The 72089-nt window shown below is 34.5% G+C and overlaps 1 long non-coding RNA gene across 2 annotated transcripts; it reads right to left on the bottom strand.

Moving 5' to 3' along the window:
* Nucleotides 1–34798: 34798 nt before the first annotated feature.
* On the bottom strand, nt 34799–67246 carry LOC149136075 (uncharacterized). 2 transcript variants are annotated; one of them, XR_016241536.1, is made up of 2 exons: nt 66326–67246; nt 34799–35405 (listed from the first exon to the last, which is right to left on the bottom strand). It is a non-coding gene; the product is annotated as an uncharacterized LOC149136075 (long non-coding RNA). The 2 variants fall into 2 exon arrangements; XR_016241534.1 differs by having other exon boundaries at nt 66907–67246.
* Nucleotides 67247–72089: the final 4843 nt, after the last annotated feature.

Here is a 72089-nt window from a genome sequence, read left to right as displayed (position 1 = left end):
GTAAATTTGCTAACCTTTTAGGCATGTTTCCCAAGATGTACATAATTCTTGTTTTAAGAAAGAATAACACATCATGTACTTCTCAAAGGATGAATTATAAAGAATAATAATATTAATAATAATAATAATAATAATAATAATAATAATAATAATAATAATAATAATAATAATAATCGTGACTTACAGTTTCAATATCGTTAACTGGTCAATTACTGAAATATGTAATGTTGACAGAAAAATACGAAAACTGTTGACAATGCATAGAATGCACCACCCTAAGGCAGATATAGAACGTATTTATCTGTCAAGAAAAGAGGGAGGCCGAGGACTTCTACAGCTGGCATTATCAATGAAGGTAGCCACAATTGGCCTAGACACCAATCTGAAAAACTCTGAGGACTGGATGCTAAAACTTGTCTTAAAACATGAAAGCAAGAAAGCATCTTACTCAGTAACAAAACAGGTAAAGGAATATCTAAGTGAATTCCAATTGCAACAAATTCAAGAATTAGACGAACTAGAAACACCTGCAGAAAAAGCTAAGCACTTGAAAACCCGTGCTAAAATTGCTGCCTTAGATATTATGACTGAAAAATGGCATGGAAAACCTCTCAATGGCAAATACCCAAAGAGAGCGAATAATGCAGATATTGACAAAGCCCTTACCCATTAATGGCTAATGGCCTCTGGCTTGAAATCAGAAACAGAGGGGTTTATCATAGCAGCCCAAGATCAATGCCTACCTACAAAGAACTACCAGGCCAACATATTAAAGAACGGCAGCTCCCCATTATGTCGTATATGCCAACAACAAAATGAGACCATCGATCATGTTGTCTCCATGTGCAGTCTGCTTGTGCCTACAGAGTATCTCAACAGGCATGATAGAGCTGCACAATATATTCACTGGGTAATATGCAAAAACCTGGACTTGCCCCATGATAAAAACTGGTGGGAACACAAACCACCCCCAGTACTTGAAAATGATCACATTGCACTCCTCTGGAACTTCACCATTCAAACTGACAGAAAGATAGACGCAAATAGGCCAGACATCATACTGAAAGACTTGAGACAAAAATCATGCCTTCTCATTGATATGACTGTCCCAATCGATATAAACGTATCTGTCAAGACCTACCAAAAACTGAGCAAATATAAAGATCTTGAAATAGAAATTAGCAAAATGTGGAATCTGAAGACGAAAACAATACCTATTGTCATAGGTGCCCTGGGAATGACAGTGAAACGGGCTAATTACTTCTTAGCTCAGATACCAGGAAACCCCAAAATGGCTGAAGTTCAAAAGATAGTGTTCATGGGAACTGCCCATATCCTACGTAAAATACTGTCTATGTGATCTCAAATTTTAAAGCAAACACAAAATTTTCTTATGGTTTCTTAAACATTCACTAGAACAAAACTGTACAAATCCAAATATATGGTACCCTAGGCATGAACTTGTACCCACCTACATGAACTTGTAACTTGTTGTCTCTTGAGGTCTCTGGGTGAGACTTGGATCCAACTTGTACAAATGCAAAACAAAAGTCAAACATAAAATAATAATAATAATAAACTATTAATATATAAGATATGAAACAAAGATAACTAGAATGCAGAAAATGAAAATATAGGCCATGTGAATGAGTGAAAAAAAAAGAACCAGACAAATACTAAAACACCAAGATTTACACATACTGACAGCACATACACCAGGCACTCAGAGTTATCCTCTCTTGTGTAGTGAAACTAAGCAGCAAAAATAATTATTTCTTTATTGCCCACAGAGGGCTAAACATAGAGGGGACAAACAAGGGCAGACAAAGGGTTTCAGTCAATTACATCGACCCCAGTGCATAACTGGTACTTATTTAATCACCCCCAAAAGGATGAAAGGCAAACTCGACCTCGGCAGAGTTTGAACTCAGAACATAACGATAGACGAAATACTGCTAAATACTTCGCCCAGCGTGCTAATGATTCTGCCAGCTCGCTGCCCTTATGCAGTAAAAATAATACTAAGACAATGTTGCTGATGATGATGATGATGAGGAGGAGGAGGATGATAATTTCTGATAGCACACAGCTTGAAATTTCGGCGGGAGGAGAACAGTCAGTTAAAGTGAGCTCAGTATTTGACTGGTACTTTGTTTGGGAGAAGAGGATATTTAATTAAATGGACCCCACTATCAAGCTGATATTTAGTTATAAAAGTTTTTGCAAGTAGTTCCCTTGTCTAACCACTATCATCATCACCATCATCATCATCAGCTGTAGCAGCAGCAGCAGAATTTGAACTTAAAACATAAAACCAGAAGAAATACAGCTAAGCATTTTGTTTGGTGTGCTAGCTCACTGCCTTAATAATAACAACAACAGCAAAAGTAGTAGCAATAATAATAATAATAATAATAAAGCAACAACAACACTAAGAATAAATAGGGTTTTATTTTCATGTCACTATAGAACAGGTTAAGACAGTTCACATCTAACTTAAACCAGAGATTTTTTTTCTAAAGCAGCTAGTATTTGCATAGCATGGTAAAAGCTGGAAATTTTACCAGTACACAATGCTATGTGGCAGAAATTTCCTAGCAATATCAAAATCACTTTAATATAGAACTTTATCACACTTATAACATGGATACAATGATGAATAGTTATTACATAAATGCTCTATACAACAGTGTGTTCTGGTAAAACATTACAACCAACAATAAACATTTATACACAAACCTTCAACTTAAAAAAGAACATGATGCCAGTTACAGAATTATGATGGCTAAATAAATAAAAGCTGTTAGCTTTTATTTTATTTACTTAAAGGAACTACTGATGTCATTGCTCCTTATTATAGCTTTTCCAGTTATTAAACAAGTGTACTGCATTATCATAAAGAAAAATAACTATCACTAAATATGATATTTCAAAATTCCAGGCTAAGAATATAAAATGCTAATCAATATACATTCCATTTTATCTGTAATAATTTCCAGTAGTTAAGCAAAAATCAATTTTATTTACATCCTTACAACAGACAACTTATTTTCCCAAGAAGGGCCAAGCCAAAATAGTCAGAAACCATGTCTTTTCAATGAACAGAAATTTTCTTAACTGTTTGTATTTTTGATGACTCAGGCTCACACTAGTTTCCATGGATACAGGCTTACTATTTCCAAAGATAGCAAAGAAATGATACAAGATATTTGAGTATTTAACCAAGAATTATCATGTTTCTTCTTAAAACCTCAGCAAACCTCCAACTGAGCAGAACTGTGTTTAGAGGTATTCAGCTACAGCCATCAGATCTTTTTAGATGTATCTGATGAACCCTTTTCTTATTCAAATTAATAGTGTGATTCAACAGTTTGGCTGCTATATGTAGTATATCAACCGACCATGTATGGGCTCTTCATTTGGCTCGATTATATGCTGTTTCAGCCAAAGTTATGATCAAGTACATTGCTACAACGAAATTCAGTGCAAGTATGGAAAGCCTAACTTTTTTTCAGATATATTGCATCTTAGACTAATTCACTCAATATGTCCATATATACATTTTAAGATGGTGGGATATGATCTTATGAAGATCTAATTCTCAAGCAACCATATACAATCTCCCTGATTGGCACAAATGTTTATAAATTTTGTGTCTAAGTAGAATGGATAATTAAAACTTCCAAGGGAAACATTCTTCAAACTTTTATAAAATGTTATCTTCTTTAATTATAATAAATACAGTTTTTAAATGTACGGAGCATCTGAAAGATTTAATTCTACAAAATATATTGGAAGGAAATGTACAATGTCATCTGGTGACTAATTATTTAAAATTTTCTATTCTTTCTTTTTCTTTTATTCTTTTACTTGTTTCAGTCATTTGATTGCTGCCATGCTGGAGCACCACCTTTAGTCGAGCAAATCGACCCCGGGACTTATTCTTTGTAAGCCTAGTACTTATTCTATTGGTCTCCTTTGCCGAACCGCTAAGTTACGGGGACATAAACACACCAGCACCGGCTGTCAAGCAATGCTAGGGGGACAAACACAGACCCACAAACACACACACACACACACACATATATATATATACATATGTACGACGAGCTTCCTTCAGCTTCTGTCCACCAAATCCACTCACAAGGCCTTGGTCAGCCCGAGGCTATAGTAGAAGACACTTGCCCAAGATGCCACGCAGTGGGACTGAACCCAGAACCAAGCTACTTACCACACAGCCACTCCTGCGCCTATGTATACTTTTATTTATATATGGATGTTGAACAATCTTGTTTTTTATATTTCACATTTTCATTCACATAATGCAGATCTCATCACCTTCTGTAATGTTTTATTTTATTTATAATGCTACAATGACATCTGCAATGTGTATTCCAGCAGCAAACTTCCATATTGACAGTTCTAACGATACCCAACAGGCTTGCATGAATACAATTTATTCAGATAAATTTTCAAATAAAGATGTGATACAATAGGTTTCTGTTCCTGGTTAAATAGAACTTACTCTGATTTTTCTAAGCTGTCATAACATTGATAAAATCAAGGAAAACTAGAAGACCAGTGTTAAGTTATACATGGTGTGACCTGCTGTAAATAAATAAATAAATATTATAGGCCCTACTGTGTTGCTTTGCATAGGGATCTGTGATACTGTTAAAACAGCCCTGCAGTAAAATATAAAACCAGATGATCTCTCTCCCAGTGAAACATTCAAATCATATAAAAAAAGTTTATCTAGAATTCATCAAAGCTTCAAAGCTCAATAACTACCTCTTCAAACTGCATAAGCTTGATATTTTCTTTCCTTTCTTTTTTTTTTCTTTTGAGAAGAGATGTGAACATCACAGTGTATGAGTACTTTAATAGCTAATACAGCCCTACCATAACTTAACATCTATTATAGTTAAACAAGAAAGAAGATAAGAACATATCTCCTGGATATTTGATAGGAAAACATTTCTAAAACATATATTCAAGCATATAATTTAAAATTATACTGGTTTGTTGAGTGTTCTAACTCATTAAGCTAGAACATTCTTTGGAAATCCCAAGGTTCTTTGTCAAGGAAATTCTCTCAGTGACAATTAATTACAAAATAAGAGAAAAGAAGTAGTCTTCATACCATTTCCAAAGACCTCCTAGATAGTTTATAGGAGTGACAGGAATAAGTTAATGCAGCAAATCCATAGTTAAATTGTTGCATGATAACAGAAGTATGAGACAGATTACCAGAGGTGTGTAACTGGCTCAAGGATGAACTCCAGAATGATTTATATTTGGTTCTCAAATATTATTCTGCATTCATCACTGACATCAGCAAATTTAAACAGATATTCCAGCAATTCTATTGACAAGGAATTTTATCATAATGCATCAACCTTGTTATATTTCTTTTTGTAAGATTTTTGAATAATCCCAATTCAATTTTTGCTTATGCTAAGGCGACAAAACATGTATCAGTATCATTACTGATAAACAACATATAGATTAAAAAAAAATAAAGATTTTTGTGCAAGTACAATGACTGATAGATCAATAAAGACAGATCACTCTTTACAGGATCATAGGTTCAAATTTTACTAATCAATTATTTAGTTCTAAAGGAACGGTGACCAAATGTTTAAGTCATAAAATGGTGGATATGATTACTTCCAAAGGTTTTTAATTCAATAATAACAGTGATTATTTCAAATTTTGCAACTTTCACTGTGTAGTGCCCTTCAGCATTGATCATCTCTTCACCTGAATAAGTTTTCTTGACTAAATGAATTAAAAAAAAAAAAAAATGTAAAAAGCAAATTTTGCTCCTACATTACACTTGAGTGATTAGGGCTAAGAAGGGCATCCATCCATCATCAACTTTGAACAAGTATGGAAAAATGGTGTAAAACTGCAAAGAAAGATTAGCACCATAAAATGATGCATTACATGCATTTGTCACCTTTTTCTGGAGCTAATATATATGTACCTTTCACTCATATACCATAAAACACCAGGTGTAATAAATGCGTTTTCATAAAAAGCAAGATTAAAATTAGGTGTGCCTTTATCATATGGTGTTAGACTGCAAATATTTTGTTCCCAATCCACTTTTATGGAGAAAAGATAACACTGTAATGTAAGGAAGCTTTATTAGTTTTAAAGAATTTAAAAAGTTTTATATCAAGATTATCATCATTATCATCATCAGTTTAACATTCAGTTTTGCATGCTTGCATGGGTTAGATGCAATTTATCAAGGCAGATTGTCTATGACTTCATGCATTTTCTATTGCCAATTCTCCAAGCAAGATAATATTTCTTCTAGGTCAGACATGTTTTTTTATGGAAGATTACAAATGAACCATGCTAGTTACATGAAGGTGATGCTAATTTACCTTTACCATGTGAGATCAAGACAAGATGTGAATACACCCTAGCATACATAAATACTTAGAAATGTCACCAGTATCTCTTGTTTAAACATCATCAGCTCAAAAGATAACTGACAAACAGTCTTGTTTTCAGCTTAATAAATAGAGGAATGAATTATTATTTTGACCAAGAAACTTTGGGTAGCTGTATTTACAAGATTTGTGGGTTTTTTGCACTAAGGATAAATACAAAGAGAGAGATAGAGTGAGAGAGAGAGAGAGAGAGAGAGAAAGAGAGAGAGAGAAAGAGAAAGATAAACATATACAACAGCCTTCTTTCATTTTCTATCTTCTTTGGTTGGCTCAGAACTTAAGTACAAAACACTTATCCAAGGTACCACACAGTTGAACTGAACACAAAACCATATGGCTGGAAAAATAATTTCTTAACCACACCGCTATAACTGCATGATTTTATATATAAATGAATATTAAAAACTGATATTTTGGATTATTGTAGATTACCTACTTTTTAGCAGTTCTGCATTCATACTTGTTACACATAATATAATAGGTTTTTCAAAAGACATGAATCCTAAAATTTGAGATGTATATTACACATAATAGAATATTATACATGAAATATTTATTGTACTTCTCTCATATTTACTACAAAATTCATCTTTTATAATAATGAAATGAAAACCATCATCATCATTATTTAAATTCTGTTTTCCATGCTGGCATTGGTTGAACGGTTTGCCAGGAATTGTCCAGCTGAAGAGCTGCCTAGGTGCTATGTGTGTTTTTGGTATGGTTTCTCCTAATGCCAGCCACTTTTCAGAGCATTTACATTTATTTTACTGAATGCTTTTACACAGCATCAGCACAAGTGCTTTCATTTGGCACTGGCATGTGTAGGTTTTATGTGACACCAGCACCCATGAGCCTGCAAGACTAAGATCATTCAGCTGAAGAGAGACATAGGGGACATGCTTGTATGCAAGGACAATCACAATTTCACTTAGCTTGACATGTCTTCTCAAGCACAGCAAGCCACCAAATGTTTCAGTCCCTTGTCATCTCCTCTGTTAGGCCCAACGTCTGAAGATCATTTCTCACCACTTTAACCCACAACTTCCTAGGTTTACCTCTTTTGCACATTCCCTCTACAATAAGAAATCGATATATAAGCAAATTTTCACTTACGTGCTAGCGAGACATTTCTATGCCTCTATGTGCTCACTAAACCTGTGAAGAATTGCAGCAACTCTTTCTTAAACCATATATTTACTGTCTTAAAAAAGAAAGAATATATTCTTTAATATTGTTCTATGCATACACTGTATGAATAAAAATGAATAAATAAACTGAGTGTTTTGGTTGGAAAAGTTCTAGTCATAAGTTTGCTCATTCCAGACTAACCAGGGACTAAACAACAACCAGTTCCCAGTTTTAATGATTTGTATATTTTGTCCACATATTTTGCTGTGACATTCACTGTGATATTTACTATTGGAATAATGGTTATTGTTCTTCAAAACTTGTCCATTCCAAAAGTAGTAAATTAAGCCAACTATGAATACTTGATCTCTTTTTGTTTTTCTTTTCTCTGAGTGTCCATTAAAAATGATGCTGTTGTTTCTTTCCTGTGGATGTGATTAACATTGTGAGAACTATTACACAGTGTTAATATCACATCTGTGCATTATAATCAGATAAAAGATTACACTGATGAGGGAATTTCTGCTAAAAACATCATCTCCAAAGCATACCCGATCATCTTAAAAAAGATGGGCCTTTTGGAATCATTTACTCTACTCTCATTCAATGCAGCAGCTGCAGGTTGGAAGAGGTCTCATGACAGGCCCCACACCAGATGGCTGGATGTGATTGGGGAAGATCTCAAGAGGCTCAACATCACCTTGGAGCATGCAGAGAGGCTGGCATGGGACTGCCAGTGATGGAGAGCACTAGTGAACCTGGTCAGCTGAACACATGATGATGTCTCTGGAACCACTCACCTGGAATGTTCCCAGCCCCATCAAGCAAGAGCACGAAGCAAGCATGTTACAAATTGTAAAAAAGATTGGATAGTCACAGCATTTTCTTTTTTCTTTTGGGGAGATCTACCATCTAGCTCAAGCATAACAACAATAAGCATAAATCACTGACTTCCAGTTTTCTATACTCTTATTAATTCTGACTAATGTCACAAGCATTGCAGCAACATAAAAGTCTGACAATAAACTAAAGAGCAAAATAGTATAAACTGACTTTTGAATAATGCCATATCTATATAGAAACAACACAATCAACATTTACAGAATGTGTTTTCTTAGAAAACCATTTATATCTATTTATGTCTTATTTTTTATATATATATTACCTGTAAAAGTAATAATAACAGTGGTCATTAATATCAATCATATTATCTATTAATTCTATTGTCTTCAAAATCAAAATATATGACATTAAAGATTAATACTTTTTCTTCGTGGTTGATATGAATGGTAGAACATCTATCATGATTCATCAAGAATTATTTGGTTTTGTATTCATCTAAAATATATATAAATGCACACATATTATTCATATGCATATATATCACTATCTATATGTCTTTATCATACTAAAAATTCAAAGTCAGTTTGTCAGTTTGTGTGTTCCTATATTTTGTCAAAAAGCAATAGATTATGGCAATAAAGAATTTCACTTAATATGTTCGTAATCATAACACATTTTGCTTAAACTAACTTCCAGTACATTAACAGCTCCTGGAAACTTTGAAAACAGAATGTTTCTATCAATGTTTCTATCAACATAGAAAAGTAATTTTCACTAATACATGAAATGGTGACAATTACTGATGATAGCATAAACCCACTCACTTACTGGTAAGTGTGTGGATTAAGAAAGAAAGAAGGAAACAAACAAACAAATGAACAAATGAAGAAAGACAGAAAGAAAGAAAGAAAGAAATCATGTCATTTAAATTAAGATTCTGTCTTCAAAATAGAATATGCAAACAAATGTACACATATACATGCATATTTGTTAATGTTCATTTTTCCAGGTTGTCTAAAATTAGTGGAATATATTGCTGAGGCATTATTTTACAGCTGGATTCCTTTCCTGTTGCTAACGTTTATCTGTTTATTAAGTAAGATTTCTCTCACACATCTTCAAAAACCCAGTGACTTTATAATGTGTTGACTAGAGAAGTAGCAATAACAACAGAGCTTGCAGCAACTTTTGTGGAGCACTAATGCAAACCAAGACAAGCACACAAGCACATATATACATAAACATACACAGACATACACACTCACATGAGTAGTTAACAAATAAAAGAAAGCACTCAGTCGGAGTATAAATAACAGTTTATGGCAGTGAGCTGGCAGAATTTTTAGCACACCAGGTGAAATGTTTATCGACATTTCGTCCATCTTTATATTCTGGCTTCAAATTTCCCCAGTGTTGAATTTGCCTTTTGTACTTTCAGTGTCGATAAAATAAGTTCCAGTTGAGCACTGGGGCCGATGTAATTGACTAGTCCCCTCCACCAAAATTTCCGGCCTTGGGCCATAGTAGAAAGGATCAAGAACAGCTTGACCCTGGTTCATGTTATTTACTTGTAAGTGTAGGAGTCCATCCCACTGGATGTCCAGAAACAGAAGAGAATGAAATTAAAAGAAAATCAAAATTGTTTCTAGTGGTTTATGACAGCATGGGCCAGTTAAACCTAAAGTGGTATATCTGAGTTATCAGTCACTAGATGCAATAACAAGACATTTTTCCTATTGATGGATACTGCAAACTGTTGGAAGATGTACAATTTCTCACAATGGAAGAATTCGCAATTGTGTGTAAGGAAGGCTCTCAAAAGAATATTCCATTTGATGCTTGGGAAGTTATTTCGAAAGTCCCAGAGTCTCTACATAAAGTGACACAAGGAGGTGGATATTTCCTTGGCTCTGCACTTGGAGAGCATGCGTTGCATATATCTTCTCTTAAAGTCATTGGCTGTCATGTCCATTGAATTTCTTGTGATGCTATCAGATGTAAGGATGGTTCTTTAGACTACAGCCTTTGAGATACAGTATCTTCCCAATGGACAGCTGAAATAATTTTGATAGCTATAGGTTTAAATATGAGGTGGAGTTTGTGTGGCTGTGTGTTTGCATTTATCGTAGTATGTAATATTTGAAACATTCTTATCTAAGTAGCTAACCTTGATGTTATAGGAATTAAACAGTTTATGATATTTAAAGGTTCTTGGAAAATGCTTTTCAACTTATAATGGGAGACAGCTATATTAATGGAAACTCTGGCTTAGTGGTAGATTAAAGTAGATTCCTTTTCTTTTTCTAATTCTCTTTGGATTTTGAGGATGAATGGGGTTCTTCGTATACATTCACTTATCAAACCACATCCCACTATAGTGAGATATGCACACATGCATACACACACATATACACATATAGAAATCCTAGCTTTTACATTATTTACATTTGACGGATATTTGTCCTCATCTTGTTTGTTGTTAACACGTTTCAGCTGATATACCCTCCATCTTTCATCAGGTGTCTTGGAGAAATTTCGAACCTGGGCTCTCATTCCTAAGGTATTTTCCGATGTTGTTTATTTTTATTATTATTATTATTATTATTATTATTATTATTATTATTATTATTATTATTATTATTATTATTATTCAGCTCACTGCTTGGAATCAAACTTGGAATTTTGGGGTTAGTAACCCATGCTCTTAACCACTAGCTTTTACCACTGCAATCATTTCAATACTTGTTTCATCACAATTGGTTTGGTCTTCTACAGCATCATATCTCACAAATAAACATATTCCTCCACAAGATGCAGCATCTTCAGGTCAAGATGGCTTCTGTCTTGAGTGCAGCACAATGGATTAGATATTTGTGCTACAAAAGGTCTTTCAGAAATCGTAGGCATATTGCCAAAAGGTGTACACTTGTTTTAGAAACTTCTAAAAGGCATATAACAATATGCTGAGGGACATGCTGTAAAGGGATTTACAAGAGTATAAGATCAATGGGCAACTTTTGGTTGCAGTAAAGTCCCTATACAAATGCCCAGATATTTGTGATAAGGTAAAAAGGCACTAAGTCAAAACCTTTCGAAGTGTGTGTATTGAACTTCAGCAAGAGTGTGTATTGCCACTTTATTTTCATAATTTATATGAACTGGACTGACATGTGCAACTGTTGTAGAAGTGGTTTCTTAATCAGTGAATATAAGATCAGTCTGCTAATATTTTCAGGTGACACAGTGCAACTTGGCTCATCATCCGCTGCATGCATTGAATGAGTTTGGTGCCAAATGCTCCATGGCAAGAATGAGAATTAGAGTTGCAAAAACTGAGACATTGCTCTTCTCAAGAGAGACTCCTCAGTACACACTGCATGTTAGTGAAACATCACTGTGACAAATGGAGAAGTTTGAGTATATTAGGTGATGGAAAACAGGAGGCTGAATTGGAAGCTAGGATTTGCAAGTGTAGCTTCAGCATACATCCCTCAAAAGAGAAGTTTGTAAAAAAAGCCAAACTTATGATTTACACTTCATTTCCATGCCTATCCTCACCTACATCTATAAATATTTTTACTATATAAATTGATCTTATATAAAACAATTGTGAAACCACTTCTACAATGGCTGCACATGTCAGTTGAGTTCATAAAAATTATGGAAAGGACAGTGGTAATACACACCCTTGCAGATATTCAACACTAATGTTGAAAAGTTATGACTTAGCACCTTTTACCTGAACATAAACATCTGCGTGTGTGTGTATATATATATATATATATAAATATATATATATATATATATATATATATAAATTAAAATTAACCTAGCTAAGACAAACGTTGTTGTTAGTAAGAAAGAAGATAAAACTCCCTTTCCATCAGGTAAATGGCCCTGTTCAATATGTAGGGAAGAAGTTGGAAGAAATTCCATTCCCTGCATCCAGTGTAAATTATGGACACATAAAAGGTGCAATGGAATCACAGCTGGAGTAACAGATAAAGTCGTCTTTGTATGTGGAAGATGTGTAGAAACAATAAGCACTAAGAACACATGAGAATTAGATTTTCTCAAATGCCCAGGACCCTCTCTTGAGGTTGTAGATAGTTTCTATTACTTCGGTGACCAAATTAGCAATGGTGGAGGATGTTCTGAAAGTATTGTTTCTAGAATAAGAATTGGGTGGAGGAAATTCAGAGAGCTATTACCTCTGTTGGCAACAAAAGGACTCTCTCTCAGAGTGAAAGCTAGACTATATGATGCTTGTGTGCAAACAGGTATACTCTATGGTAGTGAGACATGGGCTCTGAATGCAAAAGGCATGCATAGACTGGAGAGAAACGAAGATAGTACATTCTGTTGGATGTGCAACATTAGTGCACATGTACGGCAAAGTGCAAATGTATTGAGAGAAAAGTTGGGCATAAACGGAATCAAGTGTAGAATTCAAAAGAGAAGACAACGTTAATTTAGAAATGTGATGCATATGAATGATGACAGCAGCATAAAGAAGTGCAGTCACTGAAAGTGAATGGAACCAGCAGGAGCAGTAGACCCAGGAAGACGTGGGAGGAAGCGATAAGGACCAATCTCAGGAAGTTGGCCCTCACAGAGGAAATGACAATGGACCAAAATGTCTGGCGATATGGCGTTCTTGAGAAGACCCGATGACGTCAGTGAAACCGAGTACTAGAAGAGTTGTGTGTTCCACCCACACTTAAGAGAACTTCTCACACACTCTACCACAACAAATCAAATTACATCTCTATATCTCTTCTCTTCCTCACAATTCTGCTTCATGCACTAGGTTTACCTCCCTCTCCCCAATCTTGTCCTCTTGGCCCTGTGCCACTGTATCATTGCTCTCCACTTACCTCAAACCTGTGTGTTCTACCCACATGCCCTGTCTCTATTATTGCTAGCCCCTGACCTGTGTATTCACCCACACACAAGAAAACTTTCCTTCACCCTACTCCAACAAACCAATCTACATCTCCACATTGCTTCCCTTTCTCATATTTCCTCCTTCATACACTATATTTTCCTCTCACTCTACCCAATCCTGTCCTTACAGCCCTGTTCCTCTGTATCACTGCTATCCAGTAACCCCACTGACTCTATATGTACCCAGTTTTTTTGCCATTTACTCACACTTCCTTCACAACATCCTTCCACTTATGTTATGCCATTTGAACCTCAAAGGTATACCCTGGCACTTACAACCATCTATATCTCTCTCTTCCTTTACACAACCATCCTATTTATATTCTGATCCCTGTTCCTAGTGAGTATGACCAGCATTTTGCCACCATCTCTATCCTACTGTCTTTCACTCTCTCTCTCTCCTTCTCCTGCACTTCACTCAGGTTGGGTAACCATGTATTTCCTTTGAGGTAGCACACCTGTTTCTGTCTTCATTCCTGATCTTTCTCCCTTCAACCAGGTAACCTTGTACTTCCTCTACAGCAAGACACCTGTTTCTGTCTCACTATAAGCTTTCATCATCCAACACAAGATCACCTCCTCCAATGCCACCTCCCCTTTTAAAAGTTTTTTTGTTTTTTTTTTGTGTCTTGCAAGCACTTGGTGACCCTGTCAGTGCAGGTTCCAATTAAAAGCACCCAGTCCACATTGTAAAGTGGCTGGTGTTTGGAAGGACATCTAGCTGGGAAAACCTTGCCAAAATTGACCTCGCCTGTGCTTGTGCCACATAAAAAGCACTACTGACCTTGTTTGTGCTTGTGCCATATAAAAAACACTGAGTCCACTCTACCAAAGTGGTTGATGTTAGGAGGGGTATCCAGCAGTAAAAATCCTGCCAAAACAGTCACAGAAGTCTGGTGGAGGCTTCTTGTGAAACCTGGCCGACTTTTGTGAAACCATCCCACCCATGCAAGCATGGAAGGCAGATGTTAAACGATGATGGCGATGATGATGATGATATATGTATACACACATATATATATATATATATATATATATATATATATATATATATATATATATATAGGGAGAATTCACAAAAAAAAAACAAAAGACGAAGACAGGTGGTGTAGACAACAAACACATGTATTAGTTTAACGTTCAGGAAGTGAAAAAGTCTTTAACGTTTCAAGTCTATGCTCTTCCACAGAAAGGAACACAGAAAGAAACAAGGAGAGAAAAAACAAGGAAAAAAACATGTATATATATATATGTGTGTATATTTCATGCACACACACATATATATACTCATATATACAATAAGCTTCTTTCAGTTTCCATCTACCAAATCCACTAGGCTTTAGTTGGCCCAGAGCTGTAGTAGAAGATATGCCCAAGGTGCTATGCAAGGGGACTGAATCAAGAACTCATGAAGCTGGATATAAACTTCTTACTAAAGAGCTACACCAACATACAGGAACACACTTACAAACAGGCGCTTGCACATACACATACATGCAGATACATATACATAAATGTATACACCCCCCACACACACGTACACAAGTATGTGTATATTCATATTACATCTAAGTCTTGAAAAGTATTTTGTTAATAGAACACCTAATTTCTCTTCAGTTGATCAACTGATAGAAGCCAATTTCAGATTAATTAGCTTCCATTTACAGTGTGTCAAAACAAATATAATAATTGATATATTGAAATGAAGAGAAAATGAGCTGGTACTTAAATATGTAGTTGTAAATGTAAAGGAACCATAATTGAATCTGTTTGCACAAACACACATACATATGTCTATATATGTGTGTCGTCGTCGTCGTTTAACGTCCGCTTTCCATGCTAGCATGGGTTGGACGATTTGACTGAGGACTGGTGAAACCAGATGGCTACACCAGGCTCCAATCTGATTTGGCAGTGTTTCTACAGCTGGATGCCCTTCCTAACGCCAACCACTCAGAGAGTGTAGTGGGTGCTGTTACGTGTCACCTGCATGAAGGCCAGTCAGGTGGTACTGGCAACGGCCACGCTCATCTTGCTCGAGAAACCTCATGTGTCACCCACACAAGAGCCAGTCCAGGGGCACCGGCAACGATCTCGCTCGAAAATCCTACAACAACCCCACACAAGAGCCAGTTCAGGGGCACTGGCAACGATCTCGCTCGAAAGATTTCATGTGTCGCCCGCACATGAGCCAGTCCAGGGGCACTGGCAACGATCCCGCTCAAAACATTTCATGTGTCACCCGCACAAGAGCCGGCCCAGGGGCACTGGCAACAATCTTGCTCGAAAGATTTCATGTGTCGCCCGCACATGAGCTAGTCCAGGGGCTCTGGCAACGATCCCGCTCGAAAAATTTCATGTGTCGCCCGCACATGACCCACTCCAGGGGCACTGGCAATGATCCCGCTCGAAACATTTCATGTGTCACCTGCACAAGAGCCAGTCCAGGGGCACTGGCAACGATCTCGCTCGAAAGATATCATGTGTCGCCCGCACATGAGCCAGTCCAGGGGCACTGGCAATGATCCCGCTCGAAACATTTCATGTGTCACCTGCACAAGAGCCAGTCCAGGGGCACTGGCAACGATCTCGCTCGAAAGATATCATGTGTCGCCCGCACATGAGCCAGTCCAGGGGCACTGGCAATGATCCCGCTCGAAAAATTTCATGTGTCACCCGGACATGAGCCAGTCCAGGGGTATATATATATATATATATATATATATATACATACATACATACATACATATATATATATATATATATATATATATATATATATATATATATACATACATACATACATACATATATATATATATATATATATATATATATATATATACACATACATATATATTATTGGTGTGTGATGAGTGTATATAAATATATGTATTTATCAATATATAAGAAATAAATAATGTAATGAAATGGAAACAGTTGAAATTAGAATAGAAATTAATGTGCCACTGAAATAAAATGTTTTCATTAATATTACTGATTCATTTAGAACTGTTAATTATAATCTGTTACATGTATTCTCATTCACAATATTATTGATAGCAAAGAAAATATTATGTAATATGTAAGTTTCGTTTAGTTATCATGGCTATGTCCATGTTAATGTTCATATATATATATCTTAGGTCCTGTAGTGGGTATAAGGGCAGGGTATTTCTAGAAAAGAACTCAATCTGAATTCTGGGCTATCAACACTGTCATGTTGGGTGAAGAGTAAATTATAATCCAAATAATAAGACAAAGAAATTCTTTAACACATCTTTAATGATTTGTTACAATTGTTTCTGTATCATTGCTAGTTGTTGCTGGCACTCTGTCACTTACGACGTCGAGGGTTCCAGTTGATCCGATCAACAGAACAGCCTTCTCGTGAAATTAACGTGCAAGTGGCTGAGCACTCCACAGACACGTGTACACTTAACGTAGTTCTCGGGGATATTCAGCGTGACACAGTGTGACAAGACTGACCCTTTGAATTACAGGCACAACAGAAACAGGAAGTAAGAGTGAGAGAAAGTTGTGGTGAAAGAGTACAGCAGGGTTCACCACCATCCCCTGCCGGAGCCTCGTGGAACTTTAGGTGTTTTCGTTCAATAAACACTCACAACGCCCGGTCTGGGAATTGAAACCGCGATCCTATGACCGCTAGTCTGCTGCCCTAACCACTGGGCCATTGCGTCTCCATCATTGCTAGTAGAGTTAGTACAAAAAACAATTGTAATGAATCATTAAAGATGTGTTAAAGAATTTCTTTATCTTCTTATTATTTAGATTATATATATACATGAGGGGTGCTGCAAGTTTCCTGATTTTAATTGTATTGTGAAAGACCTGGCTGGAGGTCTGACCTTCTTAGTTCTTTCACAGGGCTTAAAAAAACTGAATAAGTGTGTGAATCTGAGAGGGGAAAATGTTGAATAAAAACATTATTAACTGATCCTCCTGTATTTCCTTTTACCCAAAGTCAAAAAATTCCCTCATATAGATATGAATCCATAAACGCATATAAACCATCCAAGGGTATATTTTATCTCCTCTGAAGGTATTATGCTCAGGTCATATAAATAGAAATTTAATAGTACTGAGTATTAATTGAAACATCTGTAAGTGAAGAGGATTAATTTGCTGTTAATAATAAACAATTATTAATTTCGCAATCTTCGTTTTCTTCTTTTATCTATCTATGTATCTATCTATCTATCTATCTATCTATCTATCAATTTATCTCTCTCTCCCCCTCTCTCTCTCTCTCTCTCTCTCTCTCTCTATATATATATATATATATATATATATATATATATATATATATATATATATATTCAGGATTAAATAAAAAGACAGTAAACGGAAAATGTGACATACCTGTATATGTGTGCGTGTGTGTGTGTGTGTGTGTGTGTGTGTGTGTGTGTGTGTGTGTGCGCGTGCGCGCTTGTTAAATAAAATGAGACAACAAAGCCAAAGCTGTGTCGAATTTTCGGGATGTTTATAAATGTCCCAAAAATTCCACACAGCCTTGGCTCCATTGTCTCATTTTATTTAACATATAAATGCTCGTACAAAACCTACATTAGACTCCTCACTTGTATTATTATCGAACTGAGAGCTTAACAATGGTCCTTCCATAGCACTTACATAGCCTTACCTGGTATCTTGGGCCCTATGGATACCAATACCTTCCATATATATATAATTAAAAAATATGTGTAGTAAATAAACGTGCGAACATATAGTAAATACACAGACGAACGAAAAACACAGGTCACCAACTTCTCCACAGTTATCGACCAGAGGGTCAAGCACAATTTTGGCCAATATCAATAATATTGCTTCCTGTGTTTACAGTCCTTTAGGACAGTTTTTCATTTCTCCTTTGCGTTACCCAATTTTATTCTGTGTTGCAGCTGTAAGGCTCTTTTGGCAGTATATGTATTATTATAATTTTAATTGTTGTTAATTGTTGTCTTCATGTGGCCCCTAAGCCATTATTCGGTTTATTGTTCTGTCTCTCATCCATCCATTAACTGTCTTGTCCCAAGCCCACCTAATTTTGTTATGTCTTGATCCCATTCCCAGCAAGTTTCTTGCCAGTGCCTCCAGAGTGGAAGCAATATAATCAATAATGGCCAAAATTGCACTTGACCTTCAAGCCGATTACTAAATAGGAGTTGGTGACCTTCTGTGTTTTCTGTTCATCTGTGTATTTAGTGTATGTTCATATGTTTATTTACTACACGCATTCTTGAATTATATATATATCATATTTTCTGTTTGTTGTCTTTTTATTTAATCCTGAAAATATTATTTATGTAATTTATTACCCTATACATACATACATACATGCATACATATATATATATATATATATATATATATATATATATATATATATATATATATATATATATATATATATATATATATATATATATATGTATATATATATATATATACACATTTATATATATATGTATACACATTTATGTATATGTCTGTGTGTATATATATATATATATATATACATATACAAATCATTATCATCAGTTAAAATCTATTGTCCATGCTAGTATGGGTATGACAGTTTTACCAGAGCTGGCAAGCTGGGGAGCTGCACCAGACCCCAGTTTGATTTGGTATGGCTCCTACAGCTGGATGCCCTTCCCAACATCAACCACTTTTCAGAATGTCTTGGGTCTTTTTATATGGCACTGCACAGGTAGTCTTTCATGGCACCACACAGGTGCTTTTATGTGACACTGCACAGGCGCATTTACATGACAGCACACAGGTGCTTTTACGTGGCACCATTACAAGTGCTTTACACCAGCAACAGGATTTGTTGGGTACAGGTCTTCCGAAGGGTAAAGGTCTTAAGGTACCTTCGTCTTTTGTCATCTCACCTGACAGTTTCAGCTTTCTGAGGTCATTCTTCAGATCTTCATCCCATGTTTTTCTGGGTCTCCCACTTCCATGTATTCCATCTACTTTGAGAGATTGGTGCTTCTTTATGGAGGTGTTGGCATACATCTGCATCACATGGCCAAACCAATATATTCTTGATGGCTAATGGGAGGAAAGCTGTATGTGAGAAATAAATGTTAATTGATTATGTCCTAATTACTTCTTAAATAGTGAAGGAGCAATGGCCCAGTGGTTAGGGCAGTGGACTCAGGATCGTGGTTTCGATTCCCAGACTGGGCGTTGTGAGTGTTTATTGAGCAAAAACACCAAAAGCTCCACGAGGCTCCAGCAGGGGATGGTGGTGAACCCTGCTGTACTCTTCTGCCACAACTTTCTTTCACTCTTACTTCCTGTTGTGCCTGTAATTCAAAGGGTCAGCCTTGTCACACTGTGTCAAGCGGAATATTCCCGAGAACTACGTTAAGGGTACACGTGTCTGTGGAGTGCTCAACTACTTGGACGTTAATTTCACGAGCAGGCTGTTCCGTTGATTGGATCAACTGGAACCCTCGACGTTGTAAATGATGGAGTGCCAACAACAACAACTTCTTAAATGAAACCTAGAGTTAAGGGTGGTTACAGGTGACCAACAATAATAACAATTTGTACATAATATTTATAAACATGATGGGCAGTAAGCTGGCAGAATTGTTAGCATTTCGTCCATCTTTACATTCTGAGTTCAATTTTGCTAAAGTCCAGTTTGCCTTTTATCCTTTTGAGGTCAGTAAGGTAAGTACCAGTTAAACTTGTGGTGAGTGTAACTGACTTAATTTCTCCCCCGAACGTGCTGGCCTTGGGCCAAAATTTGAGACTAATATTTGTAAACAGGTTTGTATGTATGTTGTGGTAGAAACTTGAAATCTATAACTGGAGTATAGACCTTCTTCAGTGTGAAAATGTACTTCTGTAAATAATTTTTTCCTGCTGATAAGTAAGAATTAATTCCCTTGACTGTAAGACATTAACAACGAAATCTTCCTCAATCACACCTCATTGTTGAAAAAGGAAAAGTGTACATTAGATAACATAATCCTTTGTGAACACTGTCTGAATAAAATCAAGTTTATGGTTTGAACATCTTTGATCATTTCTGCTCTTTGAGAGCTGACCTGGGGCTAAACAACAACAACATATTGAATAATGTTATATATGAATTAAATTTGTTTTTAGTATATCATATTGGAAGGATAATGCCTTTAGCCTTATCTAGGATCTCCAATATCAAGTAAAAGTGTCCAGAGAATAAGAAATAAGAGATACTATTCAAAACAGTAAACAGCAGTTCCAATATCCCTGGGAATAAAGACAATTGTAAAAGCAATATGTTAGATATGTTAGTTTGCCTTGAAGACAAAATGTCCTCTCTTCATAGTAATGTAACATATCTTATTTCGTTTTTACTATATTGCCTTTTGATAAATCATAATCAGGATGGAAATCTGCAGCCTAAATTGTTGGACAACACCAATCACATTGCAAATATTTTACAAGATAAAACGAACCAACTTACTACTGATTATATCTTAAATTATTTACTTGTTTCAGTCATTATAATGCAGCCATGCTGGGGCATCACCTTGGAGAATTTTAGTTACACGTTTCAACTCCAGTACTTTTTTTTTTATTTTTCTACAGCCTGGTAGCTGTTCTATTTGCCTCTTTTGCCAAACCGCCAAGTTATGGAGACATAAACACACCAACATGGGTTGTCAATCAGTGGTGTTAGGCAAACACATATACACACACACACATGCACGCACACACATGACAAGCTTCTTTCAGTTTCCGTCTACCAAATTCACTTACAACATTTTGGTCAGCTCAAGACTATAATAGAATACACTGACCCAAGGTGCCAGGTAATGGGACTGAATCCATGTAGTTGGGAAGCAAACTTCTTACCACACAGCCAATGTAGCATTATATAAATAAATCAGCCCTCTTAAGAATTTTACTGTTCTACCCATTACAAAAAACAATCCCCTAACTCATTGTTCTACTTCCACTGGAAGTGATACAAACTAAGGATTGCATTTCACATTCCAATAAAATTTTATTCACCAAAAAGTTGATAAAACTTAACCAATCCTATTAAAACTTTATAATGTTTTCTCCTTGTTTACGCCATCACAAACTAGTAAGTAAGAAAAAAAAAATCAATTATATACATTATCTTTGTTCTTTCAATAACATTTTTGTAATCTTGTAATTTTAACGTTTTGGCTTATCATTTGATCAGTCCCCAAAAGTGTTGCTGAATCTAACCAATGCCAACTTAAGACAGTGTTGTACCTGGAAAGCTAGAATACAGCTGCAGCTGTACCGATAATCTACTTTTCAAAATAATTTTGTTTACAAAATTAATCAGAAAAATCACTGAGATGGTCAGAACTACCATTAATATGGTGTCTTGTGCAACATGCCCCCCCCCACATACACACATGTGTGTGTGCATGCATGCATGCATGTGTGTGTGTGTTTACTTTTAATAGGATTTTCCTATTAAAAGTTATGTATGAGCACTTAGCAACAAAGAGTCATCTCTGTGAAAACTCCAGAATTTCCTGAAACAGCCACTAAACCATTCAACATCATCACAGAGCTTTGAGCATGCAAAACCAAATGTGTTATTAATGAGCAACTTACACAAAAATTTTGTTACAAGTGGCTTAAGTTTGAGGCGATCCAACTTCACTCACACATCTTAAGTGTGTAACCCAAACTAGATTGCAGGACTTAGTATTCTTCATGCAGAAAACAATGCATTCTTGGGAAGCTAGTGGTACAAAACTTTAAAATGATCACAGCAGATTTTTCTTACAATGGCAGTCCATATTATATGTGAAGTTCCTTTGCTTAAGTTTGTTTAATAACATCAAACATGTACCTACACAAATCACAGACACAAATACAAATTGGAGTACAACTAATATATCATACCAACTACTACCTTTATGGAGACTTTTAGGATACCATGGTTGAGAATTTTAGTCCTAAAGTGATCTGAGTTAATATTCATTCACCATCTCACATGCAATTGATAAATAGTCATTGACTGTATACTGGTTTCATCCAACATTTTAACAGCACATGTTTCTGTTCTGCTGGATTCCTGGTAACATTTCTCTCAGGTAAACCTGCCGGTGTTGCCAATTTAGTCATCAGTAACAGGGTTACATAACAGGTTACACTGTGTTACATGTCACCAGTAGCACTCAGAGAGAGATCATACACACATATATACAGCTTTAGAGATTAAGGTTTGGTTAAAGTCACAAGTAGTTCACACCAATCAGTATTAGGGACAGCAGAACTTATAAGAGAGCTTTTATATTTACCCTACTAGAAATTTAGATATGGTTGATAAAACTCCCTCAAATCATACCCTGGTCCCGGGTTCAGTCCCACTGTGTGGCATCTTGGGCAAGTGCCTTCTACTATAGCCTCAGGCCGACCAATGCCTTGTGAGTGGATTTGGTAGACGGAAACTGAAAGAAGCCCGTTGTATATGTGTATATATATGTGTATGTGTGTGTGTGTGTTTGTATGTCTGTGTTTGTCCCCCCAACATCGCTTGACAACCGATGCTGGTGTGTTTATGTCCCCGTAACTTAGTGGTTCGGCAAAAGAGACCGATAGAATAAGTACTAGGCTTCCAAAGAATAAGTCCTGGGGTCGATTTCTTCGACTAAAGGCGGTACTCCAGCATGGCCGCAGTCAAAAGACTGAAACAAGTAAAAGTGTAAAAGTGTATCATCTGATAAAGGACATGTTAGATATATGCGCTCAACTTGAAAATTATTATGTGTTCCCTGCTGGAACATCTTTCAAGGCTGACCTAGGGCTAAACAAAAAGGAACGATAGAGCATAAATCCTAGTTTCTTAATATCATGGTATAAGCTTCAAATGTTATTTTTTAATGGAAGTTGATAGAAAAAAAGTAAAATTGTTTATGAAAAGAAATAAAAATAAACCTTTTATTTTTGAGTGAGTAGTGAAAATTCTGAATGACTAGAATAAATCTGGATGACTAAAGACTCCAAAGTCAAAAAAGATGTTGGATCATATGCCTGTATAAATTCTAAAAAGTGAAAAGATGCAAGATGTGAAAGGAGGAAAATGAACAGTGCTATTTCTGTCAATAAATCATTTTCAAATGCAGCAATGAATAACTAAAAGAGAAAATTGGACAGGATACATAAAGCAACATAGCCTTTAGCACCAGTCAATTTCCTGTACTGATAGTTTACTTAGCTTGTATGGACATGTAAGTAATAATGCAAATGGAGAGTTGCACACATGAAACGAAAATGGATTCTGAACTGGGGATAGAAAATATTTAAAACAAAAAATACAATTATGAAGAAAGTAAGATGACACCAATTATCTATTAACACTGATTAGTTTCCACACAGTATATCAAAAGGCTATCTGTGCACTGATTAGAATTTGAAATCTGTGACATACAGAATATCAAATAATAGTTCCATAAAAATGAGCAATACAGGGAAAACAAATCTTTTTTCAGTTCTTATGATTTAAAATAAGCAAAACTTAGTTTGTTTATGAAGATTTCCATGGAAATATGCAACTATGAAGACTGATTTGACTTATACCAAAACAGACAAAAAGCATCCAATCCACATTGTAAAATGATTAGAATTTATAAGGGCATTCAGCTGTAAAAACCATGCCAAATATGACCTTGCCTGTACTGGCAACACATAAAAAAGCACTCAGTTCACTCTGCAGAGTGGTTGGTGCTAGGCATGACATCCAGCTATAAAAACCATGCCAAAAGAGACACTGAAGCTTGGTACAGTCTTCTGCCTAGCCAACTGCTGTCAAACAGTCCAACTCATGCCAACATGGAAAGGAGATGTTAAATGATGATGTTGACAAAGATGATTATGTTGTCTTGGAGAGAATATTGTTTAGAGGAGAGTAATATCTGAATTTCTGCTAAGCCATTATAAGATTTAATGACCCAGTTGGAGTAGTATAAATTTAAATGTGTATAGAAATACTTAGAGCACTTGGGAAGTGCATTAGATAATGTGAAACTATGTTTTGAAGTTGAATTCTTTTATATCATTAAAATGCTACATGAACTGATTATCATTATTCCAATGTTATCTTCCTATTTATATAAAAAATAACTTCAACGTAATTATTCAACATCTATTCCAATACTCTTTTACTGGCTTCAATGAGTTGCTAAGAATTTGCTAAAGCCCCTTCAATGAAACTGGGCTTTATCAAGAGTGGAATTGAAACTTATACTTTAAGTCTGACATCTTATACTGCTCACCAACCTGTGTATATAGGTTAGAATATTTTCCTATTACCATTTATACCATATTTCATTTGCTCATAGAATAAAATTATGAATGTTATATCTGAAGAAAAGTGCACATGACTTAGAAGAGAAATGCATATGTACAACTATCTAGTAATATTATTTGATGTTCTGTTCTCCATTCTAATAAAGAATTTATATATTTTCAATAATAATTATTTTCTTTATGCAGCAAAACATCAGAAGCAGTAGTTTATTGTGAATAAAATATTACTAGTCATGCTATTAGACAAAATGATATTACTGTAGTGTTTAAAAAGAGATGACACATATTATATGTTATGTGGGATGAAGACATTTTCTAATTCGTCTTATTTTCTTTATAGAAAATTTAAACAAGCAAACATTGTTTTTAAATGGGTTTATGAAAGTGCATTGTGGGTCATCTTTACAGTTTTTATTTCAATTTTTCCTTTCAATTTATAAGTAGGAATGAAATAATTATTTCTTCAGTATTCTTAATATTAGTGTCATGGTTATTCTGTAGCAGTTGGAGTGACTTTCAATTCATTGTATTTTAAATTCAAGACTTTTATATATATTCTTCATAAATAGTTTTCAGTTAAATTAAATCATATAGTAATAATCATAGTGGTGTATTGTATCCTTAATGGTGAAAACCATTGAATGGAGGTAACCTTTTGATGACCCAGGTTTATAAATTGGCTTCATATCTGAATTGAAACTATTGTATTTTACTATTAAATCTGGATTCATATCTCCTTATGGATCTAAAGGTAATGGAATAAATAATGGTTCACTATTACTACAGGCACTGTTATAAAATCAAAGACAGGTTTACCAAAGATAGGCAATAGCAATCACTTCTTCCTTTCAAGCATGCATTTAAATGAAGTGTGACCTTCGATGGGGTAAAAATTGCAACATTGTGCTTTGATTTATATGATGCTGAAATAGACATGAAAGATATCAACTGTCTCAGACAAACAACTACTGATTATTTTAATTTGAATCGTTGCATGAAGAGGAAGTATTCAGTATGTGTCATTTGGATAAAGAGCACAACATGTTGCTATTCATTCCCAGGTCAATCCTATTCAAGTAGAACTATAATGAAAGGTAATCCATCTGCTACCAAACTGTCTTTTTATTTTTTTTTTGTATATCTAAAGACCTCACAGTCCAATGTGTCCTTCTTTACTTTAAACTCATAAGGTATGATTTGAGGAAGAATCTTCTTGCTATTTCTATCAGTTCATGTGACTGTATAACGGATCTCTCATTGGCATATGCGATATTACCATTTCAAAAGAGATGGATATTAACTAACCTAATAAAGTTATGTGAGTATCTTTCTCTGCAACTGCTATAAAACTATGTTTAGAATAAAACATGTGAGAAACAATGCTACATGATGATCATCATCATCATCATCGTCGTTTAACGTCCACTTTCCATGCTAGCATGGGTTGGACGATTTGACTGAGGACTGGTGAACCAGATGTCTACACCAATCAGAAAAATTATTTTATAAACTATTAAATTCCATAAGCACATGAATAATATAATATGTAAATTGCATAGATGTTGATCTTCAAGAGCATTTAGTATCAAAGGAACTAGGAATTTATCATTCCTCCATACTTTGCCATAATCCGTTTTATCTGAATAAGAATGAAAGAAATTGTATACTTTTATGGCAGCCTTCTTTTGAATATATGCAGGCCCAAAGTGATATAAAAATTATTACAAAATGAATTTTAATATTGATATTTAACTAATAATTTCAGATAGATAGTTCATTAAAAAAATAAAAAATATAGGGACTTTAAGATCTGTGCAAGTTATTTCAAGGTAATACTATTTCAATAATACATAAAATGAAGATACTAAGGATAATAATTAATATTTTTAAGACGTACTTTTTGACAAATATACTTCTGAATTAAAGAAGGGAAGCCAAACATGAAGCTGGTGCTATGTAAAAAGTGAAGAGAATAAGAAAAGGGTTGTTAGGTGTGAATACAAGTTCATTAGATAGCTGTTTCTATTCTATATTGAAGATAAAGTATAAATGGATAATATTTTCAATATCTGGGTAAATTAATATACAAATTATATTATCAGTAAAGCATTTTTTTTAATGTTTCTGAAACAAAATTAATAAAATACACAACAGAAGAGAAAATTCATATAAAATACTTAATTTTCAGTATATCTCAATTATTTCACTAGAGTTTATGTTTCTTTTCCTTCTCTTGTTCACTAGATGAAAATCATGTGTTGAATACATTTTATTAGGTAAATTTATCTATTAGAAATTAAAATTAATATCTTCACATAAGTTTTCATATTTATTTCAATAAAATGATATTAAAACAAGCACTAGACATTTGGGCAACAAAATTAAAGATGAAATGTAATATTAATGAATAAAAAAATTGCCTTATTAGTTTAAATAAGATTTCTTGTTTAAAAAAAAAAAACGTCTGATGGAAAAAAAGTGTAATTGAAGAAAAGATAAGATAAAGAAGAATCAAATTTGCTTCATAACATTCATTTGGAATGGAAATGAAAATATAATGTAAAAAAGAAAAGCAGAATACATTATAATAGTCTACTGACAGTAAGAAAATAGATCACATTTGTAGAACAAAAAAGATGACTAAGAGAGAAATCATTAAATGATGTATATGAGAACATACAGATCAATAGATAAACAGTTGTCATATCAAAGCTAATTTAAGACTATGCTGATATAAAAGAATCCATTATGAAACTGTTGATTACTTTTACTGATATATGAAGAAGCTAAAGAAATGGATTTGGTGGTTATTTATAATTATCAGCAGTGTTGTAGCATCAAAAGTTTTTCAGATTTATTTTGAGCCTTATTCCTAATACTAATATTAAATAATTCTTAACAAGATTTCTTGAAATCACAGAGAGATGAAATAAGTTAGAGATAATATTGGCATGAATAAAAAGAAATGGTTAACTTAGTACTAATCTATTTTAATTAATGGACCATTAATAAGCTAACTAACAATAATCATGTAGTGAAATATAAAAATATTAGCTAATGATTAATATTATCTACAATATTATTCTGCTTGTACCATGATGTATTTGAGTTTTATAACTTTAACAACCATAACTATGGAACAAAATTGAAGACATAAAGGAAGTATTTAACAAATATAAGGACATGGGTTTGAGTATTATGCATTCAACAAGCTGAACTATGGGATGAAAAAGATATAATCAAAATTGTCATAATAAATCAGTGACATGAACATCTTTAAATTTATGCATCAAATTATAAAATGAAGGGCTGGATGTTATTCTTCATGTCCTGCGAATAAAATAAAAAAAAGCATAAATGGACACATGAGGAATATATTTCAATCTTACATGCTTATTTTACAGCAGTGCTCTACAGAACGAAAACACAACAACATGTAAAATTTGGAAGAAAAATGACTTAGTTAAAGATTTAGATATAACAATGAACCCTAATAAACTAGCTAATGCACAGAAATATATTCTCAAGACAAAAAAATATCAGAAATAGAAATAGAGTACTTAAAAGGAAAAATACATCAAGAAAACATAGATTGTGACCACACAGCAATGCCAAATAGTATCATAAGCACTGGGACTGTAAAATGTGAAGACAGAGGTAACATGTCCAGCAAAAACAAAGTAAGCAATGAAAGATAACTCAAACCGTAGGAATGCATAATGATGAGCAAAATGCACCAAACCACAACTCCACAGACAAAAATATGAATGGGAGGGAATATGAAACAAATCTAAAACCGGGTAACAGTTGTAGCATATGCACAACGGAAATTCCTCATTCTCTGCTATATATACATAAATGCGGATGTAGTAGATAACAACTAGCTTTCAGTCACCCTTTTGGACCCTATTGTGTCCACTACTTTGATTGGTTGGTATTGGTGCAACTTGTCTCTTGCTCTATTGCACACCAATATGCAACCCAACCAATCACAGCCTTCTGATAAGGTCACATGAGAAGTCTCCTCTAAACCTCTGGTGAGCTGAATGTACCCTATAAAATTCACATCGAGTCAAGGTCTTTCGGTTCCAGACCTTTTGAGGTCTAGCCACTGACGATACAGGACACAGCCAGTTCCAGTGACAATACAGCAGCAGCTACAGGAAGATTCGTTAACACTCGACCAACAGCATACGGCAATCTCTTTCTTCATTGCCTCTATCTTCTTAATGTCATCAACATCATCTCTCTACATACACAGCAACAAGCAACACTCGTACAGGTTCTATCACAACACTATTTGTGAATTACTTCACCATGGTTAGCAGCAAATACAACCTGCGAGAACTCTTGTACCAAGTGACCGGCAGCAGCATTGTAGCCACAACTTCTTATATGACATGTACCTCAACCAGCTCTGCATTACTGCCATAACTTCTTGATGCAGCATTTCAACTATCGTGTAACTTGACTACGAACTGGTATTTATCATCCCTGTGTCTGAACATTCTTCTAATGCCATATTATAGACTCTTTCAATGCTTTGTACGTATCACATACGCATACATCCATGTTTGTACACACACACTTTGTTCTCATGACGGCCTGTCTATTATTATGTTTATATGACGCACACACATGTTAACATATAAATAAAATCTTCTGTTAAACATTCTACCTGGTTGTGTCTCTCTTTTCCTTCTGGCACATATACGCATTTATTCTTTTCATATTTATTGTATCGACTGTGTGATGTGCAAAGGAGCCATTCTCGTCACCTCACTTCGCATGGTCATTTACACAGTGAAGGCAAAACTAATGATTATGATATGCTAGAAATGAGTATAATTAAAGAAATGAAAGCCTCAGATCTCAGTATGGACCACTGATTGTACCTCCCAAGATTTAATATTGATAATAAAACAACATCAATAATAAATAGCATGAACCAGGCTAATAGCAAATGTCGATATGACCAGATTAAATGATATAATATATGCAGCAGCCTCTGTGGCTACAAAACAAACTGGATACCACCTCAAACCCATTCAAATAGAAGCATCACCATCCAAACAAACCCTGTGGATAAATAATAAACAGAAAAAATAGAAAATAAATGAAAGGCTTTGTCATTTCTTAGTGAAACTGCTACTAAGCAATAAGAAGAGAAGAAAAATACAGAGCAAGGTATACCTGAAGTAAGAGAACAGCTAAAGCAAGATATCTTTGCCAAAGCACAAAGAATCTGCCGGTATGAGAAATGCCAACATTTCTTTCAACAAAACAAACAGTTCAATTCCAACCCTAAAAGATTCTACCAAGAACTTGACAAAAATAAAATAGAGATCAGTGCAGCATGGACAACAGAAGAAGTCGAAGAATTTTAGAAAGAAATATGGTCAGCGAAGGAACAACCTTAGAAAAGATCTATCAAAATAACAAACACAGTACCTAAACAACTCTGGACTCCTATAACAACTGAAGAGTTCACCCAGGCACTGCTAAGACTAAGCAGCTGGAAGGCACCTAGACACAACAAGACCCCCAACTTCTGATTAAAATATCTAACAAGAGTACATAAAATGCTGGCTGAAAAATTTAATGAAATACTAGAAGAGCCAAAGACAATTCTGTGAGCACAGAAGGGGAAACTATCCTAATTTCCAAACAGCAAACCCACAAAAATTACAGTCTGATAACTTGTTTCCCTACAATTTGCGAAGCCTTTACTGCAATAATATCGCAGAGAATGAGAAAATATCTGGAAGAAAACAACCTGTTTCCAGAAGAGCAGAAGGGATACTGCAAGGGCTCATATGGCTATAAAGATCAGCCACTGACCAAGGAAGTCATTAACTGAAAACAGCTGAAGAAAGAAGAAGGGTTTAAGTATGGCTTGGATCGCTTATTGAAAGGCTTTTGTTAGTATTCTCCACACATGGATCCCAGAAACACAAGCCATGAACAAGGAAGCACCAATAATCATAAAATATATAAAACGTTCCATGAATAAATGGCAGACAGTGCTACAGCTCCAGACAAAAGAAGGACTCATAAAAACCAAAACCATCCTCATTAGAAGAGGAATATTCCAGGGAGAACTACTCTCTCCACTCCTTTTCTGCTTGGTGCTGACACCTTTATCTGACATGTTAAACAGAACTGGATGTGGATACAACTGTTATGGCAAAACAATCAGCCAGCTCTTGTATATGGACGATTTAAATCTATATGCTACAAATGATAAACAGCTAGAAACATTACTACAGACAGTGCATGGATTTACCAAAGAAATAAACATGAAATTTGGCTCAGAAAAATGTGCCAAAGCAACCTTGAATAGAGAAAAACTAGTTAAGAGTAACATTACACTAAATAAAGCAAATGAGATAAGGGAATTAGACCAAAGCCAGACATACAAATACTTAGGAATCAATGAACTAGATATAATACAACACACACAAATGAAAGAGAAGATAAAGGAATATTATAGAGGAGTTATATTAATAACGAAAATAGAGTTCAATGCAAAAAAACAAGATAATGGGTATCAACACTCTAGCCATCCCAGTTATACGTTACAGCTACAATATTCTTCAATGGACTCTAAATGAACTAATCAAAATAGACAGGAAAAGAAAAAAAATAGTGACATGATTTAGGATGCACCACCCAAAATCTGACATAGAATGGTTTTATATATACAAAGTATCGAAAGTGATAAAAGCCTTCTACAACTAGAAAACTATTACAAAATAACCGCCAATGGATTACAGGAATACTTCAGAAGCAAGGAAAACTGATAAAAATAGCCACAAAACATGAACGAAACAAAAAACTGCTTTCCGTCTTGAAGGAAGCTGAGAAATATTAAGAAAAAAAAAAAACAACAAAAGCTGTAGAACAACTGAAATCCAAACTAAAACTGGAACGGCAACGTATCACGATAAGACAATGGCAAGAAAAGCCCTTACATGGCAAATATTGAGTTAAGCTAAACAGAAAAACAATAAACAAAGCAAAATCTCAACAATGGCTGAGAAGATCAGAGCTCAAAGTAGAGACTGAAGGATTTTTAATTACTGCACAAGATCAAAGCCTTCCCACCAGAAATCACAAAAAGCACATATTGAAAAGAAATATAAGTAACTGCAGAAAAAGTAGTGATGGAGAAGAAACTATAAATCATATTGTCTCTGGCTTTTCAGTTCTGGCTAAGAAGGAATACATTCACAGACATGACTGAGATGGGACCTATAAACACTGGAAGATATACCAAAACTATGGAATAACAACAGGAAGAAGAAGGCTGAGGCATAACCCAGAAAAGATCACAGTAAATGAGAAAGTAACCATACTCTGGGTTATGCCAATACACAGAGAAATCAAAGCTAGTACGTTGGATATAGTTGTCAGAGATCATCAAGAAAAAAAAAATGCTTTCAAATCAATGTATCACTACCAACAGATGACAATGTTTCTCTAAAAGAAATGGAGAAACTTTCAAAATACAAACAAAGACTTAGAAATAGAGGTAACTCGAATGTGGAACCTAAAAACAAAAATATTATAGTAGTAGCAACATTATATAGTATATAGTATTATAGTAGGCGTATTAGGTATATAGTATTTTAGTAGGCATATTAGGTATGAAAAAGCACATTCACACAAATACATAACAAAAACACCAGGACTTACAAGAATATATAGCACAGAAAACTATACCACTGGGCACTGCACACATCCTATGTAAAACACTTTCAATACAGTGAAAATAATAGCACCACTGCAAACCACAGCACATACCCAAGGCACACAGAGCTGTGCTCAGTAGTGCTATGAAAGCACGTTATAAAAATAAGGCTACTGAATAATAATAATAATAATAATAATAATAATAATAATAATAATAATAATAATAATAGACAATTAGAAAAGCGTGATGTGATTAGTAATAGGGATTGTTTATTTAACAGTTTGAACACTATTTCAACAGATTTTCTGTCTTCATTATGTTCAAAATGTAAACTGAAAAAAATGCAGAAACACAGAAATTCAAAATATAATCAAGGAAATCCTGCATTCCTATTTAGATAAAAATGACATCATCAGTTTTCACTTTCATAACTGATAAAAGGAAAAGAAGAAAGAAAAAAGGAAAAAAAAGGAAAAAATTGGAAAAAAGAATACTTAGTCAAACAGTTTTGTGTAAATGTGATGAAATTCATTTGTCATTTTATTCATTCCTCCGGGGCGTGATATTAGTAATTCAGAAATATATTTGTCCTCATTCATTTTGTAAAATAAATTTCAGGTAAAACAATACTTTCCTTTGCAATAGAAGAAAAAAGAAACAACCAATACACTAGTAGTTTAAAACAATATTCATCACTGCGTAGTAGATTCTTTCTTCCTTTCCCCACCACACACTCATTTCTAGTTGCATTTTAAAGCTTCTTGCATTAAATGCATCAATACTAGCATAACTTTCTAAATTGCAGTTCAGGTTTCAGTTTTTTGGGTGGCTTTCTGACTACTTGTAATTAGTATAGTAAGAGATAAATAATTACCTAGATGAGCACTAATTAATTCTATTCCATGTAACCTCCCTTGACTGTCTAGTATCTATTCATGAATGCTAAGTGACTCAGCATTACGAAAGGGATACACACACAAGCACACACATGTGCACATACTACAAAAACAATTTCTGATTGCATACTATGAGAGGGGTCCACTCAGACACACAAAATGAAAGCACTCTAAGTGAGTATGACAGGCACATACACACACACACACACGCATTCATAACACAAGCCATCTCTGATGCACACACACACACACACACATGCACTCATATAAGCACACACACAGAGGCATACATACTGGTGGCTGGCACTCTGTCGGTTACGACGACAAGGGTTCCAGTTGATCCGATCAACGGAACAGCCTGCTCGTGAAATTAACGTCCAAGTGGCTGAGCACTCCACAGACACGTGTACCCTTAACGTAGTTCTCGGGGATATTCATTGTGACACAGCGTGACAAGGCTGACCCTTTGAATTCCAGGCACAACAGAAACAGGAAGTAAGAGTGAGAGAAAGTTGTGGTGGAAGAGTACAGCAGGGTTCACCACCATCTCCTGCCAGAGCCTCGTGGAGATTTAGGTGTTTTCGGTCAATAAACACTCACAACGCCCAGTCTGGGAATCAAAACCGCGATCCTATGACCGTGAGTCCACTGCCCTAACCATTGCACCTCCACGGCATACATACTATACAAGCAATAAATTTGCATGAGAGACACACAGAAAAGTAAATAAAATAAAGAGTCCTGCCAAACAACTACTATTTATCTGCAACTAGAAACTGAACTCACAATCTAGAAGCTGATACTCCAATAATTTATCTCCCCACTCACTTCGCTTCTACAGCAATGCATCTCATGTAATAAAGCAAAACAAATTTATTTTGCTGGTGGAATATGAAGAAGACAGTGAGTGAGAGGTGTCAACATTCTCAACACTATTGCTTTCAGTCCTTTCTTTTGAAAACTGCAGTGAGTCAATAAATTTGAAGATAAGAGCAAAACAGCTGTCAGAATTTATATTCTAATTCCATTCACATCTAGGATGCTTTAAAGGAATACTTGTACTGGTACTTTATTTTATCGACGCTGGAAGGATGAAAGGCAAAGTTGACCTCAGAAGCATTTGAACTCAGAACATAATGGACCAATGCTCTAACGATTCTGCCAATCCACTGCCTAAGAGAATTTGAATTGATTCTCAACTCAATATCCAATCCCTTCAGCTATTTACAACTGTTTATTGACCCATGTTATTTTCTACACATGCTTTCCATTTTCTGCAAAGTCAAAGACAGCACCAGAGGTTAGGTATCTGAGACAATTCTCATGGTAATTTTTAATCAGGAATTGCTTGAGATGAAAAAGAAAGAAGAAAAAGAAACAAAGAAAAACTAAATTGGAAAATTAAAAGTATTTTCTTGCAATAAAAGTTAAAGCATAGAGATTTTGTTATAGATTATTTATATTGAATTAAAGAATTAAATTTGCTGACAGTTAACCTAGTAATAAACAGCAAATAAATTTTTATATTCAAGTAAATTATTGAAAATGTGCGTTAATATGTTAATACAACAGTTGAATTTCATTGAGGACAAACAGCATAGTATTTTATTACACTGAAATGTAAGCAAACAGATGAAGGATGAAATTTCACAGGGGTAGGAGACCTTACATTTTATTCTTTTTTCTTTTACTCTTTATAACAACATATTTATTTTAAATTATTTATGTGTTATCCCAGGTAGGCAATAGATTGACAGACATCTTAGTTTATCAGATAAAATCCCTCAAGTTATTCATTCTAACTCCTTGCTTTCTAAGTTCAAATTACACTGAAGGGAAATTTGGATTACATTTTCGATGATCAATAAAAAAAAAGCATCAAACATTCTGAGCTGAAATCCCATCACTGCCTGTACAGGTAATAAAGAGAATCCAGTGTCAAGTTTAACACAACCACCTGATTCCTTAGGGCCATTAACAAAGTCTACTCTATTAATGGCCTTGGTTGCTAGAATTTAGGGCAGTCCTCAGGTTTAAAGAGACATTCCTCCTTCCCACCAATTTCAAAGCCCTGTAAAGGGTTATGGACTCTATCTGCAATGATAAAAATATTTAATATGAGTCAATATTATTTTAATTAGTAAAATTATTATATTTTCTATTATTTTAATTACATTAGCATGAACAAGAGACAAATCTGATTTTAATTAATAAAATTATTTTAATTAAATGAGCATGAACAAGAAACAAATCCAGATATATTTTAATCTTATGACCAAAACACAAAAAAATTATGCCATTCATGCTGCCCACCAGTAACAACTATACAAACAGACCCTTGAGTTGGAGAGTTGTCACCTGAGAGGTATAAAAGCATCATCTACCAGGAATGGTAAGAATTAACCAACAATTGATGGATGCAGCAACATGCTGTTACACTACATGCCCCTACACTGTTGCTGCTTCTACTACTACTACTACTACTACTACTACTACTACTACTACTACTACTACTACTACTAAAGAAGTTGAAATAAATTGATAAGCACAAGAAATGCAGATAGGAAAAAATACATTTGACATGAAAGAAACTGACACGGAGTTAACACCTGAAATGATAAACCTATAGCACCACTAATGTTATTTATTTTTTGCTAGAGGAGGTAAAGAACTACATAATAGGTTTTATATAGTATGTAGATCAGTACCTTATATTGATTAGCTCAAATTTCAATTGGGTTGGCTTAATTGAAACTTTCTAAGAAAACTTTCTATAAACCCATAGCTATATGTAAATCAATACAGGTGTAATATTAGTTTTTTTATTACACCACTCAAATATTTGTGCTCACAATTATGCATTAGCAAAGAAAATGTGGCTCACTTTGTCTTTGTTATTGTAAAAAGATATCACAATAAAAAAGATATAAACTGCATGCCATGGACATCCATAGAGCATCAAAGAGATGCATGGAGGATTGTAGGCAACAACAGAATGGGAGAGTCTAGAAGTATACTACTGTATCATTTATTTCTGTAGAACAATATGTTTTCAACTTCAAGATTTTTATACTCAACAACAAATGTTTTTCTTCTTTATGTGTGTGTGTCACTGTCTCCTTGCTTTGACATTGTGTGATAGTTGTAAATGAGTGTGTCACCATAATGCAAAAAGTATCCTTTGTTCCTAATATTCAGTGAAAAAATTGTTTGGTCATGAGGAACAGGTAAGACTTGGTGAGAGGGAAAGCATCAGGCTCTACAAAATCAGCCTCTTCAAATTCCAGCTAATCCATGCAAGCAAGGAAAAGTGGATATTAAAATGATGATGATGACGACGATGACGACGACGACGACGATAATGATGGTGATGGTGGTGGTAACAGTGATGACAATGAGCTGCAAAATGCAGATATCAATAATACATTTGTAAGCAACATGATGCTGGATGGTTGTGACTGGAAGGTATAGAATATGAGAGATTTGTCAAGATTGAAGATAAATAAGCTTAGTATGATTTTCAGGGTGTGCAGTATCAATTTTTATGAGAGGAAAAGAATTCAAAGAATTCAGCCAACATGAGCAAAGGAATAAGGATGCTGAGCTACAGAGATTTGTAATATGAAGAGATAACATATTTCTAGTTGGCCAAAACTAAAGATTGGGCCTCACAGATAAGATGACACAGGATCAAGAGGAGCATAAATATATTGTATTTTGAATGACCCCAACATGTTTGAGAAGGGAGAAACAAATGTTAGATAATGTTGCTGATAATGATAACACAAATATTTTGCTTTATACTAAATAATCAACTTAATATTGTCTATAAGCGCAAAATATGTTCTAAATTTGGATATCTAATAACTGTAAATAGATTGAACAAGCACAGACATGTTTTCAAGCAGTTAAATAATAAATAGTTCAATTAATTTTACTGAAGGTCAGTAATCAAATTTCCTTTACAAAGAAAATGGTCTCCTTTAAGATTTTGACAATTATATATCAATTACGAAGGAAATTTAATTAAGGAATTCCAAGCAATATCTTTAGTGATGACAGATCAAGTTACAAAGTTATAATCACCTTGTATATAACAGAAAAAAAACATACAGTTATAACAATTAGAGACTCAGATATGAAGCCAAACCAAATACTGGTTTAAAATTCAAGAGAGTAATCCAAAGATAGAAAACTCATGGTATGGTTCTTGATAAGAATTTGGAAGTTTATGAACAACAATTTCATCAGTTAATAAACCAGTAGATTAATAAGAGTAAAAGAATCACAACAATCATTGAGGAAAATATGCATCTAATACTGTATAAGACTATAATAAAAATCACACCTTCAATGTAGGAACAACAGAACTAGCTTCTTGTATTAAAAAAAAATCATTGAAAGGAAATTCTCTAAACTGATTTCAACCATGAAGGAAATGTCATATGAGACAAGACTGCTCCACAGATAAAAGGAAAATGACAGAATATATATGTGATTGTGACAGGCAAAGTGAGCTTGAACTAACATGAAATGTTTGATTTCTATCAGTCCTTAACAAAAGGCCATTCAAATAAATTATTCAATGAAAGACTAAATAAATTTACAAAGCAGAAATGTCTTCTCTCACAGAATAAATGATGACTAGAAATGTTTCCTGGGGAGAGATGCCAATTCAATGATAACTATTTCAAAAATAGTGTCAACTGATTTTAGGAAAATAAAAAGAATTGTAACACCCATGTGAACATGATGTAAAGTTACATTACTAAGTAGTCATTGCTCACAGATAATGCATCATTGTAGTAAACACTATTACAGAAATACATAGTTTTTTTCTAAGGACTTGGTTAAAATAAACAGATTTTTTCTTTCTTTCTAATGTATCCTGAACTTTCTTCTTGTGTGAGGGTTATCTTTAGGTAAAAGGAAGCATATAAGATGAAAAGCATCAAATATAAATTCTAAGATAATTCTTCACTTTGGTTAGTTCTTGTACAATAGTTTCCCCAGTTTCAGTGTCATTTGAGAAAGATAAGAGACTGTGGTTGAAATCAGAGTAAAGCTCTACTTCATTTGATATGAAGGCAACTAAACAGAATTACAATGATCAACATTAATATCATACAAATACAGAAACTTATTTCAGATGTTCTAAGATACAACATTAAAATAAGCCTCCTGACTTGTAGGTTAAGAAATTTGCTTCCTAACAACATGATTTCAGGTTCAATCCCAATGTATCGCACCTTAAGCAAGTGTCTTCTACTGAAGTCCCAGGATGACCAAAGCTTTGTGAGTTGATTGGGTAGATGAGTGTGAAATGTCTATAAAAATTTGAAAATGGAAAATGTCATTAGCTATGTGATATGAAATGGATTTAATTAGAAATCATACCTGCAAGAGAAAATACTCGCACTACATTTCTAATTAGAATATTATTGTTATTAAATTTGAGATTATATATGTGTTAAATCAAAAACATCAAGGGTTAGCAAATTTGGGAAATACAAATCTAATGTTATTTTGAGTATGATTAGAAATGGATAAACCAAAATTAGTAAGCAAGTGTCATGGATCCATAAGAGGTGGTACCTGAAATAGGTGGGAGAAGTTTTGAAATAAGCTACTTATTATCAACATAGAGAAATGATAGGAAAGAAAAAAAGCTATCATTTTATTGAACAGACTTATCTATCCTTTCATATAAATTTTTTCAAATCCTAATAGAAGGCTGATTATATGATACAGGTGAGTCATTTTATTTATTTGCATATTTATTTATTTACTTATTTTAACATCACATTGTGAGAACAATCACTGTTGTGGTTACATGTTTCCAACAGATTAATCACTGATTCATCACATTTCTGATGGAGAAAGTGACAAGGAATTGATGGAATCCCCAATGGAGAAAATGCTGCATGGTATCTTTTTATTCTCAAGTATTGTTTTGTTTTTACTTGCTGATGTTTACACTTATTATCAATATACAGTGGCAAAACATAAACATTTACATGACTTGTGGGTTAAGAAAGTTGCTTCCTAACAACATGATTTCAGGTTCAACCCCAATGCATGGCACCTTAAGAAAGTGACTTCTACTGAAGTCCCGTGATAACCAAAGCTTTGTGTTGGGTAGACTGGAAAACATAAATTAAAAAAAATATAGATGTGTATGAATGTATCTCTGTCTCCTCTCTCCACACACACATCATCATCATCATCATCGTTTATGCAATGGGACAAGGTTAATTGTCAAGACATTATCACCTAATCTAACAGAAGCTACCATCATCACTGGATGTACCTCTGTGGAAGAAATTTTCATTCCAAGAATTCCCATCAAACCAACAGACATTTGAGATCAAACGAACACAATTCCCAGTGTGACTTTGCTTTGCAATGTCTATTAACAAAGCTCAATGTCAGTCTTTGAAATCTCTCAGAGTGGTTGGCATTAGGAATGGCATCCAGCTGTAGAAACCTTGCCAGATCAGATTGGAGCCTAGTGCAGCCTCCTGGCTTTCAAGTCCCCAGTCAAACTGTCCAACCCAGACCGGCATGGAAAACAGACATTAAATGATGATGATGATGATATATATATATATATATATGTATACACACACACACACGCACACACACACACACACACATACTTTCATACGTGCAAACATATACACATGCATACATACATATAAACTTACTGGCTGCTATTTCTAGCAATGATTGTACTTCAAGTACACCTCTTTATATATATTTATAATTCTACCTATATGGTGCTTTATTCTTGCTGGATATTAATATTATTTTAATAATAATATTTATATGTTCATCATCATCATCATCATCATCATCGTTTAACGTCCGCCTTCCATGCTAGCATGGGTTGGACGATTTGACTGAGGACTCGTGAAACAGGATGGCAACACCGAGTTAAAGAAAAAGTTACTGATGCAGTCACAATATTTGAAGAAATATTACTTAAATTAAAAATCATTAATTATGTGAAAATAATCTTTAAAAATGCACAGAAAAGGCACAAATCATATGAGAGGAAGTTTCCATATTGTGAGTAATCTCTTTCACTGTTTGCACCATTTGAAACATATACGCCAAGGGGTAATCTATATGGAGAAAGTAGTTTTAGTAGCAGCATTGACTATCTCTGATTTAGTTTCAGATTAAGAATTCTTATAAAGTGTTCCTCTGTTGTCTTTCATACTTGATCATTTTCTTCCTTTATTTTGTGACAAAGAAAAAATAAAATGAATATTTAGAATTTTCCATTAGCTCAAATGTCTAGATGTTTAAAAGATGAATCTTTGAATTATTGCTTATGTACCCTAATCTCTTGTATCTATTTTGATTCTGTTTGCTTGATATAATTATCATTGCTTCGTGGACATATGATGCAGGTGATAAGAGGTTTTGCTTTATAATTTGTATTTGTATTCACCTTCAATTCTCTGACATTCTCGATTTTTTGTGTTTTGTCCCGTTTAATTATTTTACTGGTGAAAGTGTGTGGCTTAGTGGTTAGGGTATTCAGCTCATGATCACAAAGCCATGAGTTCAATTCCTGCTGATGTATTGTGTCCTTGATCATGACACTTTATGTCACATTGCTCTGGTCCACTCAGTTGGTAGAAATGAGCTGTACCTGTATTTCAAAGGGCCAGCCTCGTCCCATTCTGTGTTATGCTGAATCTCTCTGAGAGCTACATTAAGGGTACACATGTCTGTGATGCACTCAGTCACATGCATGTTAACTTCACAAGCTGGCTGTTCCATTGATTGGATCAACTGGAACCCTCATTGTCGTAACCAACAGAGTGCCAGTTTTAATTATTTTGGTCATTCCTCAATAAGAATCTCTGTATTTGTTGCTTGCACTAATTATTCTTCTTAAGGTGGTGAGCTGGTGGAACTGTCAGCACACCAGGCAAAACAGCAGCATTTTGTCCACCTCAATATTCTGAGTTCAAATTCTGTCCAGGTCAACTTTGCTTTCATAATTGCTGGCCTTGTGCCAAAATTTGAAACCAATAGTTCATCTTCGGTGATTGCTAAATATGGTTGAAATTTGTGAATGAGAGAAATCCAAGAAAGTGTGGGATGAAGAAGTGAAGAAGGCCCCCAGAGGGCATGACAAGAAAACCAAGAGGATTGGCAATTCATTGTGTTCAAGAAGACTTGTCAATCTCAGTAAGGTAAGGTCCTTTTGATTGATTGATTGATTGATTGATTGATTGATTGATTAAGTAAGTGAGTGAGTGAGTGTGTGTGTGTGTGTGTGTGTGTGTTGAAACAGAAAGAAGAATATACTTTGAATAATTTATCATGGACAAAGTAAAGAAACTACTTACATTTCTATCAAGATATGCTACCAGTTTCAATAATTTTATAAGAAGACTTAGATAAGCTGGAAGAAAAGGGAAAGTACACTGAAATAAATTAAATTAAATCAATCTTTCATGACGTCAGTTCTGGAAGTTCATGTTACCCTTACAAAATTCACATGTTAGTTTCTTTCTGATGGTTGCAATGTTGTCGTTGTAGCCACTGTCATCATTTTCGTTGTCGTGATGGTAGTAGTAGTTGCAGTAGTAACAGTTTAAGTATCAACATTTATCTTTTGTACCTTACTTGGGATGTTGTCATAAAGGAGTAGCTATTAGTATTAGTAGCAGCAATGGTGGTAGCCATAGTAGTTACTGTAGCAGCCGCACTAGCAGAAACAGCTTAGGTAGTAGTTGCAGTAGTAATGGTGGTGGTAGTGTCAGTGGTACCTGTAGCAGAAATGATAGAACTGTAGTGACAGCAGCATCAGCAGAAACCATAGTAATTTTTGTAACTGTTATCCTGTCTCTCCCATAGAGGCTTTGAAGTGGTTAGTATCTATAAAAGTTTTCTTTGTTGATGGATTTCTGTTGTATTGTGCAATCGCTAAATTATTATAAAGGGAAGATTGCAAAATTTGCTTGTTTCCTACCTGCACACATGTTTATATGTTCATGGAGTCCTATTTGTCTATATTTCGGTATCTTAATTTGTGATTTACATGCATTGTCTTAGGGAGGTTCTGGTCTCCCCTAAGTGGTTATCCCCACGTCCTGAGGATATAACTGCATAGATTAGGTTTTCAGAGACAGAAGTGAAATTATTTTTATTATGATGTATTATTCTGGTTTAAAATAGATCTCCAATCCTTGTCACAGATTTAAACATATACCACATTTGGATCTTTGACATATTTTTGCTGTTATTATTGGGGGAATTTTGGCTGTTGTTAGTATTGTTTTCATTGATTTGGACTGTCTTTTACTTTTTATCATTGTATATTTTTTAAAGATTTGGTTCATCTTGGGGCCCTTTTTCAGCATTGATTTCTGTTGGAATATGATGTTTTAAGCCTCACTGATTTTAGGATAGGTGGGAGTATTTTCTGCATTTGTTTGCCTTAATTCCTGAAAGTTGTATGCTTGGCTTGTTGTATTCTGTAATTCAGTTAAGGACAGTGGATAATTCTTTTCTAGGAATATATCAAGTCTAGTGTGATTGATATAGTCACTACTATTACAGCATCTATCACCGCTGCTGCTGCTACTAACAGCCACTTCTTAATAGTAATATCCCAAGTAAGAAGCAAAAGACAATTGCTACTGCTTAACCTGTGACTACTACTTCAATCACAATGAGAGTAATAACAACCCAGCAACTATCAGAAGGACCATGTGAATTTTGTAAGAAAAACATGCAAACTTCTAAAAGTGATATCATGAAAGGTTAATTTAATTTAGCTTGTGTCAATCTAATTTCCCTTTTCTTCCAGTATAATTAAATCATGTGATAAAAAGATTGAAGCCTGTAGTGTATTTTGATAAAAATGTGATTAGTTACTTTTGTTCATGAGGAAGATTTTGAAATGTTGGGAGATTCTTTTTGACAAAGGATCAAAAGAATCAGCTGCAGTTTGGGTGGTAAGGAAGCTTGATGGCTGTTTTGATGTTAGAGAATATAGTATTTTAGACTTTTAATGAGTGCTGTCCCTTAAGTCAGTGAAAATATCATAGATGAAGTGTGTGCTCAACTAAACAACTAGGACCTGAAGTGCTCACATGTTAATGTTGTAAAAATTACTTTATCCTAATTATTTTAATCATTAGCCACCATCATTTCAAAGAAACTTCTTTAGAAAGACATTAGCCAATGTGGATCTTAAAAAATGCAAGCAAAATGTGCAGAATTAGTACAAGTCCAGACTCATACTTTCCTACATATTGGGCCACCTTAAAGCATGGACATATTGGGTAGTTATGCTGGGGCTCTAGTAGACAAGGAATCCAATACTAATTTGTTAAGGCTTGCAGTCAATATGTAAATAATTTAAGTCCCACTGCACTGCTTTGCCAGAGAACATAATTAATTCCATTATGATGGTTTGGCCTACATACCAACATATATTTCCACAGTTCAGCATTTCTGCCTTCTTTCCACTTTTTTGAGAGGAAAAGTTTTAGTACTTGTCATTCAATACACACATTGATCATTGCCTGGTTAATGATACAGATAAATGTCCATCTAAATAGGAAACTATTTCAATCCCAGATGACCATAGTTTAAAATTCCAATTATGTATTCGAGGGACTTAAAGTGATAAAATGCCATGATTTAAATGTAAATGAAAATACTGGTTTTAAGAAATTAGGTGTTTAAACCACTTATTGGCTTCTATTATTTAACCTACTCTTATGAATTAAGCTATTTCTTGGCTTCTCTCAGTTAACACTTTTAACATCAATCTGCATGGAACTATCTCTGGTTACATGATACAAAACCTTTAATATTAATGTGTTCATTTTTAAATTAAACCCTTCCATTATAATTATGAATAAGAATGGAAATTTACTTTATGAAATTCTTAATATTTTTTTAATATTTAAAATTAATTAAAATCTCTAAACAGAGGAATGACAGTTGAGAAATAGTAATGAAATTGGTTAAGTATATTCTTCATTAACCAATGAGCATGATATTTTGTCCTTTGGTGTGGGTGGAGAGCATTCTATATGATTTCTCTGCTTATTATGACACCTGAAAGGAGACACGAACTGCAATTAGGAAAATTTTAGGAAACAGAATTATTACATGACTTAGCTTCATATCAACTTTTCCTTACTTTTCCATTTTCAGCATCATTAGAAATCAAAGTTTTGTGCCAGCAATAACTACCTGAATTCCTATTTCATTATAAATTAATACACTGTAATTATATCTATTTAAAGTAACTGTCTCAATTTTCTATAAAATTCAACTGTAAAAGAAAGAAAAAACAACAAAGACAAATCAGAATATTGCTGTCGTGAGAACACCACTCCATAATTTCAATCATCATCAACACTATCTTCCAAAGGAGAAAAAAATCAAATATGAAAACAATAATTGAAAAGTTTATATTATACTTCTTCCAATTTGAATATCTGGCTGAAAATGTATTTATCACATGGTGAAGGAATTTGGTGCGGTAAATTTTCCCTTAGTACTTGTTAACATATACAGTAAGAATTCAACTTTTGTACTTGTGTGTGTTTTGATTATTGAAAACCTAATCATATAGAAAGAGTTCATATAAGTAGTCAGATATATGTCAGTATTTCTAAAGACATGAGTATTTGTATCAAAATAGAAACATATAGATATTTAAAAAAGAAAATAAATATTGTTTAGCATATAGTTTCCAATGTAAAAAAAAAATTATAATAAAAAGAGAAAAAATGGATTTGAGTGAGTGAGAGGAGTGGGGAAGGTTAAATTTATGAATGCATTTCTGCCATATAATTCACACGCAATGCACTGCAGTCTCTGCAGCCTTGGCAGTCTCTGCGTCTTTAAGTCATTCATGCATCAAGGAGTTAAGATTTTCATTCAGATGTCTATGATGACAGATCTTGTTTCTGTGAAATACTCAAACAGCAAAAGATGGAGAGCAGCTGGAATACACCAAAGTTTGAAGAATGCTTACAGTAAAGGTAAGTGCACATAGATTAGTCGATGTCACATATTGATGCCAGCTTGTGAAACAGTAAGGTGTCTTTATCTGAAAATCTAAAATATGAGTTGTATTTCTGTATCAGAAAGCTGTGTAAGAAGAATATCAAAAACAAAAAAAAGCAACTGAATATATTTGCAAAAATAGATGGGAAAAAATATAAAAAATGAGAAAAAAAGAACCATATAAAATATAAACAGATTGAAATCTTATCAAATAGCAAAAGTAAAATGTTTATGGTATTCTGACAGAAATAAATTCCTATGTATTCTTTTATCAGTTTTAGCTTACAGCAAGAGAAGTAAAAACAAACAATATCAAAAAGTGTTGAAAAATATGTGTGCATTCAAAAGAAGTTGTAGTAAAATTAAAAGAAAATAAGTAACTGTTAATTTTTAATTCATCCTTTATTTATAGAAGGAAATAGGAGAACATAATTTCTTACTGTGCTTATATGTGTCACAAATCTGATAGGAATGTTATTTGAATAAAGAATTAACTGGTTTTATCTTAGGTTAGTACACTAGTTATATAAGTTTTAAACAAGTGCTATCTATTTTCTGTTAATTAAATTCTTTGCATAAGTTAATATATAAAGGTTATGTACAATACTATAGCAAGTAAAACTGTCTATGAATTACTTCCTCTATCTCTCTCTTTCTCCCTCTACCCCCAACCCCTACCATCATGGTCTTGATGTGGGAACTAAAACAAATCAGAGAATCATGTATGTGTGTGTGTGAATATGTAAGATAGATAAATAGATAGATAGATAGATAGATAAATAAATAGATAGATAGATGGATAGAGATTTGCACGGATATGGTTATGGACTCAGAAGGTTACTTTGATGTCTTTTACTCAAGCTCCAGTCTGACCAAAGCCTTATGAATGAAATAGACAAAACTTCTCTGTAAATCTGTTCTGTGTATACATGTATGTATAAACTGAAGGTACTAATGGTTAGTATATTGAGATAACTATCATGAGATTGTGAGTTCATTTTCTGGATAATTTGATGGCATTATGTCACAGTGCGCTGAAAGAATCGTTAGCACAACCAGGCAACCATGTTTACATTTTGAGTTCAAATTGTACTGGGGTCAGCTTTGCCTTTCAGTCTTTCAGGACTGATGAAATGAGTACTAGTTGAGCACTGGAGTCAATGTGGTTGGCTTTACCCCATCATCGAAATTGCTGGCCTTTTGCCAAAATTTGAAACCATTCTGTCATTTAGCAAAATACTTTATCTCACATTGCTCCAGTCTACAAAGCTGAAGAATGAATACCAGCCAAGTACTGGTGCAGCTTTTTCTCCCAACAGCTTGCACATCTTCAATATTCTGCTGGGATTAAGAGTGGGAGGCTCAAAAGGGTGCCTGTGTGTGTATGCAACTACGTAGGCACCTAAAACAATGTGAAAAGCATGTTACATACTAAACAGGTCATGTTCATCTGCAAGTCATGGCTATGATTTGCATGTGTGCGTGTGTGTGTGTGCACATGCACTCATGTGTATGTATGAATGCATGTTCTCATATATGACATTGTCAGCTTTTATACTTAACCTACTTGAAAAACTGCTGTCAGTGTTTATGCCTGGTAACTTGTGGTGTAATAAACATAGTTATGAAATAATAACCAAGCTTAAAATGTATAAGTGGTCTAGAGATTAGGATTCCTGGCTTTCACCTAGGTGGCCCTGGCTCAATCCCTGATGTAGGAATTTGTTATTTAACAGCACTCACCCAGCATGGCTGCAGCTCTCCAGCTGAAACTTGTAATGATAAAGACAGAAATATTACTAGTATCAATATCAATGATTAAAATCATTCCAAGCAGAACCCTAGTATGGACACGGTCTAATGGCAGAAGCAAGATACTTTGCACATGCTCATTCCTTAATGAGTGTTTCACATCCATTTTTCTATGGAGCATGAGTTGGATTATACATATTGAGGCAGATTTTTATATCTCGATGTTCTTCCTGGTGCAATCTGTTCTCCAGGTAAGATGGCATAACAAAGAGTAAGTATTGAGTATACTCTGTGAAATAATCTAATGGTATAACATAATCCAGGGAAGGATCCCACTCCTCTAACACTCTTTTACAAACAAACACAAACACAAAGACACACACACATAAATGCATATATACATAGTTATATATCTATCTATCTATCTATCTATCTATATATATATATATATATATATATATATATATATATATATATACATACATACATACATATATACATAGTTATATATATCTATCTATCTCTCTCTCTCTCTATATATATATATATGTATACATACATATACATATATATATATATATATATATATATATATATGTGTGTGTGTGTGTGTGTGTGTATACACACCTCCTGGGGCTTAAAAGCTACAGTAGCATTCACCCTTAGGGCTTAGCCGCATTTAAGTGGGGAATATACTTCACGTTGTCGTGCAGTTACTGTATATACCTCGTTCGGAGATTTAACATATATATTTATTTATATATATATATATATATATATATATATATGATGGGCTTCCTTTTAGTTTCTGTCTACCGATTCCATTCACAAAGCTTTGGTTGATCCGAAGGCTATAGTAGGAGATACTTACCAAAGGTGCTATGCAGTGGGACTGAACCTAGTACCATGTGATTGGGAAGCAAGCTTTTTACCAAACAGCCTGTCTAAGCACTCTCTTGTCTTAAAAACCACAAACTTCCAGTTAGTGATCAAACACATGAGCTACACATATGTTTCTTTCTTCACTCTCTGTTCCTATCTCACTTTCCTCTTTCTACATTCTTTCTCTTCTCTGGACTTTTCTCTTGGACTCTGCCCAAAATATCGTACATTTTCTCTTAACTTTATAACATTTTCTTCTAGCATCAAACTAATAATATTCACAGTGAATGTCCCTTGAACTTTAGTTACTTTTGTATATGAAATCATCGTTTATATTATTGATAAAGTCAAACCTCACACATCTAAAACAAAACTAAGGGTTATTTTGCAATAAAAAGGTAAGCAAGATGCAGAATAATATTCACACACACACATGTACACTCAGACAGACATGCACACACACACACACACACACACACACACACACACACACACACACACACACACAAGCACACACATATTAGACTTTTCTGTGTCCATCTGCCAATATTACTCACAAGGTAGTGTTTAACCCAAGGCTACAAAAAGAAGATATTTATTCTTGCGTCATATAGTGGGACTGATCCCAAACCTTGTACTTTGTAATCACACCGACATAGTTTTGCGTGTATATGTATATATCTGTGTGTGTGTGAGTACATGGTATATGTGTATGTGTATACAGCTGAAAACAACGAAAAGTGTACTCAATACATCTGATAGAGTTTATCTTTCATCATTTGTTTCAGTCATTGAGCTGTTGCCATGCTAGAGTGCTGCCTGGAAGGGCTTTAGTCAGACACATTGACCTCAGTACTTATTTTTAAATCAGAGACTTTTTCTACTGTTCTCTATTGCAAAACCACTAAGTTACAATGACATAAACAAACACCTGTCGTTACATAGTGGTGGGAAAGAAGCATAAGATACCCACACACATACATGACAGGTTTCTTTCAGTTTCCATCTACCAAAATCTACTCACAATGTTTTGGTTGGCCTGAGGCCACACAGTAGGACTGAACCTCAAGCAATGTAGTTGAGAAACAAACTTCTTACCACACAGGCATACTTTTGAATAGTATATGATTTTTTTTCTCTGGTTATCTGAACATTACATATTAGTCAGATCATTCCTGGAGTGAGTCATACCAGCATAGACTGAGTGATTGCCTTGTGTAAAGCTCCAAATAGCAAGAAAGCAAATCATATTTGCACAAATATATGAACATATAGAAAGATTAAAGAGAAAGGAATGGGAATAGAAGGATTTTCTTAACAGAATGCTTTAGAAACAATTTTTCATTTCTTCCTCAGCAGTTTTTGGGTAAAGCATAGGAAAGGGTCAGCAGGCATCAGAAATCACATCAATAGCCTTGGGAACTAAACTGGGATATAATTTTTATCTTCATGCATAGCAACATTAGAATTCCAAGGGCTTTTCTGAAACCTGTTTGTTGGCTATAATTATTGCTGGACATGAATCTAGCTTGTACAAGAATGGGTAAGAAGAGTTTTAGTGAGCCATTACATCAATTGACAATAAAGTCTTTTGTCTTTCAATGCAAAAGGAAGACTGTCGGAATCTTCAGTAGTCTAACATGCCAACAGATATGGGAAAATGCCATTGGAGTTAAATGCTGATCTGCAAAGGATGTAGAGAAATAAATTTCCTATAATAAGATGAATAGGGATCATTTAACTCACACGAAGAGAAGCATGGAAGATGAAAAGGCAAGTGGAAATTAAAGATCTGCTGACGTGTGTAAAAGAGACAAATGAGCCAGTATGAACTAATGTGATGAGATTGGATGATATCTAAAGGGAGTATTGACTACAATAGTTGCCAGTAACAGAAGATATGTTGCTGAAACCTTTAGGAGCAGGGAAAGTTTGCCTTGATAACAGCAAGTGCTCACAGACAAGTGGACAAAACATCTATACTGGTGACAAAATCAGACAACTCCTTCTTACTGAGAGCAAGAGACTAAGTTATGATGATGATGACAACTATGATTGCAATGACAACTGCAATGATGACAATGACAACGATAAGGATAATAGTAATGATGACGATGATGGTGGTTACAACAATGATGGTGACAAGGATTCTGTAAGGAATGTAATTGGAAGAGCTAATTAAATAATGAATTCTAAAATCAGTACAAGATCACAGATTTTGGGGAAAGAAACATTCAATTCAATTAGCCCAAGTACTTGACTTAGCTTATTAACTCCAGAAGAAAGGAAAGCAAATTCAGCCAGGATAGAATGCAGAATGAAAAGCTCCATAATTAAACACTACTAAGTATTTTGTCTACCTCTCAAACAATTCTGCTAATCTACTGCTTTCTGTTTTTCTAATAACTGGGCAAATGTTAAGAACAATACTATAAACAGTTGGATATTTTATTAATAACACCTTTCCTAACAATTATGCAGATCCATTGCACCTATGTGACTAAGGCTAAGAAGAGCAGAACATACTTGGCAGTACTTCAAAAAGGAAGTAAGAATAACTAATAGTGAACAGTTATACCTCTTATGTATGAGGCAGATATCTGCATTCACATATTTAAAAATAATTATATACTGGCATTTTAGAGATTATACAGGTAAAATGATGGGGTGTAGTTGGAATTTGGTTTCATACAAATTTTAGTATTTGTATGCAGGTGTGGCTGTGTGGTAAGAAGCTTGCTTCCCAACCACATGGTTCCAGGTTCAGTCCCATTATGTGGCATCTTGGGCATGTATCTTTTGTTATAGCTTCAGGCTAACCAAAGCGTTGTGAGTGGATTTAATAGAAGGAAACTGAAAGAAGCCCGTTGTACATATATATGTATGTATGTATGTATATATACATGCATATATGGGTACAGGCCATCACCAACAGTGCAAATAACATGAAATACACAAACAACAAGGAAAAATGGAAAACAAGGCAAGTAAACACAGAGAAAGGACCCTTCATCAGTTGTTGGCTGTATCTCTACTCCTCATTTTGAGCATTCAATGACAATATGGTTAGATAATATCCTAAGATGGTGAAGTTTTGGAAATCGTCTTTATTTAGTACCTAGTAGTTATGTTATTTTCCTTGAAATCGGAGGTTATTTGAAAATTCACAGGGGGTGCTTCACCCCCTTTAAACCCCCTAATCACAATGAAAGGTAAATTTTATGTAGCTCATCATCTTTCTCGTAAAATTTTACATGAGAATACATACTTTGTCTCTCTGTATCTTTTATTCCCTTTCGTCCTATCGATGTACAGACACACAGACATTCAGCTTTATTATATAGATGTATTGTTTACAATTTATTATTCAATTGAACATGATGCATCCATTTCCAAGTAAATTTACATATGTATATATATGCTAGTTCACAAAACATTCCTTCAGAATCAGATTTCAAAGGGTATATATATATATATATATATATATATATATATATATATATATATATATATATATATATATATATATGCAGGGTGCAATGGGTAAATTGTCACCATTGTGATTTTACACATGTGCATTGTTTATTTTGGGGTTTGTCAACTACGCAGTATGGTAGGGGCAGTTGGGCACCATCTGTGAGAAAGTCAGCATGATGATGCAATTCACTCTGCCATAAAAGTAGAAATGACATGCTGTACTGCTTGGCAGTCGTGCTAGAAGCTCCAATACAAATATTTCAGAGTGTTTGGAGTGATCACTAGTTATGTTGACGTCATGCCTCCATTCAACTTCTCACATGGCCTTAAACTTGACACGAAGGCCTACGTCAAGTGCCTGGAGGTGGTAGTGCACCCCTGGGTCAAGAGGGTGGCTGCTGGAAGACCTTATGTCTGGCAACAGAACTCTGCACCATGCCACACAAGCAGAAGAACCCAGTCCTGGCTGTCAGATGAACCCAGTCATGGCTGCAACCACATCACTCCTAACATCTGTCCACATAACTGTCCAGTCTGCAATCCCCTTGATTATTACGTGTAGGGTGCAGTTGATTGAGAGACTGACAAAACTTCTTAACAACACCAAAGATGAACTGAAGGCAAGGATTATGGCAACATACATCAACTTAAATGGGGAGAGCATCCAGAAGAGCTGCAGGAGATTCCAAAGTCATCTGAAGGCTGTGGCTGAAGTGAATGGTGATTTCATTGAATGAATTTACTCTTTAGTATCTCAAGATATTTCTATGTAATTTTGGTAAATATATCTATTAAAATGAAATGTTAGTGTTATTTTCATTTTTGCATAATTTAGATGATAATTTATTCACCACACCCTGAATGTATGCATATCATCATCATCATCATCATCGTTTAACGTCCACCTTCCATGCTAGCATGGGTTGGACGATTTGACTGAGGACTGGTGAAACCGGATGGCAACACCAGGCTCCAATCTAATTTGGCAGAGTTTCTACAGCTGGATGCCCTTCCTAACGCCAACCACTCAGAGAGTGTAGTGGGTGCTTTTACGTGTCACCCGCACGAAAACGGCCACGCTCGAAATGGTGTCTTTTATGTGCCACCCGCACAAGAGCCAGTCCAGGGGCACTGGCAACGATCTCGCTCGAAAACCCTACAAAGGCCAGTCAGGCGGTACTGGCAAAGGCCACGCTCATCTCGCTCGAGAATCCTCATGTGTCACCCGCACAAGAGCCAGCCCAGGGGCACCAGCAACGATATATATATATATATATATATATATATATATATATATATATATATATGTATATATACACACACACATATGTGTGTGTGTGTGTGTATGTATTTATGTATTATGTGTGTGTGTCTTTGTGTCAGTATATGTCCCCGCCTCTACCACTTGGCAACCGATGTTTATGTTCCCACAACTTAGCAATTTGGCAAAAGAGACTGATAGAATAAGTACCAGGTTTAAAAAAAAACTAGCACAAAAATTGAAGGTGGTGCCCCAGCATGGCCACATTCTAATGGCTGAAGCATGTAAAAGTTAGAAGTTATTAGTGATATTCGCTTGGGTCTGTTAGTTTGATAAAGGCTCAATAAGAATTGCATTTATGTAACACGTTGCATCAGAAGGATGAAAACAATTCTACAGCTGCCAAATGCAATCAAAGATGAGTTGGCAGCATGTATCATGCTGGTTAATCGTTTCAAATGTCCAGGTAGTCAAGAGCAGATACAGAGATTGTCTAAGTCCTGCCACCCTTGACCTAACGGAACATCTAGTATGTAACAAATGGAAGCAGAGAAGGTTTCATCAATCCTGGCCAAAATCCTTTATCTATCAATCCTGTTAGGATAAAAGGTAAAGAGTTGGTCTCAGCAGAACTTAGAGTCAGAATGAGAGAAGTGGGGGGAGAGAGAGGGAGAGATAAGGAGAAGGTGGAAGTATGAGGGAGGGAAAGATTGAAGGAGGAAAAAGGAGAATTGGCTGAGAGGGGAAGAGAGGGAATGAAGGGGGAGAGTGAAATATGAAGAGGAGGGAAGAGGGAAGAGATGGGGAGAGAGACATAGAGAGATAAGGAAAGTGGGAGAGGAGAGAGAATGAAAGTGAAAGTTGGTTTCAGCAGGATTTAAACCCAAATTGCTAGAAGCCGGTAATATATACACCACAATTGTGCCACCTGGAACTAAACAGCTGAACCTACACACACACACTGCATGGTTAATATCTATGAACATTACCAGTAAGCACCTACTCATCCAGGAAATTCTGCTTTCATTTAGAGTCTTATATGGCTTGCATATTCACAATGGAAAAAGAAACCTTTTTATTTACTTCAACATATATCCATACACTTTAGAATAAAATTGGCAGAAGATCACCTATCTAACCACACACATTCTACTTATTTTTGCAGATATGCTAAATATTTCAAAATATTCTCATACTATTCATATGAATTATAACTGCAATGAGAGAAAAACAGAGAGAGAGAGATATTTGTTTGAATAATTTTGTTTTCTTGTTATGTGATTTTCAAGTATTTTCAACAGTGTTAACTCAGTTATAGCTGATGTCATTCTTTCTCTCTCTTACTCTCTCTCTCTCTCTCTCTACTGTAACTACACTCAACATATATATTTATATCTTAATCATTCAGAAAAATCTCTTACCACCCTTTTTCCCTTCCTCTCATTCTTTCTATCTATCTGTCTCTCTTTCTCTCTCTCAATTTCTTTCTGTCTTGCTCTATTTCTCTCTCTATTTCTCTTTCTCCTATCCCCGTGTCACTCTCACCATCCTCCCCCCCCCCCTTCACTGAAGGAAGTCAAAGTTAGGTACACCATGTATTTTAAACATTTGGATGTTACAGTATAGATTGCATAAATCTTATTGATTACTACATCACTGGTTATGGATTGCATACAACTGTTTAACTATGGAAAACCCTAGCGTGACTTGCTTCAAAAATCTGCTATTGGATTTTGTTCAAGTTTTACAGGGATGCGAGAAATGACTGAAAGACATCTTGGCATATTGTTTTGTTTTTGTTTTCGTCAGTTTTTTTTCATAGCTTTATGCTTCATATCATGGGATAGGAAATAAATACAAGGATGTTATTTTTTCTTTCTAAACCTTGATTTTTTTTTTTGAGAAATAAAAACTAAAAATTGACAGATGAGAAAAATTTTGTAATATGTTGATGCTATTATAGGATTTTATGTCAAGGCAGGAACATATTTATTAAATCTTCTATGTAATAAATCCATGGACTGTTAATATAAATTCTTGGGACCGTGTAAAAAAAAAAAAGACATTGTAAAATATTACCTATGAAATGAATATTCCAATATTTTAATAATAAATTACATCAAAATAACACATGATGTAATGAATGGTACAAAAATAGAAATGTTACATTAAAAAGATAAATTGAAGTTGACTGAGTGACTATTAAAACACTCTTACTACTGCTAAATAAATAATTGAATTATTAGTCATTTATGAAGTTATTTGTTATTATTAAATTATTAATTTCATTAATCTGAAGGAAATATTTTTCAGTGATATAATAAAGTGAAGTATCTATGAATACATTGAGTTAATATACTATATTCATTATGAAACTAAAAGATGCAATTACAATTCATTCGATCAATGATAATGATAGTAGCAATTAGCTGAGTCATTAAGATGATGGTTTGCTAGCCAAAAGGTTAATGGTACATATGGCTTGAATTTAGTTATGGCCTATAAGTTGGTGGTGAAGAATACCATATTCTAGTGATTTGGGAGTTGGGTTTTTTCATTCCTCTGATCCTTTGGTCTGTGACTGGTACTGAGTGATTAAGCTACTGGAACATGGAATGACAGTATTAGAGTTTTTAAGAAAAGATAAGGAGATAATGGAAGATTCATGAAATGCAGTATGGATTTATGTTGGTAACAGGAATGTCTGATGCAATTTTTATTGTAAGTCAGTTACAAGCAAAGTAAAGAGATAAGAGGAAGTTCTTTCTTGCATTTGTTAATCTGGGGAAAGCTTTTGACTGGGATCCAAGAAAAGAGGTAACACAGGTATAAAGAGAGAACTAGAGGAATAAGCAGTTGAAATAGTGTTGACAATATATGGGATACAACAGTAACAAGTTGAAGTAAATGTTGTAGTGCATCAGGAGTTTGTATTGGGCCCACTACTCTTTGTAGCTGTGAAAATATTGACCTGAAGCATAGCAGAGGGTTTACTATGTTAACAGATGTCCTCATGTTAATAGCAGAGATTGTTGATGAAGTGAAGATGAATAGGTGAAAAGTATGTATAAAAGCATAATGTATGTTGGTGGATATCAGGAAGATGATCATAAGTAATAAAGCACATGGTAAAATGTAAAGATTAGAAAAGTAGCCATTTGCAGTGAGCAGGAAGGCTGTTGGAGCAAGCACTTTTAATAGCACAATATGTATTCAAGGGTAACAGATTTGCTGAAAATATAACAATGCGAGGTGGATATATATGAATGTGGCAGTGATGTTTAAGTATGTGGTATGCATGGAGCTACAGATAAAGGAAGAGTTGATTTGAAAATGGTGCGAAGATGGAAAGAGTAAATTTATGTTGTTACCCAGATGGCATGTTAAATGGAGAAGGCAAAGATTTGGAGAGGATAACTGGAATGAGATGCACATGAAAGAAGTTCTAGAAACTGAGTTGTGAGCTAACAAGAAGAGGAGTAGTACTGAAGCTAAAAAGTAAGTTGTATGCTGCATGTGTAAGAAGTGCCATGGTTTATGAGAGTGAAACATGGGTAATGATTGTGGAAAAAAGTAAAGGAAGAGAAATTTAGGAAACCATGGCTAAAGATGATGTAAGAGGAAATGAAGACAAGGGAGTTGGTGCAGAGAGATGTAGAGTATAAGGGAAAAGTTTATTATGATGTCTGAAAGGCTGACTCCTACTTTAATGATGATATTAATAATAGCTTACTGTTAGCACAAAGCCACATTTGTAGTGACATGGAGTATTGAATCAGCCACAGTAAATAAGTGGTATTTGTTTTTGTGTTTTATCCAGTATGACTGACAAGTAAACTTGACCTTAATGTTTGCATTATCATAACACTCCAACAACTCATCCTCATCCATCCTTTGTCACTTTAGTCACTGACTTACTATCAACATACATTCCCTATGTTTATATTTCTGCAACTTGCACTCCTCTCCTAACACAGATATTTTCAGTACAATGCTTTAAGATTTAAAAAACAAAAGTTCCTTTTTCTTCATCTCATATTGTTCCCTGAACATTTGGCCCACCTAAACACCTAGTCCTTTTCACATCTACAAAAAGTCCTCTATATCTTTTCTGCATATACCTTAAAATAAGCTTACTACATATTAAAATCCTACCAACTTCCTTCCTGCTTATTATTCAAAACCACTTTCCATATAGCACTGAAGAAAATTTGTATTGTGTTATTAAGTTACTAACCAATAATTTTGTCTATAAATGCTCGATTAGTTTCTTAGTTTTAGAAAATTCTTTGTATAATATGACAACATACAGAAACAAGATTAAAGAGAACAAAATCGTTTGTATATGTATATGTATATGTATATATGCATGTATGTATATTTGTATGTATGCATTCATGTATATATGCTTTTAAAAGTACATGAGAATCGGATAACTGTCTAAATACACCAATACATACAAGCAACCAGTCCCCTTATGAGTGGTCAAATGTTAAAATCTGATTTCTCTGTTTGTTTTACATTGAATTACAACCATTAACCAATAAAATAAGGTAGGAATATTTCTTATAAGATTTAGCAATTAATTGTTTAAAGTAATTTATATTTTTCTGCTTCTTCATAAAACATAAAGCATCATAGATTTTTTTTCCTTTTTTACATGTTCCATCTGTCTTCATAAATATTCTGAGAAGAAATTCTATTGTCGCCAGATTGTCTAGTTATCCTGAACTTGTAATTTCAAAGTTGAAGTGTGAGGTGAAAATTAAGAAAATAAAGAGAAAAAAAGCAAAAGCATTCAATATTGATGTAAACAATGAAAAAATGCCAAGATAGATTTTTTTTTATCGTTGCATTATCATTTACATATCAAGTTGCTTTGGTTTTAAATTAATTAAAAGTTGAAATTTTGTATTGGTTAATGTCCAATATTTTACTTTTATTTAACATCAACAAGCAAGCACTAAAAAAAAGAGAACATTGAAAATAAATATGAATTTGGATTTAGTCATTGAAATGTCTACAACAAAATAAAAAAAAGTTCATCTTTAAAATGTGCATATATATGTGTATATTTGTTTATGTATGTGTACATGTCACACTGCAATTAATTTGTTCTAACAATATTTTGCTTTTTAAGTTTTAAAATATTAATTTTAAAAGTATACATTTATATTAATCTAATTCTTCTCAAATCCTAACCACTCTTTTCTGTCAGAAGTCTATAGAAAAATTGCACTCTAGCATTGAAATTTTTTTGTAAATTAAAATATTGAAATTACATCTTGTACACAATATTCACATTGGACATATATACGAAATAATGATAATAATAATAATAATACTAATAGTAATAATAATATTTCCTCAAACACATTTTCAGAATTAATTGGAAAGCTTTTTTTCTTTTTCTTGTAAATGAAGACCTGGTCTCATTCACTAGATCCTAAAAGCCAGAAGCTTGATTATTAATTGGCATTTGAAATTAATATCAGGTATATATTTGAATCTGGGCAGATTAATATAAACAACTGACATGGTATAATACTATTTGTAATTATTGGATACAATCAATTTATATATTAAAGAGAAAAATTTTGTTGTTGTTTTGCTTTCAAATTGTATTTAGTTTGTGTCATGCAGGAATATTAATTATCATCACCACGATTAATATTCATAATGTCTGTATAGTAACATCCCTGAAGACTGGTTCTTTCAATGTGTCTGTGCCATGACACTTGTTAATTTCCATGTGACCTTGGTTTTAAGTTCCTGCTAGGTCACATTGGGTTAATTTGTTTTTCTCATGTAAAACGAAAAGACATTAAGTGTGAGTGGTGTCAGTGTCAAATTCAATTCCTTTAAAACTTGTCTTTATTTTATTAATAACAAAAATATTTATTAGAAGAATTGCTGAACACTTTTCATAATAATTTATAGTTATTTGATTACCTTCATACGTTTCTTTTTAAAAATTTTCTGATGATACTTCCAGTGATAATTCTGGTTTTCTTTCTCTATCTCCTTCTTTCACCATCTCTCCTGTCCTCTCTCTCTTCCTTCCTCTCTCTCATCCTCTTCCGTCTTCTCTCTCGCTGTCTCTCTGTCACTTTTCAATATTATTGTTTGTTTCTAATTTAGGTACAAGGCCAGTAGTTTTAATGGCAGGAGGCTAGTCACTACTATCAACCTCCGTACTTCACTAGTGCTATATTGTATTGTCTACCTAAAGCAGTAGTTCTAAACCAGGGTCAATATGGCCTCTGAGGGTCCACATAAGATTTTTGGTGGTCCATGCAACAGAATACTAAATTGGGGATTGCAATAGTGTTTTAAGGACCCCTGAAAAAAATTTGGTCGAGATGTATGTATTGGTATGGATTGCAAGAAACAGCTAGGTCTTCTTCTCTAACATTTTACATTGATCAATCTACACAAGTTAATGAGTGAAAAACAAAATAGGAATTTTCAAAGAAGTATCTTAAAAACTAGTTTTTAAACATTGAATGGCTATGGAAGTCCACCAGAATAAAATAGTAATCAAGGGAGTCCATAGATGAAAAAATTGTTGAAAACCACAAACCTAAAAGATAAGAGGTAAAGTCAATCTTGATGGGATATGAAGCATGAATGTAATGAATCAGAAGAAAATGTGAGGCATTGTGTCTGATACTCAAATGATTCTATCGATATATTGTCCTTTTTCATCTTTCTATATAATAATCCTTTACACAATAGGGACAAGGCCTGAAATTTTGTGGGAGGAAGATAAGTCTATTTCATCAACCCCACCCCCTGTACTTGATTGGTAATTACCATATTGACCTTGAAAGGATGGAAAGGCAGATTTAACCCTAGTGGTATTTGAGCCCAGAACTTAAAGCTGGAAGAAATGCAGCCAAACATTTTGCCCAGCTCTCCACAATTCTGCCAGCTCACCATACTTCCTTCCCATATGAGGATGATGATGATCATCATCATCGATCAACGTCCATTTTTCATGCTGGCATGGGTTGGATGGTTTGACTGAGGTCTGCAGAGCCAGCGGCTGCACCAGGCTCTGATCTGGTCTGGCAGAGTTTCTACAGCTGGATGCTCTTCCCAATGCCAACCACTCCGAGAGTGTAGTGGGTACTTTTTGCATGCCACAGAACTGTAGCTCCTCCTCCCTATCATCAAATTTCTCTGTAAGGATATCCCTAAATCTCTGACCATTTGAAGGGTTCCTAAGCTTCCAAGTCCTTCTTTTCCAGATTGGTCTGGTTTTTGGCATTCTTCTGACCTCGAGTCTAAAGTCACTAATTACTAGTCTATGTTGGGTGGGTATATTCTTCACTAGGGAAGGTATTTATATTCAAGAGCAACCATGCATTTTGCTGTCTAGTGAGAATGAAATCAATCTGGCTAGCAGAGTTACCTGATTGATAGGTTATCAGGTGGCTAGCTGGTTTCTTGAAGTTGGTGGTGCAGATCCATAGGTTATTTGCATCGCAGAACTCCAGGAGCCTAGTTCCTTCTTCATTTCTGGTACCAACTCCATGGCCTCCATGTACACCATGGAAGATACCAGATCGCTGCCTGACATGCCCATTAAAATCTCCAGCCACAAAGATGAGATCATTGTCATTCATCTTATCTCTTGTATGCAAAATACATTAACACACCTCCATTCAAGCACCTCTACAATCTCACTAGACCTACCTTTCAATGTACCTAGTTTTAGAGTGCTAACTCTGAAAACTGGGAAAGAGATATGGGAGGTAACACTGGAAGGAGAGATGTTATTCAGTACCTGACAAGAAGGATCCCGTGAATGTTTGGTAACAGGCATCATAATAGTTGTTCTTGCTTTTAACCTACCATCATTCAGACATGTTTGGGTTGTTAAGGTTGTTACCTCTAATGGTGGTGGTGGTGGGGGAGTGAGGAAGTATTGTATATGAAAATGTTTAGGGCATTGTAAACATAAGCATTATGAGCCTTGTGGGAGAAACGTTACTGATTTTGCAAGAAAAAGGTAAGTGGGCTACTATCTGGCTTAGTTAGTCTAAGGATAGGTGGAGAGAGAGGAGAGGGCAGCAAGATTACCAATAGAGGAGGAGAAAGGGGAAGGGCAACTGGATGCCCAGTAAGCGAAAGATTTCCAGTGGGAGAGAGAGAAAGAGATTTCCGGTAAGAGTGAGAGGGAGAGATTTCCGGTGAGAGAGAGAGGGGGGAAGAAAGAGAGAGAGAGAGAGGAAGGGAAAGAAAGAGAGAGAGGAAGGGAAAGAAAGAGAGAGAGAGGAAGGGAAAGAAAGAGAGAGAAAGAAAGAGAGATTTCTGGTATTGGTGGCAGGGGTGGGAAAGGGTGCTTGTCATTATTTACAACACATTATATACAAGATATGCTAACTCACAGTATACATTGCAAATTATATTAAATACTAGCTGGCCCCATGCTGTCAAAAATAATGGCTAATTGTAGTATTTTATATATAAATAAGGTAAAAAACTAGGTTTTTAGCTTCATAATTCTCTTATTACCAAATTTTTGGGGAAAAATCTATCTGTAACTAACATCCCTTGACTGCTTGTTTCCTTCAAAAGAATTTTAAAGTTTTCCATCCTTCTTGTACAACTTAAGGCCACATAAAGCTAGCCGTGACTAAATACAGGAGCTAGCAAGTAAATCCAAAATACACAAAGTTGGAACACTGTTTGATTTTTTTTTTTCAGTGTTTAATGTTCACCATTCCACTTCCATTGCACACAAACATTCATGTACCTTTTACATACTCATGCATATACTCACACAGAGTTGAAATGGTATTTGATTTATTTTCACTGTATAATTTCTATCATTCTACTACCAAGAATTCCAGCACCCCTTCCTTTCTCACTCATTTGTTGTGATGGAGAAAAACTAAAGAGCATTATTATAGTAGATAGGTGCATGTGTAGCTGTGTGGTAAGAAGATTGCTTTCCAACCACACAGTTCTATGTTCAATCCCACTGTGTGACACATTGGGCAAGTGTCTTCTAATATGGCCTGGGGCTAACCAAAGATTTGTGAGTGGATTTGGTAGATGGAAACTGAAAGATTCCCATCATATGTGTGTGTGTGTGTGTATCTTTGTGTCTGTTTTTGTCCCATGGCACAGCTTCACAACCAGTGCTGATGTGTTTACATCCCTGTAACTTAGCAGTTCAGCAAAAGTGACCAATAGAATGTGTACCAAACATGAGACAAAAATAAGTACTGGGGTTAATCTATTCAACTAAAATTCTCCAAACTGGTGTTCCAGCATGACCACATTCCAATGACTGAAACAAGTAAAAAACAAAAGATAAAAGATTGACCAGTCAATGTCTTAAAATCACTGAGCATAATTTCATTTAACATCTATTTTTCATTGTAATCATGGCTTAGATGGGAAGAAATTAAGGTTGGATTTTTACAGTTGAATGCATTTCCTGTCATCAAAGGATTTTCAGTTTAGTGAAATTTGCAAGTGCAAGAAATGTTTACAAACGTCACTGGTTGCAGCATACCTGCAAACAATGATATTACCATTTGTAACTGGTGTTAGCTTCTGTTGCCATAACTCAGAGTAGTTTTGTAAACATTCACACTCACATGCACACATATACACACAAGCACACAAATATATATCTTTTATTATATATTCTTTTATTCTTTTATTTGTTTCAGTCATTTGACTGCAGCCATGCTGGAGCACCACTTTTAGTCAAGCAAATCGATCCCAGGACTTATTCTTTGTAAGCCTAGTACTTATTCTATCATCTCTTTTGCCGGTTCTTCAGACATGAAATACATAAGGATGCCACTTGGATAAAGATGTATCAAGCAATCTAAGGGGAAAGAATCTATAGAAGAGAAAGAGGTGAAGGCTTATCCCCAGAAGATTTTGCACTTAGGAAATGGCAGAGAAATCAAAAAGGGGCAAGGTACAGTCCTGGGGAAAACCTATCCAACCATCCCAACATAGAAAGAAAAAAAAAATGGATGAGAACATTGAATTTTGTTCCCCTGAACAGAATGGCTTTTTCAAACAAAATAAATAAATAGATAAATGAGGATTATGTCATATATTGATTATAAGAAATAAGAATCACAGCAACTCTATAGCATTTTTTATTTAAATTTAGCAGACTGCATGCTGGCAGAATCATTAGAGCATTGGAAGAAAATGCTTTAGGATATTTGTTCTTGCATTTTACATTGTATGTTCAAATCCTGCTGAGGTGAACTTTGCCTTTCATCCCTTCATGATCAATAAAATGAAACACCAGTCAAGTGTGTAAAAAGCCAAAAGCAATTTCTATGCTTGAAAATATAGTTGCATCATGTATAAACATATCTGTGTTTAAGAAATATGTTATTTCCATTTGTAAGATATATTTTTGAGTAACATCAAAATAGTGATGTAACTGAAGTTTTCCATTTTCCACTTTGTTAAGTTGAATTTCAAATTATGATGCCATAACATCAGCCTGTATTATACAGGTGAAGTGGGAAAGATTTTAATATAATTTATGAATAAATAAATACAGTGCTTCTAATTAAGTTATAGCAACACATTCAATGTAATCTGAAACCATAAGCGAATAGAATCAATATATGATTTATTCCAGCTTCATTTATATAACTTTTGCTTAGAAACCACAGTGTTTTCATAACGTAAGTTGTTGTTATTTTTATTATTGCTTAACCCTAGGTCAGCCCTGATCAAGTAGTCTTTTTATCAAAGGCATTCTAGATATGACCATCCAGTTTGTTTAAAGCAATATAGATTAACATTATTGAATCTCTTCTTAATGGATATATTCTGTAATATTGGTTTCAAATTTTGGCACAAAGCCAACAGGTTTAGGGGAGAGTGTAAGTGGATCACATTGACCCCAGTGTTTAACTGGTACTTATTTTATCTACCTTGAAAGAATGAAAGGCATGATTGAGCCAGCAGCATTTGAACTCAGAACGTAAAGTCAGACAAAATACCGCTAAATATTTTGCTCAGCATGCTAATGTTTCTTATATCTTTACTGCCCACAAGGGGCTACACACAGAGGGGGAAAACAAGGACAGACAAATGGATTAAGTCGATTATATCTACCCCAGTGCATAACTAGTACTTAATTTATCGACCCCGAAAGGATGGAAGGCAAAGTCAACCTCGGCAGAATTTGAACTCAGAACATAGTGGCAGATGAAATACCAGTAAGCATTTTGCCCGGCATGCTAATGTTTCTGCCAGCTAACCTCCTTAATTCCCAGTGAAATATTGATTTCAAATTTTGTTACAAGGTTAGCAAGATTGGGGGGAGGATGTAAGTCAATTACATTGGCCTCCACTGTTTAACTGGTACTTATTTTTTCTACTCTGAAAGGATGAAAGGCAAGGTCATCCCCCACGGCATTTGAACTCAAAATATAAAGTCAGACAAAATACTGCTAAAAATGACGTGCTAACAATTCTGCCTGGTCACCACCTAATACACCCAGTGATATTGTAAAATGTAATGTGAAGGAGATTTGGCTGCTACTTCAAGCAGATTGAGCATCTATGTAAAGACTCTTTCATAGCTACGTTGATAGAGCAAGGCACTGTAGCTTGATACTTTGTTATGCAACAAGTGAATATAGGGTGGTGCTGGCTAGCCTTTGGGAGTATCAGATTGTAAATCTCTTCATCACAGGTGACACACTATAAAAAAAATTATTAGGAACCTCGTAGTTTATGAGCTAATTGTGTGTATAGAAAGGTTTAGTCTCTGCCACAATTGTAAAACTTGAAAGGACACTTAATCATGGTGGCGTAATGCCATAAACAGAATTAACTAGAGAGAAGAGCAGTCAAACAAAGAAATATTGATATAAAACTAAGCCATTTTCAAGTGTAGAAGTTTAAAATGTCAAAAGAATCAATTACTTTTACAGATAACGTTCATTTTTGTGTATATATTGACCATAACACTAAAAAAGACTAAGAATTAGATAAGGAATGTGGCGAGCATTATAGAGTAAATGTCAGCTCAGCTACTAGTAAACTGGGTCAATGGCTGTTTTGATTCTTAGTTGTAGACATTTCACTTCACTTGCAAATACTAATGCTCTAAACAAATGTATACACATCATACAGTTTCATTTCAACTTCCTATAAATCTGAGACCTTATGACTACATAAGAAATCAGAACAAGATAAGAAACCAACACTATTACAAGAGGTCAAAGAATTACAATGTAACAATTAAAATAACAGATTTAGAACTAAAAGTGAAGTATCAAGAGATTACAAGCGTCAATCTGAAAGAGAATAGAGAGAAACAGCAGGACTACTGTTGGACTAGTAGCATGTGTCTATTGCTTGCTAGGAGACCATGCTACTGATTACACTCATTATATTCATCCAGTGTGTCATAATTATCAAGGAGCCTCAGTACCTTGCATGTGCAAGATTTTGGGTTTAACTCTTTGCAGGAAACACAACTTTTTATCTGAGTAGATTAGAGCAATGTGAAATGTCATGCCAGGACACAACACAGCAACTGATCAAGGAATCAAACTTTATCACTGTTAGTCAAACAGCCAAACATCAGGGATACATGCTGTCTATGATTTTCCACTCAGAGTAACAATCAATAGTTTCGTGGTTTGAGTCCTTCCAGTAGATCTATTTTTATTTCCTATTTCACGTTCGTACTAAGAATGTTTAATATCATGAAGCTCCAAAAGGCAGAAATCTGGATTTAGCAATGTCACTGTCAATGTTGCCAATTTTCACCTTCTTCTGGAATATTTCTGTGCTTTTTTTAATACACAAAAAAGCAGAAATACAGATTTAACAATGCTTCTATCTGATTTTCGACTGCTGTTGATACATTTTTATGATATCTAACACCATATATCTATAAGAGATGTTCACTCAAAATGAATACCACAATTTAGATAGTCTTCAGCAGTATAGTGTGTGTGTATCTAATATATAAAATAGAGATGTGAGCATTTTCACTTCTCATGTGCAAAAAGCTTCACCAATTACTTCCATACTTGTATTGCCTGAATAATTTGGTCTTGCACATATAATAGGGTCTTCATTTGATTTTTTCATTAAGAATTATCAGAAATAAAAAATAATGTTTTGTACATTACATTCATGTCTTACAAAGATTTTAAAATATTTACTTCCGGTTTTCTAGCATCAGAGACATAACATCTCTTTATCTATCTCTCTATCTATATCTCTTCTTTTCACTTTCATTTTTCAGACGCTATTGTTTAACTTCCATGTTATTGTCTTTACAGTAAGTCTAAGTTCTGAATTGCTATTTACAAACAAAAAGTTCACAATTACTGATGTAAGTAATTTCATAATTTACTGACAGAAGTATCTTCATAAATTTCACTTCAGTCTGTACGGTCTTATGTTTTTCTGTTGTTGACGGTTTCTTTCTCATTCCTTCGATACTGGCTCTTTCGTTAACTGAGTGACAAATTTCGCCTCAACGTGTACAATACTTTATTTTCTGTTAAAATTTCTTATTTACTTTCTGCTCATCACATTACGAAACAATTTCCCTTACCAAGTTATTTTCATTGTTTACTCTGTAGTAAAACCTCTCTCTCTGGCATTCAATTATAAACGATAACGAAGCTGCTAACATCTAGTCTTCGGCTGCTTTGGACCTTTGTGTCCACCACCCTGATTAGTTCTCATTTGCGCGGCAATTGTCCCCAGTTCTGCTTCGCGCCAGGGTGCATACCGTCCAATCGTGGCCTTCAGATAAGGTCACGTGAGAGAGAGTTTTTCTGGTGAGCCCTATTTCATCTATAGATAAGCCCGCTCCAACGACGCCAGTCGTCTTCGATTTCAGACTAAGTTGAAGACCACATATATGCTTTTGTCTGTCCCATCTATGTATCCTATTATTAGGAATAAAAACAAAATCTTTGATTTCAGTCTTCTCACAGGTCTGGTCGTTGACCACACAGAACGCAGCTACAGCCAGTTTCCAGCTACGACATTTTCACCACCAATGTGCTGTCTACAATGTCGTCGCCAGCAACCCCACCACCAGAGTACACACCAATATCAACAAACACGGTTTTATCTCGACACTATATGAGTGGATAATTTCCATCACGAACAACAGTCAGAACTAACCTGCGAGAATATTCCGACCAGGTAACCGGTCGTAGCATCGACGCTCAGCACACTCGACATATGACACCACAGCTCTGCTTTCCAGCCACAACTTCCTGCGTATGAACATTCTATATCTTGTGTAACTCATACGAACTGGTATTTCTCAATCTCAGTGTTTGAGACTTGTAGTCTATGTTACAGACACTCTTTCTATATTTTGTGTTTCTCTCTCTCACACACATATTGTACTCTAACATATTGTACACACACTATTGCTTATACGACAGTCCGTAATTTCACATTGTTGTCTACATACCCTTGTACACGAAGGCCTGACTTATCTACTGTGTTAGTTATATATGCCGCATGCACACACTCACACACTACAGTTTCACTATGTTAATAAACTTACTCTCTTTATATATATATATATATATATATATATATATATATATATAACGGTTGTCTGTCCTACTCTGTTCTTTAACTGGCACTTGGCTCGCGTCTCACTCACGACGAGTTTCTATGTTATATAATTTGTTTTTTTATGTTCGACCGTGCGACAGGTTAAAAGGAGCCTTTTCTGTCTCGTCGCCATTCTCCTTTGGTTCGCATGTCCGTTCTATTACAACTCCCTTCTGCACGCATGTATTTCTGTATACATATATAACCATATGTTGAAGGAAAATGTCAAATTTGTCGCCATAGCTATAGATTTCTGCCCCTCCCTAACTTTTGATTGCTATACATTTCAGAAAAATGGATATTTTTTAATAACATTCCCTACGAATATGTGTTATATCATGTCGATTACGAATATATAACATTGGGGAGAGGAGTAAGTGTTTTACGGGTGGGGTGGGGAATTTCTGAAAATTCAATGGAGTCTACTTCAATTAGTCTTAACTTTCAAGAAAAGGGATATTATTTAATGAAATTTTTCACAAACATACCTGGGAATATTATTAGATTAGATTCACTTCTTAAAAAAGGTTTCTCAATGTCAACTTCCGGTATGGAGATAAAAAGGGCGAAGTCTGTCCCTGTCTAATTCTAATGTTTTCATTTCAAGTTTTAATTCGTTATTTGTAAAGAACTACGATAAATTACTGAAAAATGAATTTACTAAGTTCACAAATTTAAATATTCAGTACAAGGTACTTTTCAACGTCCTTTTATTTATACGATTTTTAAAATTCCATGTCCGTCTTATTTATTGTTTGCAATGTTCTCTCTCTCTCTCTCTCTCTCTCTCTCTCTCACACACATGTACACACACACTCAATGTTTCGTTTCTTTATTTATTACACAAATATCACGTTAAAATTTTGCAATTCAACATGGGGCTTCCAAGAAATATGGGCATTATTTTCCTGGAACTCGCACACTTCGTTAATTGTCTTTCTTGATGCTCCTAGTGACACAGGTAAAACATTTGTAACCTTGCTCCTCTCCAAAGTAAGGCAACAAAAACAAAAATTTGCAGTTGCTGTATCATTTTCTGGCTTTGCTGCCACCATTCCCCCAGGAGGACTAACAGCTCATTCTGCTTTTAAATAAATTACCACTTCATCTGGTCACAAGTGATAGTCTAATTTGTAACATAAACAAATATTCAGCTTCAGCAGAAGTGTTATGTCAATGCCACCTTATCATTTGAAATGTATGCACCATGTCACATAGAGGTGCAATGGAAGCTTTTGGTAAGACTTTACAAGACATCAGAGACAACAATAAATTTATGGGAGGAGTTACATTAGTTTTATCAGGAGACCTCAGATAGACATTACCAGTCATTCTGAGACGAAGAAGATCTGATGAAATAAAACATGCATTAAGTCTTAACAATTATGGAATAAAGTACTGACATTCTCCTTCAGTATTAATGTGCGACCTTTATTACATGGGAACCAATGTGCAAAACAGTTTTCAACCTGTCTCCTCCAATTAGAAAATGGGAAAGTACCATTTGATGGGAATGGTAATATAAGTTTGGCTCATATTGCTATCATGGTGAATTCGCCAGTTGAATCGAAGAACAGGGTATTGTCAGACTTAAGTAATAATTGTAATTCACATAAATGGTTGTGTGAAAAGGCAATTTTTACTCCAAAAAACGAGACCGGAGTAACAATTAACCATGGTCAGTCATTGAAATTTACTGGCTTGCTTTTCTTCATGGTCACCTTTGTTGGCTGCTCTCAGGCAGGTAGTTTGCAAGACTTATTTGTCTATGCTTCAAATCAGAAAACAAAGAATGTTGTTTATTATAAGCTCTTACATAATTTCCTGCAACATATGAGGCAGAATTTATCTTCTTTCATAAAAATGGTAAATTTTGTATTTTCCTTTATTATCATTATTATTATTGTTATTTTGTATTATGAATTTAGAATTGATTTCCCAATTAAAGAATAAAAAGTATCCCAACTGAAGAATAAATTGAATTTACAATAACAAATTTCTATACAACATATTTTGCTTTCTTCCAATATGTAAGGAAACATTTCATTCCCAGGCAACGCTGGGTGCCTCTGCTAGTATATATATAAATATATATATATATATATATATATTACTTCAGGTAAGATATACAGATTGCTAATTTGAACTAATACTGCTTCTTTGGCTAATAATGAAAGCCTAATATATTAGCAATTAATTCTCAACAATGCAAGTTTATACAGCAGTCTAGTTGAGTTATCACAGCAGTATTTTATCCAACCTTCTAAACTCTGTGTCTACATAGGTTAGGCATTTTCTTCTTTCAATTATTTCTTCAACTGATTTCTATAAGACCAGTTGACACAGGTTCTTCTGGGTACCTAACACAATCACCAGCCATTCTCATTCTTCTCTGCTGAATCTTCTCAATCACTTTGGGTAGAGCTTGATAAGGCTATTCATTGATTAAATGAGCCCTCCATGTAGCATTCAGAGCCATTCTTTACATTTTTGTGTGACAGCCATCTATTTGATTTTCGAACTTTTTGGTGAGGGTTCAGGTTTCAGCATTGCATAACAAAACTGACTCTACTGAGGAAGGAGATATTACTGAGAAGATATCTCTATTACATGCATAACATGTAACAGGGATTTCTACTGCATATGAATGCAAACCACTTGATCTATACGAGAATTATATAAACATCTTTTTGCCACTGCAACTACTTGCCAATCATCTAGAAGTTTCTACATTGCTAGCTTTGTCTTGTGAAAGATCTTGTTGAAGATCACATCTCTCTCACTAACTTAGTTTTTGATGTGTTTAGTTTCAGATCAACCCTGGTAGTGCAAATCTTTACTAGACTATATTACTCAATATGACCTTTTTTCGAGAGTGGTGTGTGATTTGAAGGATGTTTCATTGCTATACAAAATTATTTCTCTCACAGGGTGACGTCAACAGTATTGAATATACAATTTAAATTGGATTAAATAGCAGAGGATTCTTAAGAAAAATAATGTTCTGAAGCATATTGATGAGGAGGGAGATGTGGTAATTAATCAAAGTTAGGGCAGTTTTAAACAAGCCAAAATTGTGACAATTGAGTTTAGATAGGATTTGAAAATATGGAAGAGATGAAGAATGTTCAGTACCTTGATAGATCAGATTCATGGGTAGGTGATGAGACAAGCTGGTGTGAATTGTTTAGGGTTGCAAATGTTTTAGTTACAATATACCAGAAGTGTCAGTATGAATGAAATAAGAAAGCAATGAGAAACATACACTTTAAAGTCACCAAAGATAAAGATTATAGAAATCTATTTTAAAGCGGATATTTTCATGTTTCAAATTTCTCATTTATTATTGTGTGGGATAGCCTTTCAAAGAGTAATAGGTCTTTCATATTTAGAACAAAATAGATTCATGGTGTTCAAAATAAAACATCTCACTAAAAATAAATTCAATAAATCAATCTAATGATGACATTTGTATAATGAAAATCTTGAATATGTCAGTAAAATATGATTAACTTTTCTTTTCCATTTTTTTTTTTTTTTTGTTAGTATTTGTTTTTGGAAGATAGTGAGGGCAGTCTGAGATGAAAATAAAAATATATATTTGAAAAGGTAAAAACAAAAAAGAATTTTCTAACAAAAAATATTTTCTACCCTACTAAAGTTTCACACTGGAAGATTTCTATCCTCATCAATTTTGTTTTCTTTTATAAAAATCTAAAAACATCATTGTAGACAATCTTGCCACTAGGATATAGTAAAGTTTGTTTCAGAAAGTCTTTCTTTACTAAATTTGTAAACAAACTATATTGATCGCCATGAAATATTCACCCATTATGTAAACATTCTGACAGGTTTGTTTTGTTTTGCTTTGTTTTTGTTTTTTTTTACATATAAATGTATTGCCTTAATGTTCACCACACATTTTAAACTATAACTTCAAAACTATTTGAAATTAATGATGAATCTTCATCAAGAAATTTCATGAACTTTGTCAATGTTTTATTCAGGAAGGTTAGTGACAATGGCTAATAAAGTAAATGACTAAATTAAACTTTGGATGTCATACTAATTTGGTTCCCCATTGTTTCTAATTCTTGATACATCAATGTTGAATGTCCCCTCCCACTTTTCAGAGTCAATAAGATGCATGCTTGGATTAATATGAATGATACTACCATGTCCTCAAGTTTGGTCAAATTTTACATTCTTCACTGAATCCATACAGAACTAAAATTATTTGTGTGCAGACATATTTAATTTTGCTTTAAACATTACTTCAATTAAATCCTAATATAAAGTGTTATTGTGAAACAAATTCCCATGATCTCGAGTCACTTTTGACTTACTCACACCTGGTGAATCCGAGTCAGTGCTTTGTAAGTTAGCAACAGATACCATGTCAACATTTTGTTATGCAGAGAGGGTAGAGTCATACATTATTCTACTCAGCATATAGCATAATCTATATACATACTGCAAAACAGAATTATGTATGTTTACTTTTTGTCTGTAATTGATGACAGTATATATATAAAGTGGTACACTAGATATCTTGCTGGTAAGAACCAGATCAGCCTTGACTGAGTAGAGCTATGGCCAAAAGCATTCTATCCATGACTATCTGTTCTTATTTAGACAATGTATCAAGGACAACACTCACATCAGAAAGACAAGTGGTTGGATATAGTCCCATTTTACCATTCGTGAATTTCAGTTCTCTTCAACAAAGTAATGTC

The sequence above is a fragment of the Octopus bimaculoides genome, chromosome 4 (genome assembly GCF_046866305.1).
Source record: "Octopus bimaculoides isolate indiv1 chromosome 4, ASM4686630v1, whole genome shotgun sequence".
Classification (NCBI taxonomy): Eukaryota; Metazoa; Mollusca; class Cephalopoda; order Octopoda; family Octopodidae; genus Octopus; species Octopus bimaculoides.
This window is presented reverse-complemented; position numbering and strand designations above follow the sequence as displayed.